This window comes from Polypterus senegalus, chromosome 3 (genome assembly GCF_016835505.1).
Source record: "Polypterus senegalus isolate Bchr_013 chromosome 3, ASM1683550v1, whole genome shotgun sequence".
Classification (NCBI taxonomy): Eukaryota; Metazoa; Chordata; class Cladistia; order Polypteriformes; family Polypteridae; genus Polypterus; species Polypterus senegalus.
This window is the reverse complement of record NC_053156.1, coordinates 238,329,730-238,401,818: the sequence shown is the minus strand read 5'-3', so window position 1 is coordinate 238,401,818 and position 72,089 is coordinate 238,329,730. Positions and strand designations below refer to the sequence as shown.

The following is a 72,089-nucleotide window of genomic DNA, read 5'->3' as shown; positions in this document are numbered from 1 at the left end:
CTGTAGAGACAGCGTGTGTATTAACTTGTGGATTTTTCTGTGAGTATTTGGTGGCAGCGTCACAAACTTGCTTCCGTATTACACTGTGTTAGCTGCGGAGCTCAGCTCAGAGCGAAATGAGGTGAATGGGAGGGGAGATGATGACATGACTCCCCCACCTGCCTTAACTGTCAATCCCCCACAAACACAGTCTCTCGGAATTTGCATAAGCACACCCCTTCACCTGCAATTTTAACTTAGTTACAAAGTGATCAAAACTCTCGTTTATATCCTGCGTCCTCTCATTAAACTTGTATCCCACATTACCCGTGGGCATGACAAACGCCAGCGGCAGCCTGTCAATGAACTTAATTTAAACTTTAGGTTTACACCGTGCTTTGTTTCCGAAGTAGCAGCACTCATGAATATGGTTGTATATGTCACTCGCTTGCTTCTTATTGTTTCGCTGCCTTCTCAATTATATAATGCATGTTTTCTTCAGTGCTTTTTGGAGCTCTTCCTGGTTTTCTACATACTACGTTGACAGTCAGTTCACGTGATTACGTGGGAGGCGTGATGATGTCACACGAAACTCCGCCCCCCACAGCTTTCGAGCTCAACTCCATTACAGTAAATGGAGAAAAATAGCTTCCAGTTATGACCATTACGCGTAGAATTTCAAAATGAAACCTGCCCAACTTTTGTAAGGAAGCTGTAAGGAATGAGCCTGCCAAATTTGAGCCTTCTACCTACACAGGAACTTGGAGAATTAGTGGTGAGTCAGTGAGTGAGTGAGTGAGGGAGTCAGTGAGTCAGTCAGTCAGTGAGGGCTTTGCCTTTTATTAGTATAGATTATCTAGTTATTATAACTATTCTATTAATTGTTGTTAGTATAATTATAACCTTTCTGGCCTGTAGGGGGCACTCAGCAACCCAAACAGAAAGATGAAGATACAAGTTCCACAATCACAACACTGGCTTTATTTAGTAGGAAGTGCTTTTCAACTTTTTCCTATAGCACAGTACCAAAGCACAATAATAAAACGGGCCTTTTTTCTTCATCTCTCTTTATCTCTCACTATCTGTCTCTCTGTGTCCTTCTGCTTCTACTCCTCCACTTGCAAGCCACTTCCTTCTCCCTCCCGACTGTGGCTCGTGGAGCAATTGTAGTGGGCTTCTTTTATCCTGCACCCAGGACTACTTCTGGTGCCCTGTTATTGTGTTCCGGAAGTACTTATAGGTGAGATGGAAGTCCAACAAACTAGGGCCCTGCTGCACCCTCTCGTAGCAACCACAGAACCCAACAGGGCTGTGCCAAACTCCAACTTCAGTGAAGCTCTGTTGGAGTCCAAGGTACTGCTGCAACCCAGGTGGGCTGCCATTTAGCATAATGCTCTGCGTATATTCTCTTCCCCAGTCCTTCCTCTATGGAGGTGTCCTGGTCGGGTAAGGGCTCCAGCTGTCTGCCACACCCCATAAACATATAATTGAATCATTTTTGATCTTTCGGAGGGGAGGGGGTTTATAGTTTTACCCATTTACTTTATGTTGCATTATAATCCATGTATCAATGCAATGAATTTTTCAGAACAAGCCTTTACCAAAACATAATGGAAGTTAATAAACTTATAGAAAATAATTAAATAAAACTCTTTCACCAGAAAATGATTCTGCACATTCCACACTGTACAAAACATCATGATATAAGAAGATAACCTCATTTTGTCTCATTTAGTCAAATTAATGTTTACCTAGTTATTCATTTCCCTTCAATAAATGTCTTTACAACATACTATTTTACTTTAATCTTAATGCATTTCTAATAATATAAAATGCCAACATAACAGCCAGATTTACACAATGAAAAATAAAAGCAATTACTATAATGCAACTTACAATGATTTAAATAAATCTTACATTGCAAACAAGGGTGAGCATGGATTGAACCACAGAGAGGCTGGTTCACTATTTCCAAGAATGTGTTAAGTACTACTAGGTGTTAGCTTACCTTTACTTAATAGCAATCAATGCAATCTAATTGAATTTGGAAAGGGACAGGAGATAGTACAACAGGTAGGCATAGTATTAGGCAGGTAATGGATTTGGAGAGTAAGCAGAAATGATACAGTCTAAGCACTGAAATATTGATCATTGGCTGAGTAGTTTCTATCTAGCTGGCTACATTCACTTTACATAAACTGAGACATTCCAGTCATGTGCAGTTCAGAAATGTAATTGCTCAACATATCTTGGCTTTCCATGAATCACTTTTACTCCCTTGTCTTAAGATAATTCTTGAAGTTTCATATTTCTCTTAAAAGAACAGATCACCTATGCTCTGGAAATCTTTACTGATTGGAGAATCAAAAGACAGGGTGTCAAACAAGCAAAAAATATCTGTACAACGGGGATAAAAAATGAATTGGCTGTTAAAATTCCATACATAAGACTAATGCTGTTTATTTTAGTGCAATGCATTCTTAAATGTTCAGTTAAACCATGTTTCCAGTTGTCATTATTGTGATTTGTATGATTTGTTTTTCATGTACTACACAATACCTGACTTCAATTGAGAATGATAATTACGTTTCAATGAATAAATCTGTATTGTGTTACTAAATATGGGATACATTCCTTATAGGTCTGTGGGGAGTGGTGAACAATGCTGGGATTTCAGACTGGGCTGAAACAGAATGGAACACAAACATTATCACAGGATAAGTGATGTAAATCTCTTTGGGAGCATCGGGAAAACTTTAACATTTCTCCCTTTTATTCGCACATCAAAAGGTAAGTGGGGATGGTGGCTTAAAACTGCATCAAGGGACTAATTCTTTTTACCATGATGCATTTACTTTAAAAAATAAGGCTGAATGCACTGTTTAGCGCACTGGAGTGAATGGATGATTGTATGTTGTAATCTTTAAGCCAGCTGATGGTTTCTGTAAGCAAAAAATGAATTATGTCCATTGAAAATAGTTCCTGGGCTAAGGCAGTTTTCATTTTTTTTAGATGAGTTACAAATGTTCTATGGTAGCACAAGCATATATCATGACTGTGGTTGCAACACATTTAGCAGAAGAAATGACTTCTTTTTACAATTACTCGGCCAGAAAAGTTGAGCAAGTTCACGCTGACGTGACTCTTAGTTTTGCCACAATTTCTTTATGACTTTACGACAGTGTGCATTCCCTTATTTATTGAATGACATTATCCACTTTATTAAATATGTTTAACACATTTTTATAGTGTCCTTTTATGTGTTATTTTCCTGGGGGTCTGTTTCTTTTGAGCTACATATGCCTTTAATGCTTACATTCAGAAAGAATAAGATTGCCATTTTGAGGAATAAGCTGTGATTAAAACTGAACATTTTAATTCATAATGAGAAATTTGGCAATTATGACTATAATGTATTTCACCCTGCCAACTTATTATTGTGAGAATAACAACTTTTTATCACTTGTTTAAAATACCAGTTTAACTTTAATAGTTTAACAAATTCAATGTGAGAAATTTAGAGATGTTTATGCCTTGGCCATCTTTAAAAATATAACTGCCCCCCTCTAGTGTTCACAAGGTAGAAGGAAAGGTATAAGTCAGGTATGGAGAAGAGATTCTAGCAATTCAAAAAAGCTAGAAGATAAGTTTATGTTAAAAGAGAGTACAATGTAGAATATTTTCAGATACACCAGTGTCCTTATTTCTGAAGCTTGTATTACCCAAAAGAAAATCATATGTTGTGATATAATTGGTATTGTGGTATGTGGCCTGTCATTGGTGGGCTCTGAGGAACAGAAAGAGTGGCACACTTTAAGTGATGGGACTGGGAGAGGGGATTCTAATATGTAAGTGGTGAACAAACCTTTTAGAGAATGAACCAGCGGACAGTAGCCAGTAGTATTTGTGACATTGCAAAGGATAGAAAGAGAAATCAAATTGAAAAAGAAGGGGAGGTGGTTTCGTAACCCAGATATTTGGCCAGAGGACAAGGCACCCTTTATTACAAAACACAAAGAGTAAAACATTAAAGCTTTCTCAAGTAACTAAAAGTAATTAATTTGTCTAGTGTGTTCCTACACTGTGCCTGATGATTCCATGATATATTCCGGATAACTGTGAACGTATATTCTAATAAGTGGGTAAGCATGAAAAAACCATAAAAGTGTATTTTTGGTTATTTTTAAAGGTTGTTTACTATATCATTAGAGCTTAGAAACACATTCAACTAAAAAAGTCAAATTAACTGTAATGTGTATAATGCATAATACATTAACACAAAAAGCAGAATCTTAACAGATACATTTTGATTGCTTTTACAGTGTAAACATGACCACAGTTAGATGACAGCTAACTAGATAGATCCTAACTATGTGTAATGACAGTTTTGGACTGGTGAATGTTCTTTGGTTAGTTCTTCAAAGTGATAATGTTAGTGTAGTCTTACCCTGAAACGTTTTTACACATTGGTCATGAGGTAAGATACATCAAAAGGATGCTTTAGAGATACAGAGTGAACATGTGTACTAAAGATCCTGATCCAAATGTGTATAAAAACAATAGTCACAAACACAATTAGCAGCTTTAAATGTCGAATATGAAGATGCAGTAACTAAAATTGATAGTTATGTTACACTGTCATCTTAATATTGTGATAAAAATAACTTTCTATATTTTGTTAAAAATACCAGATTTACTTTAATAGTTTACCAAATGCAATATTGCAAATGTATACATTTGACCGTATTATAAGTACAACTGCTCCCCTCAATTGATCACAAAGTAGAAGGAAATGTATGAGTTGGGCTTGGAGCAGAGACTCTAGCAATTCAAAAAATTAAGAGGATGAGCCTATGTTTAAAGAGAGTGTAATGCAGAGTATTTTTAAACAGGGTGCTGTCTTTTTTTCTGAAGCTTGCATTACTCAAAAGAACTTAAAATGAAAAGATTGATATTGTGGTGTGTGGCCAGTCTTTGGTGGGCTATAGGGGAACACAAAGCATGGGATACTTTAACTAATAGGGCTGGTAGAGGGGATTTTGATTTGTAAGGGGTGAACAGACCTGGGGCCTCATGCATAATGCCGTGCATAGAATTCACACTAAAACATGGTATACGGACAAAAGTGGAAATGTGAGCATGCAAAAAAGAGCAGATGCTTAAATCTGTGAGTTTGCCAACTTCCACATTCTTCCGCTACATAAATCCCGTTCAGCATGAAAAGTAACACATGTGCACGTGGCAGCCTCCACTCTCAAACTCCTCCCAGAATTACGCCTCTTTGAATATGCAAAGCAATATAAATAGCCCTTAAGCTCAGCATTCTGTGAAAAGGCAATGGCAAAAGCACAGGGGAAAATAAAAGAATTTCAGCGACTAGGCAAGGTAAAACGTACTATTTGTTGTTTTTTTTTTTTTATTAATTTTATTACAATCAATACATAGCAATCAAGTTTTTACAAAAAAAAAGAATTATGCTAAGAACAGATCAATCCCCACCCTTGAGAGAGAGAGCAAGCCAAACGGTGTAAAATTTAAGGCTTGTAAAAATACCTCTATTTGTTGGTTTTAACAGTGGTATAAACAACAAAAGGAAGTTAATTTAGTGACAGAGTTTCGGAGAAACTTGAAAGCTCAAGTTCGCAAAGTCGCAAAGAAGTTGTCAGATATCAAAGTCGCAGTGAAAAGGCGAGTCGTAGCCCACCATCTGAGTGTCATATGAGATCTTATTAGGGTACAGAGAAAAGAAAAACAAATAGGCACACAGTGCGGGAAAAAGCTTGAAATGTCAACTTTATCTCGAAATTTCCACTTTAATCACAGTTTATTTTGTAATTAAAATAGAACACCATAAACTTCATCTTTAAATCGTTTAATTTACTAGTTTCTCAAATATCATTGTAACTAAAGTAGCATGTTAAATGCTTTGTTTTGTATATGTTCTTCTATGTGTTCTATGTGTGTGAATCACTACATGCTTCTTAAACGGGCTTTCTCTTCCTCCGACTGGACACAGAATCCATTAGATTCATGATAGTACAGCTCTCTGAATAATTTAAATACTGAGATGTATACTTGATATCATTTTCATGATGATAGGCATTAAAGCATGTGTGATGGATGGCCGGCCGTTTATCCCGGCCAATACCCCCAAGCCGCCAGGTGGAGCCCTCCTTGCAGTATGGAGGTCCCCAGAAGACCAGCAGGGCATCATGGACATTGTAGTTTTATACGCAGCCCTGCTGGATGCCATGGGGGCCACTAGGGGATGCTGCAGGGAGGAATAACGGGTATTTTCCCTACGCCCCGGAAGCACACATGGACAAGAGGAATGACGTGCTTCCGGGGTGAAGAAAAGGACTTGTACCTGACCCGGAAGTGATTGAGAGTCACGTGGACTGGGGATTGGGAACACTTCCGGGTCAGGATATATAAAATGACTACGGGAGCTCCCAGACGGCGAGCTGAGCTGGGTGGAAGGGTGGCAACACGTCTGGGAGTTGGAGGATTGATTTATTGTGTATTTGTTATTGATTTATGAGTATAGTGGAGGAGTGGGTGCTTTGTACACTGTGGAAGATTAATAAAGTCAAAGTTTGGACTTTTACCTGGTGTCTGGAGTCGTGGACAGGGGTTCAAGGGGCGAGAGCGCCCCCTATCTGTCTGATGGTGTAATCGTCAGGAAACTCCAGTGTCTATTGCGGAGGACCTGTATCAAAATTTTCTGTGGGCAGAGAACCCCGAGAAGACAACGGCATCAGGACTCACCACATCATCATCGAAACCTGAAAAATCCAAGTCCAAAATGGGGAAGAGGAAGGGCAAGCAGAGCGACAACACCAGAGGGAGAGCCTTGGGTGCAATGGCCGACACTCGGGAGGAGTCACGGAGCAGCCTTACAAGTCAGGAGAAACCTCCAGGGACCAATGATCGCTCTGAGGTACGTGCCAGGAACGATATCGAAAACCAATTTATTATAACTCACTATGTTCCGTGCATGTACCTCGGAGATAATCACATGGAGGCTCCGAGGGAAAAAGGAAACTGACGACGGCCTGCTCCTGTCGAAGCCAGAGCAACTAGGAAATGACTTTCGCATGACGGTAGCCGATGAGGGACACGGCAACAAACCCGTTGCTTGCTGGGAAGGAGGAGGTCCGCGTCCCGCTGTCTGCGCCTTCAAGCCCGAAGTAAGGGACTTGGACATTTCGAAGGGGAAGGGGGAGGCGAGCGAGGCACCGCTCACCCCACAAAAAGGTAAGGAGGGTCGGGAAATAGCTAGTCGGGATGTTGCAAAATTAATTAAAACAGACCACAGCCTGCCGAAAGAGGCAACCCGACTCTTTAAGGACTCCAAATCCCAGAAGCCTCCGCGAGACACTCCAGAGCACGTGCCAGAAGCGGACGTGCTCATTGGCTCCCGGTTGGCAGGTAAGACTCCTGCCGGCTGATGTAAACAATAATATTGACTTGCGGGAACTCGAATGTTTAGTCGAGCCCGTAAATAGTTTCTTACAGGTCCTGAAGACCATTGAAAAGATCATCGAGGAATTGGGAGCAGCAGCCAGAGAGCCGTTAGAGAAGGTGAGGGCCTATGTGCGGCGATTTGGTGGGGAGCCTCCTGAGATGATGAATGCGGCGGTACAGGTGAGCCAAGTCGGTACCGTAAAACAAGTAATAGGGACACAGTGTAATCTGGGCCCGCTTTTAATGAGTAGTGGGTGCCAATACACAGCGTACCCTACAACTGAGGTTGCTATGATGACAGACCGATAGGAGGAAGGATCGATCGAGCCAGGGCAGCTGGATAGTGCTGGCTCCCGGAGCGAGGCGGTCCTAAAGACAGGGCCACCGGTCAGTTGTAAATCTAAAGGGGTGCTGACAGTGAAGGGTCTCTCTTTATTTAATAGAGAGACTCATACTGTGGACAAGCCACAGATCAAACAGGAGATCCCGAAAATAAAACGGGGGTCTCCTAATAAGAAAGGAAGGAAAAGGGGAAAAAACACCGTTAGAGGTGGCAGGGGTTTCTTTCCCCACTAGAAAAGGGGTGGACCTAACATTTCCCATTTGTTTTCAGTCCCAGGGGGAGAATACCAGGAGGACAGAGGCAGTGTTACGGGTGCCGAAGGTTGGGCCACATTTGGCAAAACTGCCCTTGGAGAGAGGGAGACAAGCTGTCAATGTGGACTAATATTCCCCCTAGATTCTCCAGGGAACAAGAGATACAGATCAGTCAAGGCTCGACCAGAACGTCCTCTTGGAGGAAGACTTCCTTCTCGGGGCAGGACGCTCTGAATTATAATTTGTCACTGGGAGGGGAATACTGTGATGGATGGCTGGCCGTTTATCCCGGCCAATACCCCTAAGCCGCCAGGTGCCCCCCCGCAAAATGCTTGCTGTGCCATGCGCGACCTTCGATGAAATGATTTATTGCAGCAGTACTGTTTCTTTCAAACGTACTAAACAGCAATTCCTGTCCTTCCTTTTCTTTCTCCAAGTAACCAATCGCCACACAATTAGCGCTGTAATAGATGTTAAGCCATCTTTAAGCTTAGAACGCCGATTCTTCAAAACTTTTAAAGAACGTTGAAATATCTTCATAGTAAATGTTTAATTATTCCATCCATCTATCCATCCAGGGTCACACCAGTCCCAGCAAGCATACGGCGCAAGGCAGGAATAATCTCTGAACGGGGTACCAGATTGTCTCTAGCGCTGTGCCACCGTGTCCTCACATGTTTAATTATTAACTATCCATCCATCCATCCATTCTCTTCCGCTTATCCGAGGTCGGGTCGCGGGGGCAGCAGCTTAAGCAGAGAGGCCCAGACTTCCCTCTCCCGGCCACTTCTTCCAGCTCTTCGGGAGAATCCCAAAGGCGTTCCCAGGCCAGCCGGGAGACATAGTCCCTCCAGCGTGTCCTGGGTCTTCCCGGGCCTCCTCCCGGTTGGGCGTGCCGGAACACCTCACCAGGGAGGCGTCCAGGAGGCATCCTGATCAGATGCCCGAGCCACCTCATCTGACTCCTCTCAATGCGGAGGAGCAGCGGCTCTACTCTGAGCCCCTCCCGGATGACTGAGCTTCTCACCCTATCTTTAAGGTAAAGCCCAGACACCCTGCGGAGGAAACTCATTTCAGCCGCTTGTATTCGCGATCTCGTTCTTTCGGTCACTACCCATAGCTCATGACCATAGGTGAGGGTAGGAGGTAGATCGACTGGTAAATTGAGAGCTTTGCCTTACGGCTCAGCTCCTTTTTCACCACGACAGACCGATGCAGAGCCCGCATCACTGCGGATGCCGCACCGATCCGCCTGTCGATCTCACGCTCCATTCTTCCCTCACTCGTGAACAAGACCCGAGATACTTGAACTCCTCCACTTGGGGCAGGATCTCTCCCCAACCCTGAGAGGGCACTCCACCCTTTTCCGCTGAGGACCATGCTCGGATTTGGAGGTGCTGATTCTCATCCCAGCCGCTTCACACTCAGCTGCGAACCGATCCAGAGAGCTGAAGATCACGGCCTGATGAAGCAAACAGGACAACATCATCTGCAAAAGCAGTGACCCAATCCTGAGTCCACCAAACCGGACCCCTTCAACACCCTGGCTGCGCCTAGAAATTCTGTCCATAAAGTTATGAACAGAATCGGTGACAAAGGGCAGCCCTGGCGGAGTCCAACTCTCACTGGAAGCGGGCTCGACTTACTGCGGCAATGCGGACCAAGCTCTGACACGGTTGTACAGAGACCGAACAGCTCTTATCAGGGGTCCGGTACCCCATACTCCCGAGCACCCCCACAGGATTCCCGAGGGACACGGTCGAATGCCTTTTCCAAGTCCACAAAACACATGTAGACCGGTCGGGCAAACTCCCATGCACCCTCCAGGACTCTGCTAAGGGTGAAGAGCTGGTCCACTGTTCCGCGACCAGGGCGAAAACCACACTGTTCCTCCTGAATCCGAGGTTCACTATCCGACGGACCCTCCTCTCCAGAACCCCGAATAGACTTTTCCAGGGAGGCTGAGGAGTGTGATCCCTCTATAGTTGGAACACACCCTCCGGTCCCCTTTTAAAGAGGGGACCACCACCCCGGTCTGCCAATCCAGAGGCACTGTCCCGATGTCCATGCGATGTTGCAGAGGCGTGTCAACCAAGACAGTCCTACAACATCCAGAGCCTTAAGGAACTCGGTATCTCATCCACCCCGGGCCCTGCCACCAAGGAGTTTTTTGACCACCTCGGTGACTTCAGTCCCAGAGATGGGAGAGCCCACCTCAGAGTCCCCAGGCTCTGCTTCCTCATTGGAAGGCATGTTAGTGGGATTGAGGAGGTCTTCGAAGTACTCCTCCCACCGACCCTCAACGTCCCGAGTCGAGGTCAGCAGCGCACCATCCCCACCATATACGGTGTTGACACTGCACTGCTTCCCCCTCCTGAGCGCCGGACGGTGGACCAGAATCTCCTCGAAGCCGTCCAAAGTCGTTCTCCATGGCCTCTCAAACTCCTCCCATGCCCGAGTTTTGCCTCAGCAACAACCGGCAGCGCTCCGCTTGGCCTGCGGTACCTATCAGCTGCCTCCAGAGACCCACAGGACAAAAAGTCCTATAGGACTCCTTCTTCAGCTTGACGGCATCCCTCACCGCGGTGTCCACCAACGGGTTCGGGATTGCCGCCACGACAGGCACCGACCACCTTGCGGCCACAGCTCCGGTCAGCCGCCTCAACAATAGAGGCACGGAACATGGCCCATTCGGACTCAATGTCCCCACCTCCCTCGGGGCGTGGTTGAAGTTCTGCCGGAGGTGGGAGTTGAAGCTACTTCTGACAGGGGACTCTGCCAGCCGTTCCCAGCAGACCCTCACAACACGCTTGGGCCTACCAGGTCTGACCGGCATCTTCCCCCCCCATCGAAGCCAACTCACCACCAGGTGGTGATCAGTTGACAGCTCCGCCCCTCTCTTCACCCGAGTGTCCAAGACATATGGCCGCAAGTCCGACGACACGACCACAAAGTCGATCATCGACCTGAGGCCTAGGGTGTCCTGGTGCCAAGTGCACATATGAACACCCTTATGCTTGAACATGGTGTTCGTTATGGACAATCCGTGACGAGCACAGAAGTCCAATAACAAAACACCGCTCGGGTTCAGATCGGGGCCATTCCTCCCAATCACGCCCTTCCAGGTCTCACTGTCATTGCCCACGTGAGCATTGAAGTCTCCCAGCAAAACGAGGGAATCCCCAGAAGGTATGCCCTCTAGCAACCCTCCAGAGACTCCAAAAGGGTGGATACTCCAAACTGCTGTTGGCATACGCACAAACAACAGTCAGGACCCTTCCCCACCCGGCGGAGGGAGGCCACCCTCTCGCCCACCGGGTAAACCCCAATGCACAGGCTCCAGTCGGGGCAATAAGTATGCCCACACCTGCTCGGCCTCTCACCGGGGCAACTCCAGAGTGGTAGAGAGTCCAGCCCCTCTCAAGGAGATTGGTTCCAGAGTCCCAGCTGTGCGCCGAGGTGAGTCCGACTATATCTAGCCGAACCTCTCACCTCGCGCACTAGCTCAGGCTCCTTCCCTTCAGAGAGGTGACATTCCACGTCCCAAGAGCCAGTTTCTGTAGCCGAGGATCAGACCGCCAAGGTCCCCGCCTTCGGCCACCACCCAACTCACATTGCACCCAACCTCCTTGGCCCCTCCCATAGGTGGTGAGCCCATGGGGAGGAGGACCCACGTTACCTCTTCGGGCTGTGCCCGGCCGAGCCCCATGGGTGCAGGCCCGCCACCAGGCGCCGCCATCGAGCCCCACCTCCAGGCCTGGCTCCAGAGGGGGCCCGGTGACCAGCGTCGGGCAAGGGAAAACGTTGTCCGTAGTTTTTATTTTACATTGGAGGTTTATTGAACCGCTCTTTGTCTCATCCCTCACCCAGGACCAGTTTGCCTTGGGTGGCCCTACCAGGGGCATAAAGCCCCGGACAACATAGCTCCTAGGATCATTGGGACACGCAAACCCCTCCACCACGATAAGGTGACGGTTCAAGGAGGAGTAATTATTAACTACTGTAGATAATTTATTTAAATGATGATAACATTTTATCTGTATAATGTAATAAACATTTTACTGCATTTCATCTTAAAAATGAGATTGTCATCACATGTAAATACACTCTTTATAAAGTGGCTCAGGTTGTGCAATATTATAACTGTATCGCAAGTTTACAGTGAGGTGATTGTACTAATAAGTACAAACAGTTCTACAAGGAGCACTTGATGGACTGATTGAGTGCGTTTATATTTCTTGGGATGAAACTGTTTTTGAACCACGAGGTCAATACAGGAAAGGCTCTAAAGCATTTGCGGTTTAAGAGCAGTTCAACAGACTGTGCGCATGACTGAGGGAACATGTGCTTGATACTGTATACCGATAACTCTTTCCGATCAGCTGCTGTAGAGCTGTGATTCCATACTCGGATACAGTGGGATAAATACTCTGAGTGGTGCATTGAGAGAAACAACGCTAAAACAGCTATAGTATATGGAATAGTTTGGCCATTCCATGGACCATTATATTGTTACAGGTTAATTACAATAAAATAATAAACAATATTCGGTTAATTTCAGTGTATTTGATAAAGCCGTGTCAGGAATGTGGATCTAAAAAAGAAAGGGAAACCACACTGGAACAAAAGCACTGCTTTGACGCTGGGTGCCACCAGTTTGCAAAACCGAGCAGAGAACTTGTGTACGCCAAGCATTTAGCTGGCGTGAAAATGTGTTTGGCTTTACGCCAAGTTTAGGTTTTATACATCGCGATGTGAGCGTATGCACCGTTTATACATGTGGTCTCAGGAGTATATACAACATTGCAAAAGACAGAACATGAGTTAAACAAAATCATATTCAAAGGGAAGGAGAGGTGGTTCTTTATTAATTTGCTTAGCAGATGATTTTATCCAAAGCAACTTTCAAATCTGAAACCCAGATAATGGAACTGAGGACATGGCATACAAAGCTCAACTTTAGAGTAAAATTATTAAAGCTTTCTCAAACAACTAGTTCTGCATGGCTTTATTAGACTGGTCATTGTAATATGCAAGGATAGAGCAAGATCCATGAGATAAGTGTATTCCCATCAGCTAAGCGCAATCTGACACATCAGTAAAGCATACAATGTCATCTGCTCCTTAATAGAAGTACAGTAATCCCTCGCTATATCGCGCTTTGACTTTCGCGGTTTCGCTCTATCGCGGATTTTATATGAAAGGATAACTAAATATATAACGCGGATTTTTAGCTGCTTCGCAGGTTCTGCGGACAATGTGTCTTTTTACTTCCTGTACATGCTTCCTCAGTTGGTTTGCCCAGTTGATTTCATACAAGGGACGCTATTGGCGGATGACTGAGAAGCTAACCAATCAGAGCACGCAGTTAAGTTCCTGCCTGCTGAATGCAGTGTTAACCAGGAAGTCTCGTCTCGCTCATTCAGCATCAACGTGTTTCGCTGTGTAAAGAGTTGTGCTCTTTTGTGTTTATCTTTGTGCATAGTCAAGCCCTTCATTATGGCTCCAAAACGATCTGCTACTGCTTCAGGGGCCGTGCCCAAGCAAACGGAAGATGTTAATGATTGCCGAAAAGGTAAACGTTTGGATTTGTTGAAGGCTACGATTCTTTTATTTAAAAGTAGGAAAGGAATATAAGATCTACGGCCGCAGTGTCCTTTTAACCAGGGTGCAAAACAAGTTGTAAGTGGATGTAATAAGGCAGTAGTCTGGATGTAATCTGCTTTAGGGATTTGCATTGAAGACTGCCAGAAGAAGAACAACGGCAGTGCTACACAATCGCCTGAAGTGGCTCCTTTAAGGGCTGTAACGCTCTCCTTTGTTGTGCAGTAAAATAAAACTCATTGTTATCGGACAAGTCATCGTGTCATTGTTGGTGAGTAACCATAATTAATTTTCTACTTACAGTATTTAGTGCATGTATGTGCGTTTAGTGTCACTGTACACACATTTACTGTATACTATTTTTGTTGCATTGTATGTATTTATTGCTGGTGGCATGTCTATCGTAATGGCTGTAACATGTGATATCGGAGACACTCAATATCTTTAAAATAATATTTAGGTTTTACTGTATATAAACAGTGTGTTTATATACATAATTTCAATGAATCTTACCTAATATCTAAGAGAATACAACGGGATTATGCTGTATAACTCTGCGGGGAATATTTATAAATATATAAATATTTATAAGGGCTTAAAATATATAAAAATAACCATAGAAACATATGGTTTCTACTTCGCAGATTTTCACCTATCGCGGGGGGGTCTGGAACGCAACCCCCGCGATCGAGGAGGGATTACTGTATAACAATTATTTTGCTTCCTTTATTCTTTTTTAACAACATTGTTATAGTCAACCTAAACTCACCAGATGAATGCATTTTCTTTACATCCACTTTTAAAACTACATAACAATGTTAGGCACACTGTAGAATTGTAATATTCTGTTTGCACTAGTACTATAATTATGTTCAGGTAAGGAAGGCGGCCCTATAAACCCATAATATTCCATAGTAGTGTGTAATGTTTTCCTTGCATTTACAATCATCATTTCCAATATACTTCTAGCTGAAGATTACTTCTAAACTCAGTCACATCAGTCAGTATATTTACATGCACAAACATAATCGGATTAAGGTGAATAACCTGTCAGAAACCTGTTTTGTTAATAATCTTCTGGTGTTCTCAAAATGCTCCAACATCATTGAACTGCTCAAAAAAGATTTAAACATAATCACCAGCCACTGTGATTGACACGTTATTTATAGGTTTCTGTTACCAAATTTCTTGCAGCACACTTTTTTCTGCTTGGTTGAGAGATTGAGCCGTGCAAAGTCTGATTTAACTTCTTGAAACAAACAGGTGTGAAAATATTACATCAATATCACCAAACAAGAGTCTCCATGCTACCATTACTACAACTACTACAAAAAGAAAGTATAATGGAGTAAAGTTTCTTGTCTATAGCTAAGGTCTTGCTAGTCCAGATAGTCCTAGTAACCTGATTTAGCGAAAAAGTCCAAAGGTTGGTTGGCTTGAAGACTTACAACAAGACAGCACTCAGATGTGAACAGTCATTTTTTTTTAACAATTTATTGAATTTATTAAAAGAAAGTAACATTCCATACAAGTCAATCAAACTTGACAAAACTAAATTCAAATCAACATCCACCCATGAGAAAGACAGCAAGGCCAACAACCAGAGTAAAACATCAAGAGTAGAAGAGAAAAAGGGAGAGAAAATCCTTTTCCCCAATTTAAGTGCTTGTTCTAAAATGTTACTGATTAGATCCTGCGAGGTTTTAAAAAAAGTTTTGAACAGATCCTCTAAGTGAGAATTAGATTTTTCCAATTTCAAATAATATATAACATCAGGTGTCCAATTACTTAAAAGAAGTGTGTTAGAATTCTTCCAATTGGGCAAGATAAGTCTATGTGCCAATAGTAAAGTAAAGGCAATTACAATTTGTTTTTCCTTCTCCACTTTAAGCTTATCTGGAAGTACAACAAACATAGCTGTTGATGGATTAGGAGAGATTGTGATAACAAGGCTGTCTGAAAGGCATTTAAAGATTTTGGTCCAGAATTATGTTAATTTGGTGCATGCCAAAAACACGTGGCCCAATGAGGCTGGAGTTCGATTGCAACGTTTGCAGTCTTGCCCTGGAAACATTTTGGACAATTTTAAACAAGACAGATGTACTCGATAAAAGATTTTAAGTTGAGTAATTGTATGCATTGCACATATGGAGCTAGACTGAGTTCTGTGCATGGCTGCCATCCACTCCTTTTCTGAAATGTTGAGTAAGAGAACCTTTTCCCACTCTTTCTGTAATCTGAGATCTTTGAAAGGAAGGGACTTTAAAAAGTTAGAAAGTTAGGTAGAGCCATACCACCTTCTGCCTTAGGTCTTTGTGAGGTCGTCCTTTGAAAGCATGGATATTTTGAATTCCAAATAAATGAGTTTATGATTGAATCTAACTTCTTAAAAAAATTATTTGTTAATGTATATGGGAATGCTTTGAAATTGATAAAGAAGCTTAGGAAGCATATTCATCTTGACAATGTTAATTCTTTCAGCTAAAGTGAAATGAAGAGAAGACCACCTATGCAAGTCTTGCCTAAGTTTTTCCAAGCAGATAGCAAAATTTTGTTGATAAAGAACTTTATATTTACTTGTGATGTTTTTCCATAGGTGCTTAACTGATCTGCGATGATAAAAGGGAAGGTGTTCAATCTAATATTGTGTGTTAGAGAGTTCACTGGAAAGAGCGGTTCGGTGGCAGTTCGGTGAAAAGACAACTCGGTGAAAGGACAACTTGGCGAAAGACAACCAGCGGAAAAGACAAGTCGGCGAAAGACAGCTCAGAAAAGAATCAACTTGGCGAAATACAACTCAGCAACATCCTTTACCAGTTAGGCAATAGTTAGGTTCAAAGAGATTTTTTAATGATATTTAAATGACAATGTAATTTAAAATGTCCATCCATCCATTTTCCAACCCGCTGAATCCGAACACAGGGTCACGGGGGTCTGCTGAAGCCAATCCCAGCCAACACAGGGCACAAGGCAGGGACCAATCCTGGGCAGGGTGCCAACCCACCGCAGGATTTAAAATGTCAAAAATAAATTTATATAATTGACAAACTTTATTCTGCAGATGGAACAAACTCTGCCAGTGGTGACAGGGGGCATCCTTGTCTAGTACCACGTTCTAGCTTTGAAGTAGTCTGAAATAATGTTTTTAATACGAACTGAAGCTTCTGGACTAGTATACAGTAGTTTGATCCATTCACATATGTTCGGACCAAGACCAAATTTCTCCAATGTAGTAAAAAGATAGTCAAATGCTTTTTCTTCATCCAACAATAATAACATCTCCGGAGTGTTAGACTTTGTGGGTGAATATATTACATTAAACAGTGTAAGATATGGCCGGCCATTCATCCCAGCCAATACCCCCAAGCCGCCAGGTGGAGCCCTCCTTGCAGCATGGAGGTCCCCAGAAGACCAGCAGGGCATCATGGACAATGTGGTTTTTATGCACAGCCCTGCTGGATGCCATGGGGGCCACAGGAGAGAGCTGCAGGTAGAACCGAGGGCTTCTTCGTGCCCTGTGACCCGGAGGTTCGTCATAGGAAGAGCGACGGACTTCCGGGTTGAAGAAAAGGACTATTTACCCTGACCCGGAAGGAATAAAGACTTGTGGACTGTTGGGCAGAAACACCTCCGGGTCAGGGAGTATAAAAGGACTGTGGGAGCTCCCAGACGGCGAGCTGAGTTGGGAGGCAGGGTGGCTAAGCGTCTGGGAGTGGAGGATTGGTTTATTGGATTATTGTATTGTTCATTTGAGAATTGTGGAGAGGAGCGTGCTTTGTGCACTTTATTATTATAATAAATAATTATTTGGACTTTTATCTGGTGTCTGACGTGTGGTCCGAGGGTACAAGGGTGCGAGGAAGCCCTTAATCTGTCACAACAGGCATTGAAGATTGGAAGCTAAGTGTCTGCAATTAATAAATCCAGTTTGGTCATGTGATATTACTGATGGAAGCACTTTCTCAATCCTTCCAGCTAGAATTTTGAAGAGTATCTTAACACCCTTATTCAGAAGTGAGATTGGTCTGTACAATGCACTTTGTAATAAGTCCCTATTTTTTTCCGGAAAGATGATAATCAAGGCTTGATGAAAAGTCTGAGGTAGAATTTTATTGTCTCTGGCTTCTGTAAATGTTGCTAATAAAAGGGGAGCTAACAATTGAAAATTAAGAGCCTGCTGCTTTCCCACTCTGAAGTAAGTTTATAGCATCTAGCAATTCTGAGAGTTCCAGAGGTTTATCCAATTCCTCTGCACTGAGAGGATCTGGTTGTGGTATCTGTAATGCATCCAAAAACGCATTAGGTTGTGTCTTGTCTTCTTTAAACTGAGTAGAATATAAGGAATTCTAGTACTCTCTAAATGTGTGCATTATATTTTTATGGTCAATGACTATCTCTCTGTCTGTGTTAGTAATTACTGGTATTGCACTGTGAACTTCACACAGTGATTGACAGACTATTTCTGAGTTCTTGGTTATACAATGATTTTGTACTCAACTTTCAGCTGAATCTAATTTTGAGATTTGTCTCCAGACTTTACATTTCACAGCTCATTTAGTTTAATGTCATTGAAAACACTTTAATATATGTATAGTAAAAAGCTAGATATTCATGTAAGATTGAATTCACATCAAACCCAAGTTTTACTTCACAAGTAATTTCAAGAACACAAAATTTACACCATTGACACAGGAAGGAATGTGTTTAGGTCCTGTCTGAAAGTACTTCACCCAACTATTCTGCAAGTAATCTGCCTAATGTTTAGTGTTTAAAAAAGTTCTCTGATAGAAAAAAATCACCAAATTCAATTCTTATTATGTGAAGACATTTTGTTGAACTGAGATATGTGTTGTGATTGTTCTGGTTAAACAAGGCCTGCTTTTCTAATTATGATGTAAGGTTTGGTTATCATAAATGTAAGTTGATTTAGGAATGAAACAGTCCTCAGTATATTGCTCTAAGATGCTTGGAGCATTCATATCCTTTGCAAGAAACAGGAAAGGTAATAGGTAATAGCAAGGGGCAGGTTCCTGTATAGTGCATTTTCCTGTAGAAAAAATGTAATAATGTGAACAATAGGGCATTTAGGTGTGGAAAATATGTAGTATGTCAGATTTTTTTAAATACAGTGCATCCGGAAAGTATTCACAGCGCATCACTTTTTCAACATTTTGTTATGTTACAGTTTTATTCTAAAATGGATTCAATTAATTTTTTTTCCTCAGAATTCTACACACAACACCCCATAATGACAACGTGAAAAATGTTTACTTGAGATTTTTGCAAATTTATTAAAAATAAAAAAATTGAGAAAGCACATGTACAGCCTTTGCCAAGAAGCTTAAAATTGAGCTCAGGTGCATCCTGTTTCCCCTGATCATCCTTGAGATGTTTCTGCAGCTTAATTGGAGTCCACCTGTGGTAAATTCAGTTGATTGGACATGATTTGGAAAGGCACACACCTGTCTATATAAGGTCCCACAGTTGACAGTTCATGTCAGAGCACAAACCAAGCATGAAGTCAAAGGAATTGTCTGTAGACCCCTGAGACAGGATTGTCTCAAGGCACAAATCTGGGGAAGGTTACAGAAAAATCTCAGCTGCTTTGAAGGTCCCAATGAGCACAGTGGCCTCCATCGTCCATAAGTGGAAGGAGTTCGAAACCACCAGGACACTTCCTAGAGCTGGCCGGCCATGTAAACTGAGCGATCGGGGGAGAAGGGCCTTAGTCAGGGAGGTGACCACGAATCCGATGATCACTCTGTCAGAGCTCCAAAGGTCCTCTGTGGAGAGAGGAGAACCTTCCAGAAGGACAACCATCTCTGCAGCAATCCACCAATCAGGCCTGTATGGTAGAGTGGCCAGACGGAAGCCACTCCTTAATAAAGGGCACATGGCAGCCCACCTGGAGTTTGCCAAAAGGCACCTGAAGCACTCACAGACCATGAGAAACAAAATTTGCTGTTCTGATGAGACAAAGATTGAACTCTTTGGTGTGAATGCCAGGCGTCACTTTGAAGCATGGTGGTGTCAGCATCATGCTGTGGGGATGTTTTTCAGCAGCAGGAACTGGGAGACTAGTCAGGATAAGGGAAAGATGACTGAAGCTAATGTACTGAGACATCCTGGATGAAAACTTGCTCCAGAGCGCTCTTGACCTCAGACTGGAGCGACGGTTCATCTTTCAGCAGGACAATGACCCTAAGCACACAGTCAAGATATCAAAGGAGTGGCTTCAGAACAACTCTGTGAATGTCCTTGAATGGCCCAGCCAGAGCCCAGACTTGAATCCGATTGAACATCTCTGGAGAAATCTTAAAATGGCTGTGCAACGACGCTTCCCATCCAACCTGATGGAGCTTGAGAGGTGCTGCAAAGAGGAATGGGCGAAACTGGCCAAGGATAGGTGTGCCATGCTTGTGGCATCATATTCAAAAAAGACTTGAGGCTGTAATTGCTGCCAAAGGTGCATCGACAAAGTATTGAGCAAAGGCTGTGAATACTTATGTACTTATGTGATTTCTCAGTTTTTTTTATTTTTAATAAATTTGCAAAAACCTCAAGTAAACTTTTTTCACGTTGTCATTATGGGGTGTTGTGTGTAGAATTCTGAGGAAAAAAATGAATTTAATCCATTTTGGAATAAGGCTGTAACATAACAAAATGTGGAAAAAGTGATGCACTGTGAATACTTTCTGGATGCACTGTAGCTTTGTGCTTCTCTCTTGAACAAGAGCCATAAAGTATAATTGGTTTTACTAGTGTGCTACAGAGTTACATGCATTACTAATTTGTGGAAAACAGACTCAAGTACACACGGAAGTGGAAGTAATAATCCTTGTTTTTCTTATTCCTTGTTACTTCACACAAAAAAAAATCTTTAACAAACAAAAACCTTTTAGTGAGTTTCACAAGTGCAAAATAATATGCAAAATGAAGCTTTAATTTTGCCAAACTGTATGTGAAATGAAATTTGGCTTTTTCAGTCATCAGTGCAGATACAGGAAAAATTATGTTGATCAGCATATCCATTTTAAACATAAGTCTAGGTAACATACTGATAACTGATTATTTTTTTCTGTGTACTACAATGACTTTAAGCATAATGGAATATTAATTGTTAAATTACCTTTTATGACCACACTTGTGAAGAAGCTACAGCCTTTAATATACTTTATATTCCTTATTTAATCCTCTTTTTTAAATTTATTACTATTTTTTCATTTTTATGAACCACATTGTCATATTATGTGTCATACAAGCCATTATGTTACATCAAGTGACCTTGCCTCTTTATTAAGTTATATCCTTGCTCAATCATTTTTTTTTTTTGTAAGATGTTTGACTCTAGGGTAAATAATTAATCTGCAGCTGGAAGGTATCAATGTATCTAATAATAAAATGAAGAGACTAAAGATGGCCCCACATTTCCTATCCATTCCATACTAGCATTAAGTTCTTGCTTTGTCCACCATTGTGTTTTGTCATTTTTTCTTTTTCTTACAATAAGTACACCAAGCCAGGAAATGGGGACTTGGTCAAGCACTTCATAAGAAACTGTACAGTAGATGTCAATCACATTAAAGGAAGAAAACTGAAAAGACACCATAATGTAATGAAAGCCTCTTGCACTCACTGCTCCTGTCGCATAATCTATTATTTACAGAAAGCATCTTTAAAACATGCATATTTTCTCTCTTTATATTTCTTTTATAAGAGCCTTGATGTTATCCTTCATCATTTGAAAGTTAATACCACTGGAATATGCAAATCAAAATGATGCATTATTAATAATCAATTAAATATATTAAAGAGGAGAGGAAAAAATACTATCAAGTTCTCCAAGTGCCGGTCCTGCACTATATGAGTTATCTGTTAATTCAGATCCCAGCCTAGTTGCCAGACGTTTTCCTGTGTCTGCAAGGCTTTCTTTATTTACTCCCATTTTCCCATTACATCCTAGATGCATGCATATTAGGTGAAATGACAACTCTAAACTGGCCAGTAGGAGTTACTGTAGGCATTTTTATGAGTTCTGAAATGGACTGCCACACAACACAGGGGTGGTTAATGTCTTAGATCTGATTGGCTAACCTAAACGGACAATGTAAATAATCTGCACACATTCTTTATACAGTTTTTACATGTCATATCTTCTCTTTAAATTTTCAGGCAAAAAAATATTTTTTTTGGTATTCGGATGTGGGTGTTAGGTTAAATGGCAACTGGATTGTCCCAATATGATGCAAGAGTGGGTTTGTATACAGTACGTGAGTGGACCCTCTGATAGACTGGTATTCAATTCATTTCTTTCTACTTGTGCCTAGTGCTGCCATTGCAGGCTCTGGTCTCCCACAACTCTGAATGGAGTATATTGTTAGAACAGATGCCTTATATATTCATGAGATTGTGTCTTAAGTCTACCTTGCACACTGTAGTTTTTTCTAATTGGAACTCCTCTATAATTCGGATTACCACTACTTACAGACACATACACATTAGATTAATTTATGATTCTGTGGGATCTGGTATGTGCGAATGTGTCTGGTTCCCTGCAACCTTAAAATTCAATCAGGCAGGTTCAGTAAGTGATATGATCAAAAGATTACTGACACACAAACATTGAGAGGAGATGGAAGCTTCCCATGCAGATTGTGACACAAAACAGTGTATGCATGTCGCATCCTAGTACCCTGGGCTTTACCTATCGTGAGACCATAAATGGCAAAAAGCAGCCTTGACACTTAATGACTATATATTTACAGTTATGAAAATGTTGTAGAGTCATGGAGTAACAATAAAAACAGAATTATCTTAGAAAATTAGCAATAAAATCAAAGTGGTCACATGTTTCATATAAACATTTCAAAAAATGCAGTACATCCTACTTACAGTATTCCAGGCTAAACTTTAGGCCACAGAAGGTGAAAGGCTTTTTTATTATGGATTAAAAAATAACAACTATTTGTTTTATACAACATCTTTCTACAGAAAACACTATGCCAAACTGCTTCACAAATACATTGTAAAAATTAATATTTTTTTACAGTTGGTCAAAAGAAAAAACAATTGGCTAGAATTACACTGTGAAGTTCAGCTGGGAATACAAGCAGCAGCATTGTTGTCCAAGGTCCATGTCAGCTACCGTTACATCACATTTCCTGTTTCAACATTGCTGATTTATAACAGCACTTTGTTTTACTATATTTGTCCACAAAATATGACAAGAATTAAGAGTTTAAATTTTAAGGTATACATTTTTAAGTGTATGTATATGAGTTCAGAATTATAAGGAAAAATAACATCTATACTAACAATACAGCAGGCTGATTAGGAATTAAGTCTTGTATGTCTTCATGGTTAGAAAGACAGGGGTCCCAGATTAGTTTCAAATGGATACTGATGATACATTTTACTACTAGAGTGAATGTGTCACCTTTTTACTGATCTTTACAAATTTCACAATTGGGTCTGGACACTGTTGCATTACAATCAAACCTAGTTCAGTTTAATTTAATTATGTGTGAACACAGTAGTGAAATGAAGTATAGAGTCATTAAAAATTAAAATTAAACGCCTGTTTTTTTGTGGAAGTAGATGTGTATATTTTGCATAAACTATCACTACAAAAAACATTCTAGTCTTTATGGGAACTGAATTACTGCTTCACATTTAAATACATGTGAAATTGACCCTACCCATGACAATAATGCTGAACAAGGAAGCACAGAATTTCAGCAATGAGTTGTGGATTGTTTTTCAGGTCGTGTGATTTTTGTCTCCAGCACACTCTCTATTTTCAACCTTCCACATTACAGTGCATACAGTGTAAGCAAGAGAGCAGTTGAAGCCTTTCCAGACAATTTGAGGATAGAAATGTCCGACTTTGGAGTAAAGGTAAAGTAGGAATTCAAGGGTAATGAATTGTTGCAACTACTTAAACAATAAAACTTAGAGACATTACACATTACTTTACCATTATACGGTAGTCTTCTGGCATCTATTCATACCTGAAATAATGACAGTGGGCCACATTTTCCAATATTTGCATGATATTATAAAGATAACAAAAATGAGATGGAGCAATTGGGTGAACAGTAAGAATATAAACCAGAATGGAAAAAGACAAAATAAATGCTTCCACCATTCTGAGCTTTCCTTCACAGGTCCACTGTTTCATGTTGAATGACTGACTCACTTGTTCACCTACCATGAACCATAAAAACAACCTTCCTTTATGATCAACCTCTGTTTCTCTCTCTTTTTCTCAATGCCTCATATCCCTCTGATAACCTAGACTTTCCCTCCTGTCAGAGAGCCTTTGTGCCTTATCTTCTCCCAACACTAGATTCAACTGTACTTCTAGTATGATATGGTAATCAAGCTCCTTCCAATGCCCAAACCTTCATATCACTACTAAAGGAGGCGTGGCCCTTCTGTGTTCACTATTGGCACTACAAGGCTCCCTGCACATTTGAACCCTCTGTAACTCCGAAAGAACTAGGTCTCTAAGGCAACTATCAGTTTCGTTAAATGACTAATGCAATACTGCTTCTCTAAGTCAGGGAAAGTGTCCTGTCCCCTTGAATGAAAAGATATTAGCATACTGGAAATCCACCCTAACATCATCATTAAACTGCACAATATGGGTAAGATCTTTCTAAACTTGAAGGAATGTGCTGCTGGATGTCATCTGTATTGTATACCTTCTTGGAAAACTTCTATGGTCTCTTTGTTTGTCTTTCTTTCTGTATACTAGCAGTCAGATGCCACTGTCTGTTGACTGATCTTCTGCCCTCTAATTTTGTGAAGGTTTCCTCAGACTTCATAATGATCACCTCTTTCTCTCTCTCTCTCTCTCCCTCCCTTTCTTTTTTATCTGCACAATAGTGCACCTCCATTTTTAAAAAGGGGGAGAGGAGGGTGACCTCCAACTATTGGGGATCACACTCTTCAGTCTCCCTGGGAAAGCTTATGCCAGGGTAATAGAAAGGTGACTCTTCCCAGTTGTGCAACCTCAGATCCAGGAGCAGCAATATGGATTCCATCCATGCTGTGGAACAGTGGCTAGCTCTTTACCCTCATGAGGATTCTAAGGTTGCAAGGGAGCATGCCCAATTAGTCTACATTTGTATTATGGACTTAGAGGAGGTATTTGGCAGAATTCCTAGAAGAATGCTGTGTGGTATGCTGGGAGAGTATGGGGTTCTGGGGCCCCTAATAAAGGCTATTTGGTGCTTGTATAAATAATCACAATGAGAGCTGTGCCCTCATACTTGGAAAAACATTAGCACCATTTCCATTGGGTGTGGGACCTGCCAGGGCTGTGCTTTGTCTCCTATCCTTGGCTTCATTGTGCTACAAACTCTAGCAGGCATTGGGACAGTTTGCGACCGAGTGTGAAGTGTAATAAAAGAACTTTTGTTACTTACCGGTTTGTCAATCGGGTGCACAAGTGGAGCGGCCGTGGGTTTGGAGCGTGGAGGGTGGCGCGTGTTTTCATGCGAAGAGCCCTCGGGTTGGGGCGCGTTCCTGCTGCCCGTTGAGCTTCGTCCGGGCGTTCTTCTAGTGCGGCCGTAGTGTTCGGAGGCTGCGGTGCTGCGAGGTAACAGAGAGGCGCGTGGCTGACGCCGGTCCTGACCATAACATTAGGACGTGGTGCTTAGTGTCGGCAACGTAGTCACGATCGGCACAGATAACGTTTAGGGTAGGCGCGTGACTAAAGAGCGCGAGGGGCTTTAGACCCGAGTCAGGTGATGCTCGACACGGGATAAAAGCCAATCTTTACGCCAAAATCAGGTGAGTTGAGTTCAAACCAGGAGAAGAATTACATGTGTGCTGCAGATTGATGTATCGGCAGGGAATAGAATGGTATTCCGATTTGCCAGGACAAGTCAGCTTTAACCCAGAAGTTTTGGATAGGAGGAGAAAGTTTTTTAACTGGAGATCTTATTACAAAAAAGGGGGTCGAGCCTTTTTTTATGATTATGTAATATTATTTGGTGCGTGCCATGTGTTGAATGCAGTTTTTGGAATGTAATTTTGTTGTCTGTTTTTCATCTTAATTCATTGCAGTGTTTAGGTGCCCTTTTATAATTTCTTTGTGGACGTTTTTTTCAATAAATACACCTTTTTAGTTGTCACATCAGCTGTGTCTGCATCCCTTATTGCCCCGACTTACTCTCGTTCCGGATACTTCATGTCCCCAAGTTCCTGCTAAAACCTCAGATAGGGACTTCGGTATGATAACTATATGCTTATAACAAATCATTTTAACCACCATGCACAAAATATTCCACCGAATAGAAGACAAAGCAAATGGATTCAGGATAAGGTCTGCTACAAACCGGCCAGAGTTGCTGAAATGTAATTTCAAGCAAAGAATGTTTTACACCTGATTAAATTTCTTTAATAAAGTTGACGCAATTGACCAGCCTCATAAAGTCAAGTTTGTCTTGTCATTTTCGGCATTATGCTAATTTCCACATGACTGGTGCATAATTATATAGATTGTTCCGCTGTATTGTTAATATACAGGCGTCTAAAGTAACACAAAATGACACTGACCTAAAACAGTGCAGATGAAATTTCACTCTCCCGGCATTAGCTGTAATTAAATCAGTCCTCTTGCTTTCCTTAAGAACCACGCGGCGTTCCTCAGGCGTTGCTATGCTTACGGGAAGGCAGCGTCTCTCGGCGTCGGCGGCGCAGGCACTCGGCGGACTGACAACAAGAGTATTTTAGCGCGTTTTCGTGATTAAACAGACGTAGAGGCTTGTGATAAGTGAAAGGGCAAGCTCAACTCGGAGTCCTGTTACTCAGAATGCTGAGAGTTTCGACCGCTCACAGTTCTTGAACCCGAACCGGGGTGGAGGAGACCAACCTCTCGGTATGTTTGTTTGTTTGTTTATTATATTTGCTCATTTGCTTCCGTCTTTCTTTAAAAGGTTTGCTTTAGTACTAGGATGTTGTACTGCGTTAGCCAAAGATTTGCTTTGAAATGAAACTCGAAAACATTACTTCACCTTTAGAAAAAAAAAGTAACATATCGGTGTTTCCGTGAAATGTAAGATAAATCGGGGGCAGAGTGTAGTGAAGAACAGTTTGTTTTATGTGATTGTGCCATTGTTAGTGCTGTTGGTACTGCTGACTCGAAGCTGGGTCACTATACAGTAATACACTGGCATCCCGTCCACAGAATTGGATTGTGCTGGACGACTATTTCATTAAATTCGTGTTAAAACTGACCTGCAAAAAGGATGTGCGACTTAATGGAGTGAAATGAAATGGAGCATTACAGCAGTACAGTATAGCTCCATTTATTAACACTTTGTCTTAGTGCTACAAACCTAAAATGCAACTATTGGACTATTAACATAAAATTCACAATCCAGTATACAACATTCAAAATATCTTCATTATAGTAAAAAACATTAAGTGGCAATATAGGACACATTACACAGTAAGCACATACTACTGTATATGAATCAGGATTACTTATGTTCAATATTCTAACATAGTAAGTGATTTGAACGTATTTGTGTGTATCATTAGTGAAATGATTTGAAGGGAACCCTGGGGGTGGATCCAATTCTGCAAGCAGAGTGGAAGGCAGGGATCATGTAGTTGCTAGTCTATTAGTGTATCACAACACCAACACTCATAAAAATAAAAGTTACTTAATGGCACCGTACACTGTTAAAAATAAAGGTGCTAGAGTGGCTCTTCAGAGCGATGCCACAGGGGAACAAATTTTGGTTCCCAAAAGACCCATCCACATGAAGGTTCCAGAAAGAACCTTTATTAATTTAGATCTGTAATAGACTCCATAAGTGAATCACCATGAGTAGATGGTAACAGATTTATAAAATACCAATGGGTCATGGTTTGAAAAGGACTGTCGCTGCATGCAATAACACACACCAAGTCTAGGCTTTCTCAATCTGTTAGTCTCCTGCTAGGTAACCTCCCAAACATTAAAGATTTCTTTTTCTGAATATTAGGGAGTTTTCAAAGAAGAAAGGGAGGGTTCTTTGCATATGAAATTCTTTCAAGAATGAAATGGTGCTTGGTCAAGCAAAGAACTAAACAACCCAATAAAGAGCCATAAAGTTTTTAAGAGTGTACTTGGTTGTGTTTTTCCTCGTAGAACTATTGTTTGACAAAGAACAGTTTCATTCTGGGAAAGGTTCTTTGCATATGAATGTGGTTATTTGGGCTTTGAAAAGGTTTCCAATATGTGTTTCACTCTAATGTAAAGTAAGCTGCCTAGCAGGATACTAATAGGTCAAGAAAAACTTAAGTTAGCCTGTATTTTGTACAGCAATAGTAATTTTAAAATTAGGAAGCCACTGGTATGTCACAAACATGTTAGCATCTTTTCATGATGTAACAGAACAGACAGACCACGATACAGAGCTGGGGCACATCCCTTGTGACCCTGTAAAACTGAAGTAAAACACAAAAAAAATTGCAATAATTGTGGAAATTTCTTTCCAGACACATGTTGCCATTTGAACTGTCTCAAGATGGCAGATATTCTGGTCTTAAGTCCTTCCAGCAGGAAGAGGTGGGTCCAGATGGACAGACACTGGAAGTGATGTCCTTGGTGTTTCCGTCAATCTTGTGATCTGCAGAGGGTGGAGGAGGAAAGGGATTAGAACACAACCTGAACCCTAACCCCTGGAGCAGCAGGGAATTACAATCACCAGAGACCTGAAGCTGTCCCCATTGCACAAGCGCATGACAATGGTTTTCTATGAAATTTTACCTTTATGTGGGTGGTTCTTTTCGGAGTAAAAAATTGCTTTGCTATGGCATCGCTCTGAAGGACCACTTTGGCATCTTTATTTTTAAGAATGTACTTGGTGTAATTTGGAATTGCTAGTTTAACTTAAATGCACATAAGGATAATGTGCAAACTTAGAACTCATTACACTGCTGGGACAGCAACTAACAACTGTGGCATTCAGGATTGTAATAGTTAAATAAATTTACAACCCAATATATAATATCCACAATACATAGGTTACAATTTTTATGCAATACATTTTTCTCAATAACACCTAATAACAACATGACTATATTAAATATTAATTTTACAATACACAAGTTAATAATCCTGCATTTATTTTGCTCAATTGGAAATTCCTAATCCACCTCGTATAACTCATTGGGGTTATCTCAAATTGAACTGTGTTATTTCAAATAAGAAACAAATATTTCTTACCAGGGTCATTTCAGAAAGTTGTCATGATTTAGCAAGAATTAATTCATGTCATTCTAAAGTAAACAACCTGGGCCTATGCTGTACCTTGCTATCTATTTTGTTTTATTCTATAACAACTGTGTAAGCCAGTGCTGTAAAAAGCCCGGGGTCCTAGAAACTATTGAAATCGTCAGAAAAAAAATTGAAATTTACAGTAGAGATGTCAGGTAATTCAAAGGAACTACTCTGGGCATCTCTCTTCTCGGTGGATTCGTTTTGTCGACGTGCTTGCATTGCTTGTGCATTAGCGGAAGGAAGAAAAGTAAAAGGGATACCGTTTGGCAGATGTTAGCGGCTAAGCGACTTTGTCTTTCTTCTGAGGTTTCATTTTACTCATGTGCTGGACCCTCTTGTGTTATTAGTGGCTAAGAGAGTTTTCTTTTTCCTCGTAGGCAGAGCCCTTACCCTGACTCCAACTCTTACTTCTGAGTTGGACAGACATGCACAATTCCACACGTGGATGTTTATATATAAAATAAAGTGTCTCTTTAGATGTGTCTTTTTCATCATATAGCTTTCTGAGTCAGGTGGAATTTTATGCATTGTCATGAGAATATATTACTTTATTTGCTATTTTCTTATATTATATTGTTTTATGATTGTGTTTTTTCTTTAAACGAAAAAGAACATTAAATATAAATTAGCTACGATTTTGTGTAATACTCTTATCAGTTTCTATAAAGTAACTTTGTTGGAATTTGAAGTGGAGGGTAGTTCAAACCCTTTGATTGGTCACAGTAACCAATGTAGGAAAGAAATTAGTGATATGATAGGTGATCTCGTTTTGAGTAAACAGTAATATTTTAAAGATAATAAATGAAAGGAATGGCTACCTGAATGACTGTAATCTTTGATTATATTGCTCGTTCATGTTATTATCACTTGATTTGTATAAAAAAATAAAATAAATAATTAAAAATTACTTTTGTTCAGTGATAAAAACACCTTAATAGTTGCCCATGTACAGTGTTTGTCATATTGACATATTACTGTATCTCGTAATACATTTATAGACCTGTATCAAACGCACTGTATCACTGCAGAGATCATAGTTGTCTAATTGATGTAGGTGTACCAGTATAATGTATTTGTGTACTTTCAGATTGAAACTTAAGCTTTGACAAATGTATTACTGATTTAATACGATCATTGTTGTAATGAACACAGATGTGCTGTTTATCTGGTGAGACACGTATTGACGCTCTGCTACTGAAACAGATTTGATTGCAGGTATTCACCTCTCATCAACCAATAAAAATACGGGTTGTCCCACTCTCACTATCTCAAATCACATGCTCATGCTACCTTGCTCGGCACAAGACATGGCTTCTTCTTGTGTTCTCTGTTTCATCAACTTACCAATCAGATTGCACTCTGCATAATATTCTTAACCCTACTATTATCCTAGCATTTCCACCCATCTGTTATCTTGGGCGGGTCGGTGCCGACCCGTGTCCTAAATCAGCCTCCCTCAACCCTCAAACATTTTTTTATCATCCAGTTTGTTTCCTTACCTCTTGTTAGGCTTCCTTATCCATGAAAAGATTTTAAAATTTGGTTTTAAAATTTTTGGTGTGGCCCTCTGAAGATGAGACCTAAGATGTCAATAAAACGGCCCAGTCCAAAAAAATTGGTAAAATAAACCTCAGGAGAATTATACAAATAAATCAAAGGTTTATATGTTACCTGACTATTACTGAGGGGTATTAGAACACAACTGTAAAAAAAAAAAAAATTACAATTTTTTATTTTAATAATATTACTATCAATATCAATATTATTAATATTAGTAACATCTGTGGTGTTAGGGTCGGTTTTGACCCATATATATTTACTTCAAAAAGAAGGCAAAAAGTATTTTTTTCCAAAAGTTGAACTTTAATTCAATTACAAAGACAAAGCCAAACAAGTAAGACAAAATAAAATACAAAATAAATTACAAAATGTAGATCAAACAAACAATCAAACCAATAGAATTAGTAGTACGGTGGTAGGGTGGTAGCTCTCCAGGAGCAGGATTGCTACTGTATGTTTACACTATGTGCAAGTAGGACAGTAAGTGACATTTTTAGTGTGCTCTTTGCAAATATATTTCTTGCATTTGGCACACATGGAATTGGTTTTTCTGTCCTTGCTGCTTGGGCAGACCTGACAGCGCTTTCTTTTGGAATCCGGCAGCCTCTCTGGGTCTGGGTCTGTGGCTGTGGCAGGGCTGGCAGTGGCAGGGCTGGCTAAAGGGAAGGATGCTGGTGCTGAAGCTCTTCGTCTTCCTGCTGACCACTCCTGGATTGAACATCAAAGGCAGGCGCTGCACCCATCTCTCCCAGACATCCCTTATGGGAGCAAGCTTGTCACGTCTTGCTCTCATGTCTCGGTTGTCAAACCTGAGGACTCTCGAGATCATGTGGAAGCTCTTCAGTGACATCGTGGCCGAAAAATATTTCTGCCTGTTGCTGTGTCCCAGAGACTGGCGTGGCCTCATTGCTGGATCGGTATACTCCAGCAAGAAGAAGAATTCAATATAAGCATCCAGGAATTCTTCATCAAAGTCAATCCATGTGTCTCCGTAGACTTTTTGTCCTTCTAGGTTTGTCATGTCAAGTATTATTTTCTTCAGCGATGATGGCATGAACTGTTCAAAACTTGTTTTGATGTCACTTATCCTTGTTATGGCAAACCTTGTGACCCCAGGAGTCATTCTGATGATATTTTCAGCAGCTGCCCTGCCAGTTGTCCTGCGAGTCTCGTCAGGTGGTACTAACCTCCAGGAGATGCTGCCATTCTTGGACTGTAGTACTTCAGCTGGTGGGGAAACTGCTTCAGAGGTGATCTCCTCCTCAGACTCTGTGTCTGTGTCTTCTGACTGACACTCCACAATGTCTTCCTCCTCTGAGTCCACCTCATCAGTGTCGCTGTGCCACTCTGTAACTTGTCCTTCAGCTAGGATATGATCCAGAGCTTGGAGTGCTGTGAATCTGGCCATTTTTACCTCTGCAAATTAGAGGCTTTCTCTCCAGTCACAATCACCAAACTGAACTGGTCTGGGTCTGTTTTGTCTGGGCTGTCTCTGTTTTTTTTACTCGGGGGAGGTGTGAAGAGATAAGCCCCTGACTACAGCTCGGGGGATGGGAGAGGCCTGCTACCTGACAGAGTTGTGTGGGGTGGGGGGCCAGAGTGAGCTGAGAGTGTGTTTATACTGTAACTTAAGTTTGGCCAGTATTTATTGTTTTATGATCTCTTATTGTACCCTGGGTCGTGGCCGACCCGGTAAGACCACAGGCAGTGAATTTCTGATTAGAGAAATAATTTACCTTTTTTTTTTTTGTTTTTTTTTTGTTTAAATGGAAGTTTCAGAAAAATAGAAAAAGCCTTGATGCAGTAAACAAAATGTATGTGGTACTTTTATGCATTTAAAACTTGAAAACGGGTCGGTACCGACCCTAGGGTAATAGTAGGGGTAAGCTCAGTTGTTACACACAGATACAGATCCTCACACAAAGACTTTATCTTTAAGTGATGAATAGACTGATACAAAATCACCTTACCTTTTTAATTTTGCTTGCATGCTTTGTATTTAAATGTGTTTGCAGGTTCTCCACTAATGTTTAGAATACCAGAAAAATGTTTTTTTTTAAATCCATACAAGGAGGAAAGGATTATCCAGACATACCAAATCAGCTGTATTGTATATTGACCACTACTAATTGGAATTCTCATGAGGTTCAACATTAAAACTTTTAAATTTTTTTTTTCATTTTGAGGTTCACCTACAGTATATCTAAGTCGCAGTTCTGACTTTATATGATATCAATATTTATGGAATATTGGAGGAAATCGAAGGCATTCATACTAGTAGGAGAAGCATTTTCAAAGTGATCCCAGATAGTGGAGCTGTTATTCTGTAATTGTTACCAAACATATACTAAAGATTTTGCATTGTATGGATTATTGCCAATTTTATTATCCATTGTGACCACCCTTGAAAGCAGGCTGAATGTCACATTTCACCTGAATCAGACATTCATTTTTTCTTTTAAGTGTCATAATCAAGATCTGACCCTAGATCTCCTATACTGATACTATAGTTTGTTGCACCATCATGATTCCTTGATTGAATTACTGCAGTTGTCCTCAGGTCTAAAATGATTAATTTATGAGATTTGCCACATACTGTATGCCATAACACTTCACACAGTATCAACCTGACTACTTTTTAAAAATTATAGTGCCATTCTACCAGTAATTCATGCCAGGAATTCTTCATGCCTCATTATTATACTGTGCTGTGAACAGTGTGCCGTTTGGTTGCTCCTAGAACTGAAAAATAGGTTATTTTACCAGAAGATGATGGCAAAAATGAGGGCCTACACAAAACGTAGTCAAACATCTATTATGCTTAGCAACGTTGCAGTTACTACAGACAATATGCCCACAAGTGTGAGAACAAGCCCCCAAATACTGCTGGAATGATGTCACAAAAGAAACAATAAAAAATTAAAAACAAACCCAAATTCACAACAAAACAATGTAATAAAATGATGACACTTTAGCAGTGAAGAAGAGCTTGACAAATGTTACAGAAAATGTTTCTGCAGAAAAAATGTTTTTTTTCCAAGCAGGCAATATCCAGTTTGATTTCTTAATCACTTCAGCATCATGAAAACAAACATTTCTCAAAGAAACTGAAACACTGCTTTACAGATAGATACTTTTATTTTGTTACATACCAATTATATGCTCTGCTGCATGTTTATTTTATTCATGTGAAACTATTCTGTATGCAGATATTTTAAATAGTATGTAATGACTTTCAGCTGTGCTAGTATAGCTATACAGTGAGTTAAATTTCAAAGAATAACACACTGAATGTACTAGAGGATTGTTAGGAATATATAATAGCAAATATTAAACTTTTGTTTTACTTAAATTGTTTCTGGATTTGATTGTATGACACACTTATTCAACTGATACGCTGCCATTAAGCAGGCTGCCAGAAGAAGGCCATAGTTTTATGCACACTTAATCTAGAACAGCAATGTATACTATTTTAAATACCTTATTTTTGCCCAATGTAATACTGCACATGCTGGTGTATGTGACATATTCAGTATGAGCTGGTTAGTGCTTGGATGTTTCTACACAAATAAATGTGTCGATTCTACCACAAATTGTACACCCAGATTTAACCACTACAGTTTGTAGCAAGTCTATGAATAATGGGTTCAATGGGCCCTCTTAGTTAAGGCAGAAATTGTCAACATATTTTTCTATTTGTAATATTCATTCTTGCATTCATATACACAAGACCTAAAAATTATTAGTGTGTGGTGAAGAAAAATGTTGTTAAATCAACAAACAACGGCTTAGGCGCTATTGGACATAAAGCTGGTTTAGTATTTACACTGAATATCATATTGTGATATAGATACAGTACCCAAGAAAGAGGCTGAAGTTAACATGGGTGGAAATTTCTATAGAAGAAATTCTTAGTATCACACAAAATGGTTTGAATGCACAGCAATAATTGTTTGGGAACTGGTCAACACAGGTAAAAGAAGTACTTGTTTTGTAAAGTTATAGCTAGAAAAGGGAAGAAGTAATTCTTCATAACATCTTATTTTGTAATTAAGATTGAATGCAGAGAGTTACATGATCATTATAAGAATTTTTTTTTTTTTCTTCAATCATGCTTATTTTTTCAGGTTACCGCATGTCCTTTTCTGTTCATCACAGATGACAATGCGTGCCAGTAATAATTGTGATGAACTGAGAGATGTAATTGTTCTTCATTTGACAGTCTTAGCCTGTTTTTCTCTTGTTGCATGGATACTGAAAGAAACACGTAACACAATGTTTCTGCCTATTTCTAGCCCAACTTAGTAAAAATTTGTGTTAGTTTGTAATGTTAAATTACGCAGAAAAGAGATGAAAATTGTTTTATTATTTTGTATATTTCTTTTTAACAATGTGTTTTCTCACTAAGAGAACACTGGATATTATGATAAATGAATATGCGTGCAGTTAGTGGGTATGTGTTTACAGTTTTGAAAGATATGTACTGTAGTAAACATTTTTGTAAATGAGTACAAATGCAGTTCAGTTATATTTTCTACTCTACAATGAAAATTATTTAAGCCTCACACCCATATACACACTTCTGTATATATGTATAATACTGAAAAATATATGGATCACACAAATTGATGGCACAGTGGTTAGCACTGTGTATCACACACATCTAGTGTCCTGGATTGAAACCCCACATCAGGTTGTTGTTCATGTGGAGTTTGTGCATTCTCCCAATATATGTGTGGATTTTCCTTTTTTTATTATGAGTACTCTAGCTTTACTCTCACATTAACAAATAAAGGTTATGTTAATTGCAGATTCTGAATTGGTCCTATGTGATTGTGGATGTTATTGAGCCCTGTAGGGAACTGGAACCCTGTACATGGCTATTTCCGGTCTTCTGCCTAGTGATGTTTGGTTAATCTCTAGCCCCTGTGAACTTGATTTGGGTTTAGTGGTTTTGAGAATGTAATATTATTTTATAGTCAATGTACTTAGAAGCATTTGTATAATACTTTAGATGATACCAGCATTTTTCATGTTTGGTAAATAGTTTTTAATCCTTCATAATCTTTAGAAACATTTTAAACTTGTTTTAATACTTTGTTTTCATTATTAAAATTGATTAATCTGAATTTGTGGCTATTACAATATGTTCCCAGTATTACTGTCTATTAAGGTTTGGTGACACCAATGCCAGCCTGGCTTGTAACTGTATATAAAATTTCAGTTTGATACTCAGATTCAGTTTGATCTTTATTTTATGGGCCTATGTAATGCATATTTATGTGCATGCATGAGAGGTAAAATACAAAGTGTTCACCCCACTTAATTAAATTATATTTCAATATCAGTTATTAATATAATACAAATTTAAAGTGAAAGTTTGTTGCCATTGAGCAGTAAAAATATAGTGAAAATGACAAAAGCATATTAACCAATTAAAGATGTCAAACAAAAAACTTGCTTCATTGTGTTTTTTTTTTTTTTTGGAGTCCACCTGCAAGATCTGACTGGTAGTTTTATCCAAGATACAAAAATCTCAAGTCAAGGAACAGATCTATAGCTGCATAAGATTAGACCTAATTCATGTGATATTAAAGTATGCATTAGGCAAAACTCTTGAATAGTGAAGAGGCTGGAACCCTCAAAGGAGATTTACAAGACACCATAAGCATAAACAGGGGTACAATGGTATTTTTGGTATGAAAATTGTGGTGGGGATTTTCCTTTTTGTGTGCAGACTTTTTAAATGTTAACATTAATTTACCTAATAGTATGTGCCAGTCTTTTTGCAAATGACTTGCAACGTCATGCATAGTTCGGGTCACAAAAAAATAAATCAAACAATGGGATTCTGGTGCCTAGCCTAATTGGCTTCAGATCATTGTGATACTATGTGACATCATCATATTCTGACAAAATAAACCAATATGGATTTAAGTAAACAGAGAGCCTTGCAACCACCCATAACCAGGAATAATACTGTATATTAGCTATGTACTGCCTAAATTGAAATAGCAGCACCTCAAATTTAGAACTAAGCGGCTTTGGAGTGAAAAAGGACAAGCATGATAACATGCAAATAACACATAGAATACACACATTACACAACCTGAACACAATACTCTTGACCTGGGGCTCTTCAGTAGCAGTATTAACAACTGCACAGACAGGAGTTAGTTGGACATTGTGAAAGCTGGCATACAATTAAAAAAACAATTTTCTAAATACCTGTTCTTTCCACACCGGGACTCTGCACTTTTTTGAAATAGGGCATTATACTACTGGCTTGTTTTCCATGAAGTAGAAGAAGCACACATGAGAGTTCCTTAATGGCATTTTCAAATTTAGTGCTGTCATGACGCCCTTCTCAGATCAAGGTGTTGCTCAGTCCCATTCTGGTCAGAGTATTAGCTTGTGCTCAAGCATTCCTGATACTGATATGATTTTTTTTTCCAAATTCCTGTGGCTTCCTTTAAGAAGCAGATTGTACTTGACCTTTGGTACTAGGCATGTGCCCCATTACTGCTACCTGGAAAAGCCTGAATTAGAAGTGTAAATATGCAATTAAAAAATAAAAAACGAAGTCTGTTTTCATTTTAACACTAGGAATAAGAGGCTACAGCCTTTAAGCCCATAACTAAACTGAAAAGGTCAGGCTGCGTAAAAGTATAGAACACTGTAGGGCCAGTAAAGTTACAGTAGTTCCATGAGCCATAAACAGACCTGAAGCATGAAGACAATTTCACATACTGTAAAAAAAGCAATAACAAATTTCATTGAACATATAATAGGAAATTTGAAAAAATGCTAAAGAGGAGAAGGTTGTAATAAACATGTTAATAATAAGTTGAATTACTGAGGAAAGCTTATTACTTATTTTGAACAACTTTAAGTCAGTTTGTGGTATACTTCCCTTTAATGCAGAAATGCCATTGCAGTGGTAGCAGATAGTGCTGGGCGGTATAACGGTTCATACCAAAAACCATTTTTTATTTTTGTTATGATATGGCTTTTTCTTATACCACTACACTGGTTTAAATAGCCTAAACAACGTTCAGAACGTGGCGCAGCGGGAAACTGTTTAAGGGGGGGGACCTTTTTCACTACTGCACCGCTAAACGCACATGCAACAGAGTACATGCATTAGTGGAGGTACTGAGCAGTGAAAATAGACAGAGAACATTCTGAAACTGAAGCTGTAGCAGACGATAAAGTTGAACATGATGATACAGAAGAAAGGAGCCGTGTCCGTTGTCTGGAGATAGTTTGGTTTTAAAAGGTCGGATGTGGACCATTATGTTCAAATGTATGAATACTGTTTCTATAATACTGCAAGCTAAGTTGTAATTGTTTTATTTTTTTCAATACTGTATAATGTACCAGGGTACTGTGTAATAGTGTGACGACATGTTGAATTTATTCTCAACATTTCTACTTTATTCTCGCCGTTTATGTCGAGATTAAAGTTGACATGTTGACTTTATCCTTGTAATTTGTCATTAACGTAAAACATTATAAACTAAACTTCATCATAAAATGAATATTTAATTTACTAGATTTTCTCAAACCCCATCATAAGTTAATTTAGCACATTAAATGCTTTGTGTTAAGTGTTCCCCAACCCAGTTTTTAATCGCTACGTGCTTCTTAAACGGACTTTTTCTGCACTAAGAGGAGGCACAGGTAGCGATCACCACACAAATACACTAATTTCATGATATTCCTGCACCCTGAACATTTAGAATGCCAACATAAGTACAGTACTTGATATCATTTTCATGATGAAATACATTACAGAATTTATTAATCATGTGGGGGCACGGTGGCATGGAGGTTGCACTGCTGCCTCATAGCAAGAGGGTCCTGGGTGTTCCCTGCCTTGAATTTGCATGTTTTTTCTGATGAGTTTACTCAGCGTGCTTCAGTTTCCTTTCAAAGTCATGTAGGATGTGGGGTTTTGTTATGCTGTATTGACCCTGCTAATGTATGTGTTGCTCGTATTCACCCTGCGATGTGCTGGCGCCCTGTTCAGGATTTGCTTCTGCCTCGCACACAGTAGTGCTGGGATGGGTGCATCCCTGAATGGATAGCATAATTAAACATGTATAACGAAGATTTTTTTTTTTTTAAAGTTCTGAACACTCCGTGGTCTATGTTTATAACTAGTTATAATTTCACAAAGACGTTTATCGTGTGGGGATTGGTTATGTGGAGAAAGAAAAAGGAAGGATAGGAACTGGGGGTTTGGTACATCAGACAGAGACAGCACGCATGCAGTAAAGAGAGCCCGCTCAGAAGAACATCCATTGAATTCTGTGTTCGTGTCTCCAACCACCAGATCACGAACCCAACATTTACACAATATTTAAGTTAAACCTGTGCGATACCCATTCATACATCTAGTTTTCTGGAGCCTCGTCACACCTGCCATAAAGGTCTCTACACTGAACGTACACCTGGGGACCACTTACTGCGAGGAAGCAGCATTACCGCCACACTACCGTACATGTTTAATACCTTCTTTAATGCATTTCATTGTGAAAATGATATCAAGTATTTATCTTCGCATTCTAAATGTTCAGAGAGCAGGAATATCATGAAGTGAATGTATTCTGTGCGACAATTGCTGCCTGTGCCTCCTCTTAGTGCAGAGGAAGTCGGTTTAAGAAGCGCGTAGCGATTAATAACTGAGTCGGGGTACACTTAACACAAAGCATTTAATGTGCTACATTAACTTATGACAGGATTTGAGAAAACCTAGTAAATTAAACATTGATTTTAGGATGAAGTTTAGTTTACGACATTCTACTTTAATGACAAAATAAACTGTGGAAATGTTGAGTTTATTCTCAACATAGTTTTTTTTTTCCTCAGTGTCCATATTTTCTTTTTTCTTCACCGTGACCCTAATAAGTTTCCATAGGGCTATACAACAGATAGCATTATAAATTCAAGTTGCAGTTTTATTATCTATACTAATAAAAGGCAAAGCCCTCACTGACTGGCTCACTCATCAATCCAACTTCCCGTGTAGGTGGAAGGCTGAAATTTGGCAGGCTCATTCCTTACAGCTTACTTACAAAAGTTGGGCAGGTTTCATTTCAAAATTCTACGCGTAATGGTCATAACTGGAACCTATTTTTTTCCATATACTGTAATGGAGTTGAGCTCGATGGCCGTGGGGGGCAGAGTTTCGTGTGACATCATCACGCCTCCCACATAATCACGTGAACTGTCAACGCAGTACGTAGAAAACAAGGAAGAGCTCCAAAAAGCGCTGAAGAAAACATGCATTATACAATTGAGAAGGCAGCGAAACAATAAGAAGCGAGCGACTGACACATACAAGCATATTCATGAGTGCAGCTACTTTGGAAACAAAGCACGGTGTAAACCTAAAGTTTAAATGAAGTTCATAGACAGGCTGCCGATGGCGTTTGTCATGCCCACGGCTAATGCGGGATACAAGTTTAATGAGAGGACACAGGATATAAACGAGAGTTTTGATCACTTAACTAAGTTAAAATTGCTGGTGAAGGCTGTGCTTATGTAAATTCTGAGAGACTGTGTTTGTGGGGGGATTGACAGTTAAGGCGGGTGGGGGAGTCACGTCATCATCTCCCCTCCCATTCACCTCATTTCGCTCTGAGCTGAGCTCTGCAGCTAACGCGGTCTTGCGGAACCAACTTTGTCACGCTGCCACCAAATACTCACAGAAAAATCCACAAGTTAATACACACGCTGTCTCTAGAGTTTCTCCACACTCTGAATCCTCCAGGCACTACTTACAAAAGGTTACATTGACAATCATGTTACGTTTTTTTTAAATGTTTCCTTTTCTTAGCACAAGCACAGCTGAGAAGCTTCGATGCATGTGCTCTATAACGCGTTAAAAATAACGATTTAATCACACTTTGCATTCCAAGCAAAGGGGAACTTCTGTCAATGCATGATTTCCTGGTACACCGATTACATTGATGCACACATCAGAGCTACAAAAATGTAACAGTCGGAAGAAAGCGCGTTGCTAGGACTGATTGGAGGAAAATTTCATTTCAAAAGACTACCCGACGGAAGCCTTGATAAAAGCGTGGTTTTGTGCACATATATGTATACTGTATATATATACAGTATATGTATGTATGTGTGTGTATATATATATATATATATATATATATATATATATATATATATATATATATATATATATATATTAGGGGTGCAACGATACACAAAATTTACGGTTCGGTTCGGTACTTTGGTGTCACGGTTCGATATTTTTTCGATACAAACAAATTTTCATGCCTTTTTTAATTTGTAATTTATTAAAATTATATATATTTCTTTTAACTCAAAATACAGTTTTAAATTAAATGTTGCTGAAAAACAAAATAAAAAATAAAAGAGTTTAGAAACGAGTTTATTACAGAGAAAGGTCCCTTTCCAAAATAAAAGCTATGCTATACCCTTCTTCTGGGGTATATTCTCAGGAGCATATTGAACATATCATGTCCCCATAAAATGAACCACTCTCTGATGGACCTCCCCTCACACTCATCTTCTGGAGTGCTAGCACTTAGCTGCATATACAACAAAAACAACTTAAATAAAAATATGTATTGCACAGAAATGCCTTCCTAAATATATTTTGAAACTTTTGAAATGTTCTAAAATTAAGGTATCAACCACATACAGTTCTGCATTATTTGGGGATCCCTGACTGTATTTTCTATACTTGGTAGAATATAAAACAAACACACCCAATGGTACATGCTTCCTCAGTTTGTTTGCCCAGTTGATTTCATACAAGGGACGCTATTGGCGGATGGCTTAGAAGCTACCCAATCAGAGCACGTATTACATATTAACTAAAACTCCTCAATGCTATAAGATATGCCTATTGCGTGGTGCTCGATTGTTTGCTTGTCTCTGCCTCTATCTCACCCTCTCTGACATTCTCCGCGCCTGACGGAGAGGGTGTGTGCTGAGGTGTTGTTTGCACAGAAGCTTTTTGCCTAGTGGATACGGACGCTCCTCTAAGAAATGCCGCTTTATCGAGGTGCGTCCAAAAGCTCACTTATTGATTTTTTTATTGTTTGCTTTAATCTCGTGCTCTCTCTCTCTCTCTGACGTTCTCTGTGCTTGACGGAGGAGATGTGAGCAGAGGGCTTTGCACAGAGGCTGTTTGCTTAGAAGATAGGGACGCTCCTGTAAAAATGCTGAAAGGCTACCTTCGCATTGATCCCTTCATTGCCGCTGCTTTATCGCGGTGCTTGCATACTTAAAAGCGCAACAGCCCTATTGATTTTTCATTGTTTACTTTACTCTCTCTCTGACATTCTCCGCTCCTTACGCGCACTTTGAAGAGGAAGATATGTTTTCATTCTTTTAATTGTGAGAAAGAACTGTCATCTCTGTCTTGTCATGGAGCACAGTTTAAACTTTTGACTAAAGGTTGTTATTTCATGTCTAGAGGGCTCTAATAATGTTAAAAAACGTATTTAGAAGGTCGTAAACAGGTTTTCTATGCTCTAACTGCGAAAATATTAGATTTATAAATAAAGAATCCTACTTCGTGGAAATTCATTTATCTGTCTGGAGCGGATTAACCGCGATAAACAAGGGTTTACTGTATAACTGTGCGGAGAATATTTATAAACAGTGTGGGAGAGTTTCTAAGGGCTTAAAATATATAAAAATAATCATACAAACATATGGTTTCTACTTGGATTTTTTTCACCTATCGGGGGGTTCTGGAACGCAACCCCCGCGATCGAGGAGGGATTACTGTATATAATTTTGTATCGTTCAATACATATGCGTACCGAACCGAAAGCACTGTATCGAACGGTTCAATATCGATACATGTATTGTTGCACCCTTAATATATATATATATATATATATATATATATATATATATATGTATATGTATATATATGTATATATATGTATATATATATATACTGTATATATTTGGATGTATATGTATATATACTATATATATGTGTGTGTATATATATATATATATATATATATATATATACAGCAACACCAATGACAATGTCAATCATGTTACGTTATTATTAAAATGTTTCCTTTTCTTTTTCATTACTTCTTTAACACACTACTTCTCCGCTGCGAAGCGCGGGAATTTTGCTAGTTTATGTATATAGCTTAGCTTGAAGCAAAGTCCATATTAATGCAGTTTGCCTTAGTGATGATGTCATCACCAAGTTGCACTTGTTTTATTTTATTTTTATTTGGTGAATACTGTGTAATGTACCTGGGCTTGAAGTCTTGAAATAATAGTATTATTACTGGAAGTTGCACTATTATTTATTTTATTGTTATTATTTATTAGTTTAAATATTATACAGTTTAATGATGGTAAAGTTGTTTAAAAAGTCACTTTAACGTGTCAGAGGACAGAGATTGTTAACATTAACAGAAAGTGTAGTTGGTTTACAAACAATATTTACTATTTATTCCTTTTCTACGACATGTTCAGGGCAATACAATTTTTGACAAGCACCTCTGGATATTTTACTAAGTCTAAATGCCTCTTTGGATGGTTGAAAATATGTTGTCAACATTTTAGTTTAAGTTGTTTGCAAAATTTGTTCAAAAAAAAGACTCAATATTTTTACTGCATCTGTCATGCAGTGGGATTCCTTCGCTTCATTAGTGCCACCCCCTTGAAAGCTATCACTTTATGGGGCCATGCAAACCTTTATTAATACTTGTGTGCACATTAAAATGTTTTTTTTGTACAATGTACAATTTTAATGACAGTCTACTGTAGTAATTGCAGTGGAAAATGTGGTTAACATCCACTCATTCATGGGGAAAAAAATACCATTGAATACGGTGAAACCGGTATATTTTTGAAAAATACCGTGATACAGAATTTTGGTCATACTGCCCAGCACTAGTAGCAGGTATAGACAGAATCACACTTTAAAAATAAAAAACTGTTTATCCAAGTGCTTAATTGGGACTTGACAGATCTAGTATCCACTATAAGAAATAAACACACTTTTTAACCTATGCATGACTGGAAAGCAGGTGGGTCCAAAGTCACATTGTGAATTATAATTGAAGGTTGTCAAACTGATTCCTTTACTAAAACTAGTCTGACCAAATGCAGGGCAGTTGTAAGCTTTGGTGTGTCTTCACTGTCTATTTTGCTGACTTTAGACAGCTGTGGAATTTCTGAGTGTGTCTCACCAGGAAGTGGACAGTACTTTTTGAAAAAGAATGTTTGAAATAGACCAGTTTGTGCAACAGAGAAGTGAATATTCTAAAGTGATAATGCAGCATTATAAATGTCAGCAATCCTCAAAGTCTGACACACACATCACCCGTTCACTCTCAGACTTCTATCTTCAAGCTCCAAAGGCAATTAAGTAACCCACTTTCAAAGCTATTGAAGGTTCCTGGGTAAAGTTAGAAGATAGGTAGAGATGAGGGAAGATTTATCCCAATTTATCGCCAGATTTTACAATTGAAAGAAAGACAACTATTTCAGTTCAATGCCAGTTTTATTTATTTATAAGACCATCCTCTCAGTTCACAAATGCAGAGATACCATAGCAAGTCTGTATAATGAAATCCTATTGTTAAGATCTAAGGAAGTTCACACATGGAAAACAACTGCTATGATTGCAGCAGCACACAAATGGCAAAGGCCTGAGACCTCCAAAATTAACCCAAAACAGGCCAGCTTCCTCACCAGCCTTCCCTGAAGATGCAAACTTCTAAGAAAAGCTGATCTCCCACTTTATAGATTGGCTTCAGTCTACCGTGGGTGGGTGAAATTGGGTTTTGGCTTCAGCAGTTCAGAATATTCTTGAAAATCACCAACCAACAATAAACATGCTTCATAGGGGGGAACCATAAAACTCTGGCTTGCAGTAGCAAGTCTCACAAAGAAACATTATAAATAAAGGAATTATTCACTAGAATATACAAAAATAACAAAATGTTCCATATAAGAAAAAAAAAGAAATAAAATGAGTTGCCTACAAGACAGTCCAAAGCAAATAGGTCTGAATATAAAATCCACAAGAATCAAATTGAAGATCAAAACCAAAGGACATATAGTACTCACAGAACCACCAAACACTAGAGAATACAGAAATAAACCTCATTGAATACCTTTGCCTTTATAGGGCTGGTGTCATGAACCAGAGCCTCCATGAAAGCCAAAAAGTGTGAAGCCTTAAAAATGCCTCAGAAAGACTTCACTGGTGAGGACAGGCCTCTTTTACCTAACTGGAAAAGACCTCAGCTCAGTGGGCTTAATTCCCACTCAAATGGCCTACCTTAAACTTTGTAAAAAAAAGGTGTCATTTTGCTCGACTTCTCATTGCATCCATAATGGCTAACACGGTATAACACCTTACTACTACACGTATAACCATAAACAGTAATACACTTCAAAAGACTTCACAAGAATGAATGATTCCCACTTGACCTGCCTGTCTCCAACACCTTTACAGGGCTTGGGAAAGTTCTTAAATGATATGGACAGAGGGCCTCTTTGGGTTCCACCCACAACACTCATGGAATATACTCACATTCAAATAGAAAGTACATAATTTTAAAAATAACATGCAATGAAAATGCAATAATAAAACACACACAAAAATAAATAAAACACACATAAATACATGGAATACCAAAATAGCTGAGGGAGGTCCCTAAACTATGATGGACAGGTGGCTTCATCTTTTGGGGATCCACCCACAAAATAACTAGACACACATAGATACTAAAGAATAACCAAACAGAAAACAAAAAAGCAAATAATACATAATTAAACAAATGATAAATGAACAGAACAATATTATAAAAAAAGAGAAACAATGACCAATTTTGAAAAGTGAATAAAGAAGGTAATGAGAAGCTTATGTGGATTTTCTCATTCGTCTTCATGTCCACATCGGGATTACTTTAACTTAAGAGTAAATTGTCCTTGTATGATTAATTGTGGGTGCATGTGCAAGTGTGCCCTGTTATGGAGTAGTTCCCCATCCAAGGTTGGTTCCCATATTTTACCCTCTAAGAGAATTGATGAAGTAATGACCTGGGCAACTGTAGCTATGTTAATTTAATTCAGATCATTTATTTATTTAAATATTTTATTTCTTCTGTTGAATTCAAAGGAAGAGTGCTAAAACTGTTTTCTTATCAAGCTATTTATGCTGTTTAAAAAAAAAAATCTATTTCTTATCTCCTCTAACTTAAAATGGTTGGAACTTACAATGCATTGATCATACTATCATGACTTCAAAGCACATGTCTAGGAGTTTACAGCTTGTTATGACCACTGTGGGATATTGTGGCTGACTTCTGTTTTGGTGTTTCAGGGACAATACTCAAGAAAAGTGGAACAATATCCAGACATGAACCCAATTTGGTTACTTTTCCTCTGTGTGGAACGAGCCCCGGACACAGACAAACAGACGACGTTTTTTACCCAACACACACATTTTTATTTACAATAATATTTACTAGTCCATGCACAACCCAGTGCCTCTGCACCAATCCCTGAAAGTCCAGGTCCCTCTCTCCAGTGCCTGCCTTCTTCAGGCCGCCTCCACTACTCTCCAGCAAGACTTTGTCCACTCCTCGCCCGACTCCAGTCATCGTACGGTGGGAGGCGGCCCCTTTTATACAAGCCCGGATGGGCTCCAGGTGCTTCCCGACACTCCCCTGTGTGGTGAAAGTGCCTCCGGACTGCACTCCGGGTGTCCACAGTCTTCTTTGTGTGGCGTAAGTGCTGTGGTCCAGGGCTCTCCAGGCACCAGGGCGCCCCCTGGCGGTGACCACGGGCTCCTACAGGGCTGAGCTTCCAAGCTCTGCACCTGTGGTCCCCAGCGCAACCAGGAGGGGCGCCCCCTTGTGGTCTGGAAGAGGCGCAAGCCCTCCTCCAGACCACTTAGGCGTCCCAGCTGTGTAGCACCCCCAGCCACATCTGTCAGAAGTTTTCTACTTTCTGGGATGCTCTAGGGCGATATTCTTCTACTGTCATCATGTTTTTATTCTTGTAAGGATTTTTAAAACGTTATCCTTAGGTTTTGTATTTCGTAAAGCTTTCAATCAAGTATTGTCACAATCGTGTGAAAGGCATGTTACTATTTGTTAATTTTCCTGTTGTTGATTCGACTAAAACAATGACTTCCTAGACAGTGTGTCTGCCACAGAAATGTCTTTTCATAGCCATTGTACAATTGTGATATGGTAGCCTATATTATTTTGAAATTGCATTTCAGTGGATTTAAATATTTTCTTATTTGTTTTTTTTTTTTTTGCAACAACATGGCATTCATAGCTATATTGGTGATACTGCTTGTACTTAAACATATCGTCATGCTAAATTTCACAGTGACTGACTTCTCACTGAGGCTTTTTAGCTTGAAAATTCTGGAGGGGCCACACAGACTTGAGACAGAGACTCTGAATTAAAATTTTTAAATACAAATTAATACATATAGTTCTCAAGTAACCAATAAAGTTATGTTGAGAAACCAATCATTTGGTTTGAGGCACTAATAGAACAAAAATGGGTGTGGCTTAAATGCACTAGCATATTTATATACAGTGTCACACTGATGATAATTGTATTAACACTTGATAATATATTGAATTTTTAAGGTGCAAATAACATTCTGTAAATATGTTAGATTTAACAAGCAGAATCAGGCTTTGTACATAAGAATGCACAAGTCATATGTATAGTTTGTGTTTTAAGACGTAATTCTTGCTCTGATTTAATCTATTTTTCTTGTAAAATATGCAATAAGTAATAGCTGCTATGTCTTTTCATTTTATTTTTGTTGCAGCTGTCATTTACCTGAAACAACTTAATGTTTCTTGACCTGTATTAGAAATTATGGTTCAAAAATTTTGTTGAAAATATATATCCATCTCTCTATTTCTCTTAGTAAAGTGAACACAGTATAGTGTCACAGATGAAACTATACATTCAGACAAACTCTTTTTCTTTTGATATGCAAGGCAAATGTAGTTAGACGCTAATACTTGGACCATAGCCTTTCTTAAATGTAAAATTTTCCCCAAAGACTTTCCATGTTTTTCTGTTCCTTGATTCCTGTTCCTTGATTCTAAGACTGGAATTATGGAAGCATGAAGACAGTATGAAATTTGACCAGTACTGCATATAGCACTTTGTATTGTTTCAAAAGAGATTATTTTTTACATTATTTAACCACACCAGTTTACTTGCAAAATCTTCTCCTGAGAAAGGCCATTTTTATGTAGTGCTCCATCTACTGCCATTTGATGCAGTGCTTTTGCTTTAAAAAAAAAAAAAAAAAGAATCCCTGTTGTACTAACAAGTATTTTTCTTGGTTAATCAGTGAATCTAAAGTATTATCTTTTTCAGGGCCAGTGTAAAAATAATTCTGCTTCTGTATCTTCATTATTTAGCCATAACAGTGTTAACAAGGAATATCCATGATGTCTGATATAACATGTATCCCTCACCAGTTTTTGCCTTCTGACAACTTATTCCCTGAATTCCTGCAATTACTAGTTTTTATGACTAGTTCATGTGGAAATATGTATTCCTGTTTCATATAAACAGTTTAGTAACCTAGGTTTGCCATTTATTACATTTGATATTGGCAAAGTATTTGCAACCAAGCTCAGGTTCATCCTTGATAGCTCATAATCTTCCCTTACTCATAATTACAGTCCCAGCCAAAACCTTGGTACACAAGTGACCAAACTAGACACATTCAAAAAGAACTTCTGTTACCTAGGTGGTAATCATCATTTTTCTGACCAGCCACAGTTTCAACACTGCACTACAATAGGCTTTTATGTTAAATACTGCTGCAAAGTTATAGTCACTTTGAATTATATTATTTCAAAAATCTAAAATAAATTATAATTTGTGCTATGAACAAGATAGTTAATTTTTTATCATCACAAGGTGAATAGGTAATAAAATATATCCTGTATTTTCACAAAAAATGCAGTCATCTAATGTATCTAAGATAATTACTACCACGTTAGCACAGTAGTTTATTGCTGCTATTTGTTTCATTTTGTGTTTTATGTCTTTTGCTAAATGACTGGAGACTATTGTATTGAATACAAAAAGCAACATTGAATCCAGAGGTAAAAGTAAACTTGCAGACTATTGTTTCCTAGAGGAGATGTGCCTAAGGTCCTCCAAGGGGAGGGCTGGGACCTGAGGATCTTTTTAGGTAGGAGTCAAACTGATTATTTGCTAAGTGCCGCGGCTAAATGCTCATTTAACACTTTTACCACACAGAAATGGAAGAAGAGTTGCTTTGTAGTCTCCTGGTATGTGGAGATCTTTCCTAAACTGTGTATATTTGCTTTTTCAGTGCAAGAAGTCTGGCCCTTTCAAACAAAGGAATTCACTGTGATTCTCGGGGACAAGCTGACCTTCGCATTATGTGTTTTTTGCATATTTTTTATTTCTGTTGTCTTATTTTATTTTCATTGTGTTCAATATATTGTAATGTAATGGTTTAGCAATAAAATGAATTGTATGTTTTATGTTTGGATGGCCCATTTACGGCAACTTTATTTTGCTTTCTAAATATAACTTGCTGTGGTACTTGGCAAAACAAGATTGAAATAAAATGTAATTCTACTGTGAAAATTAGAATATTGAATAAATGTGGCACATTTAGAGTTTTTCTGTCATTCTCTTTTTATAGGTTATAGCATCAGGAAAGAGCTATTAAGTCTGCAGTTATGGCAAGTCCACTACCACAAGGACGACTAGCAGTACTTCAGACATATAAGCTCCTCCAATGTGTACGAGAAGAGAACAAGCCTCAGATAAAGAAGATGGTTGAGCTTGGTGTTCCTAACCTCATCAATTTAGTTGATCCTGGTGATGGAAACAGTGCCCTTCATTTGGCTGCATTAGATAACAATGCTGGCATGTGTAGTTTTCTTCTCTCATTGAAGGCTTATCCTGACACACAAGACAAAAATGGATGTAGCCCAGTAATGAAAGCAGCTGAACTGGGGCATGATAACATAGTCGCAGTGTTTGCAAAGGCTGGAGCAAATATGAAAGTAGTGGACAATGAGGGCAAAGGTATACAAATATTTTATTTTTTATTCAATCAGTGTATGATTTTAAAAACAAATATGGTACATAATGAGCTAACAGTATTGTAACATGATTTTTAAAGATAGTTGTTATTCATAGAAAACAAACACAGGTACAATTTTGACATTAAGTGCAGTAAAGATAAAGTTTATACCTACAGTAACATGGATTATTTTAATATAATTTCAGAGAAGACACTGTATATTCTCAAAATTCAAGTTTTAATAATCTTAGATCTAACGCCACAAACATTATAAACAAAATTCTCAAAAGTGCCTCTTTTCCTGCAAGAATCTGCATTAGAAGCCCGTCATATTAGAATGCGACATCATGGTGCAATCTCCTCGTGATTTTACTGTTTATATGCATTTTGTATAAGTAATATACAGGTATAATCCTTTAAACTGAGAAAATTATTTTTACACCAGTACACCACATCTCCAAAAATATGCAGAGATACATTATTTGGAGATTAAAAATTGGCCCTGTGTAAGCGTGTTTAAAAACATGCTGTTGAAAATAAGTTTCTGTTAGGCTAAAAAAATTAAGAATATCCCATTTTCATCAATTATTGCTTTGCCCCTTTTCTATACTTCTCTTTAACCCCTTTTTAAATGTTATCACCTTTATTCTTTCTGTTTCCTCTATGTTTTGTGCTGCAAGCATCTTTTCACTTTACTCATATAATATACACTAATCTAGGCACCATGTGTGCCTGCCCAGTGAGCATCATAATAATGTCTAGTTCTGAATTGAACTCACTATTTTAGAGTATGTTTAGGTGTGTCATATTCTTTTGCTTGTTGGAAACATAGGTTTAATTTTTCTTACCTGTCAAGTTTAGTATGTGTGGTGTGAGTATATATTGTCTAATATATATTTACATATTTTTTTCCATTTTTAGGTATTTTGTTTTATTGTATTCACTCTACTAAAAGACATTTACGCTGTGTTCAGATTGCTCTCTCACACGGTGCTGATGTTAACAACTGTTCAGTCTCAGGAAGACCCATATTTGTTTTAGCTTGTGAACAAGCTCTGACATGCAAACCAATATGTATGAACATTTTGGAAAATGGTGCTGATCCAAATGCAACAGATCAGGTAATCACTGCTGTTATGAGAGTTTTATGGATCATGTTTAGTTGTGGTTTTTATTTTGTACTCCTTGAATTTTTTGGTATGCATTTAGTGGTGTGCCATTAGGTCATTTATCTTATTTCAATAACTAACAAGCAAAGTAACAACAACAAACAAAACTAACTAACAAAAACAAAAAATAGTGTCAGTAGTAGGCAATACCACAGATTCTCTGGAAGAAGGTGAGTAATGGGGGTTAAGTAAGGTACTGTTGTGGTTATTTTTTTTAAATAAATAATTTGAATGTGACTTTATTTAAAAACAGTGCATTTTTTGTTTTAAACACTGTTCTTCAATCAATAGTCTATAAATAACAATAAATAAAAGGCTACAATTTGTAACTGCTTATAAGAATGTATCATGAAGGTTGTTCACTGGATGTAGAAGGTAAGGCTTACGATGAAGAAGTGGAGAGCATTAACTGAGCAAAAGCACCAGAATGATTGCATTTTAAGTGTGCCTGCAAACTGCTTGTATTTGAGAATTTAAGGACTACCATTTTCAAACAAAGCTGGAAAATAGCATCTTTTAAATTTTATATCTCTCTTTTATCATTTGGTTTGAAACAAAAACTAGTAACATTTTGCAGTATGTACTGAGCTGTACAACTATATTACCCATAAAACCTGGTGTATAATGTCACAATGATTGTAACAAGGTAGCAGTTTATATACAATACAATTACTGTATCTGCACTTGCTCTTCCTGTTGACAGCTTGTAGGAAAAATATTGACTCTGTTATCCACATAAGATATTACAAAACTGCAGAAATGACATTGGGTTTCAAAATAATTTCCATCTTGACTGTAAATTTTTTTTTCATTTTCTCACTAATGGGGCACCATCTTTTTTCCCAAGGAGGCAGTTGTTCCAAAATCATAGTCCTTGTAGCCAAGAGCTTTGGAAAGCTCTTCGGGTGAAAGGCACAACTTAGTTTGACCTGAATGGTCTATCCAAGTAGGGTTGGTGATGCCTATTGGTTGTTTAGTGTTGTAGTGTTTGTTACATATGCATTCTTTATATACCCACTCAATTTTGAAATTGATATTGTAATTACAGTCGTTAAAATTTGCTGTCTAAAAAAATACAGCTGGTTAACTCGCATTTTACAGAAATAATGGGTTTGTAACCGCGTCAGTCAGTTAACTGTATGCCAGCACAAGCCTAGATAAATCTGTAAAAGTATTCTCAGAGGATGTAAAACAAATGCTTTATTGAAATCAAATAGTACATAATACACCCTTTACAATGTCTGTCAGTTAAAGAGTACGATTGCACCAAACATGATCAGCATCCTTCTATAGGCAGTGTTTCTGTCCATCTTATTTTCCATATTGACTGTTGCTTTTTCCATGAGTGTACTTAATGGTGTTTGTCATTCATCTTTTGTGTTTATTTTCCACCAATTACTCTTTCACAACTAGCAGTAACATTCATACATAATTATACTCTGTGGGGAACAGGCCGGACACAGACAGGTAGACATGATATTTTGCACCACCACACCTTTATTTACAATATTTACACAATAGTAAACCACGCACAAGCCAGTGCCACAGCACCAAACACCCTTCAAGTCCTGGCCTCACAATGCCTCTTCTGGTCCGCCTCCACTCCTCTCCTCCAATCTCTGTCCTCTTCCACCCGACTCCAGCCGTTGAATGGAGGGAGGCAGCCCCTTATATACACACCCGGATGTGCTCCAGGTGCTTCCCGACACTCTTCCGCCGGCACTCCCCTGTGCGGTAGAAGTGCCGGCTGTGCACCTGCTCTCCTCCGGTCCTCCTGGGCATCCCGGCTGGGTCGCCACCCCAGCCATCTCCGACAACTCATTACCAAAGATCATTATATTCTTCAACTTTTAAAATTGTTATTTAGCACCTACAACCAAAATGATGTTTCAAAATATATCTCAGCAATGACTTGCTGCTCCTCACAAAAGTTACTATTACTTTGCCATTACAATTACTTTACCATTAGCAAGTAATATGAATTACTATATGGTCAATAGTAGATGTGTTTGCTTAAAAATAAAGAAAGATGTATTAATATGAGAAAAGACAAAATTAATTAAGTTGCACTAGCTGGCATGGGATAGAGAACATTTTTTCTTTAATTTTGTAGTGTTATTTCATGTTGTCATTTTGGTAAATATGCAGTGGGATGGCGCCCTGCCCGGGGTTTGTTTCCTGCCTTGTGCCCAGTGTTGGCTGGGATTGGCTCCAGCATACCCCCGTGACCCTGTAGTTAGGATATAGCGGGTTAGATAATGGATGGATGGATGGATGTATTTTGGTAAATAATTAACTGCTTGTAATAATGGTTCTTAGTGTTTTTCTTTTACTCATACAGTATACTATATCCAAGGATATGATTTTTTTTATATTTTTTGCATTTGATCTGAAATAGAAAAATGTTTTCCATTAATCTTTATACCATTGTATAAAGGTACAATGCACAAAGTCTACGCTATTCCCTGTTTATCTCTTTAGGTTACTGGGCATACAGCATTAATGGAAGCTGCCAAATCAGGAGATGCTGAACTTGTTCGAGCCATTCTTTTAAAAGGAGGGAATGTGAATGCTCTAGACAAAAGGAGAAATCATGCTGCACATTTTGCTGCATTGGGTGGTTTTTTTGAGGTAAGTGTTTGTAAATAATAATAATACATTCTGTTTATATAGTGCCTTTCCCATGCTCAAGGCACTTAAGAATATAAGAAAGAACGGCAGGGTATACAGTATATAGCATTGTACCAACCAGATAAATAAATGAAGATCACGACAGTGAATTCAGAGAAAAAAAGCCTAATAGACAACATAAATGATGGTCTAGCACACACACATACAGGTTACATGAGCATCTTGACAGAGAGGTAAACTGAGAGAAGGGTAATAAAGTTAAGTAGAGCTAAATACCTTCCTGAACAGATGAGTTTTGAGTTGATTTTTAAAAGAATTCATGGAGTCAGCTGATTTAATTAATTTCGGTAGGTCATTCCAGAGTCTGGGCGCTATACAGCTAAAGGCCCTGTCACCCATGGAGTGAAGATTAGTGTGGGGCAAAACAAAATTGCCAGTATCAGAGGACCTTAGTGTCCGGGCAGGCACATAGTGATGGAGAAGGTCACTGATGTAGTTTGGCGCGAGGTTATTTAAGGCTTTGTAGGTTATTAGTAGGATTTTATATTCGATTCTGTAAGACACAGGGAGCCAGTGAAGATGGAGCAGGATGGGTGTGATGTGCTCGCTGCTGCTAGTTCGAGTAAGGACTCTTACAACTGAGTTTTGAATAAGCTGGAGCTGTGATATAAGATTAGAAGGGGCATCTGCCAGTAGGGAATTACAATAATCGATGCAGGATGTGATAAAAGCATGGACAAGTTTCTCAGCATTAGAAAAGGAGAGGAAAGAGCGAACACGGGATATGTTACGGAGGTGAAAGTAAGAAAGTTTCTTAATGTGATTTATGTGGGCGGAATAAGAGTGTAAGGAATCAAAAATGACACCAAGTTTCTTTACAGTAGAGGCAGGTCTGATGAGATCACCGCCAAGATGGACTGGGAAAGAGCTAATTTTATTAAGTTGCATTTTAGTCCTAATTTGCAGGAGTTCAGTTTTGTTGCAATTTAATTTTAAAGAGTTCTGCTCCATCCAGGTTTTAATTTTACTAAGGCAGGTTCTGAGCTGAGAAAGCTCTGATGAATTTCCACTTTTAACATTGAAGTAGAGTTGAGTATCATCTGCATAAAAATGATAACCCAGTCCATAGCTATGAATAATATGGCCAAGGGGAAGCATGTAAATACAGAAGAGAAAAGGACTGAGGACAGAGCCCTGAGGATCTCCTTGTGTGACTGGCACTGAGCTGGATCTGCTGTTGCCAAGACTAACAAACTCTTGCCTATCATTCAAATAGAACTTGAACCACTGGAGGGCAGTGCCAGAGATACCCAGCATGTTCTCCATTCTGGAGAGTAGAATGTCATGTCTAACAGTGTCAAATGCTGCACTGAGGTCTAATTGAATTAATATGCTGGTTTGTCCAGAGTCTGCTGCCATAAGCAAATCATTAGTTACCCATAGCAGAGCAGTTTCACAGCTGTGCCACTCCCTGAAACCAGACTGAAAGGGTTCCATCAAGTTATTAGAGGTTAAATAGTTGTTGAGTTGGGTGGCTACAACACGCTCAAGAACTTTTGACAGGAAAGGCAAATGGGAAAAAGGCCGAAAATTGTTAAGATTGTCAGCATCAAGACCAGACTTTGTTAACATTGGGGTTACAGAAGCAATTTTAAAAGTGAGTGGCACAGAGCCAGTGTCAAGGGATGAGTGTATTATTGTTGTAACAGTCGGGATTATGGCATGAAGGCAGGATTTAAGTAGTGTGCTGGGAATGGGAAGTAGTCGGCCTCCTTTTACAAAGCAGGTTATTAACAAACACAATAAAGCAGTGTCCAAGATTGTCTTTTCTTTTTTGGACAGATACTGTCATATAGCCTCCTGTAATGAAATAAGTAGGCTTTATATATTTGTGGATGGATAGAACAAATTTGTTTATCCTTCCATCCATTTTCTAACCAAGTCTTACATATAATTTTTGTTTTTTTGTTTTGTTTTGACTTTTTAACAATATTTTTATCCTTATTTCATTCTGCTTTTCCATATGTTCTGGTTATTTATAGTATTTAATTAATAGTGACTCTAATGCTGAGGTACTCGCTGCCTTTTGTCATTCTGTGCTGTTTGCCTAGATGTCTGCTTTGCTTGCCTTTAATTTTAATTATTAGAATACAATAAATGGAGCAAACTACATGGAAAAAGGCAAAATAATAAGAAAACAACAAAAGAGAGTTAGGCACTTAAAGCTATAGCAAAAATAGAAATATTTCTAAATGTCTTATAAATGTAAAAATTGTACTGCTCAGCTTTCCTAAATGCAGAGCATAAGAGAAATTTTTTATCAATTACTATCACTGGTTGTGAATCTGGTTGGAACAAAAGCCTGCACCCACAGTGTGTCCCCAGGACTGAATTTGGGAACCAATGGAAGAACAGGAAAATAACTCCACTGGAATAGTAGAAGGCATACAGCACTACATAGCTGGGACATCATTTTATTGCAGAGCATGCTCACACACTCTTTTATTAAAGGCAAATTTACAGTAGAATCACAGGTAATGTACAATAGACAAACACTGGAAAAACATATACTGTAAACTCAAGAATTGAACCTGGGTCTCTGGAATTGCGTGATAGCAGTGCCAGCCAATGCAACAACTTGTCACCCAGCTTTTTGCCATATATTAAGGAGAATATACAAACTATATAATTGGGAAGAAAAAACATCTGCGATCAGTGAACAACCTAAAGTCAAGACACATGAGGAAAAAAGTACTATTAAGGAGTTTAACTTTATCAAGCTAAGGTATGTTAACCAATATGAGGACTGTTGTGCCTGTCAGTAAGTATGCGCTCATGCCAGAAGGTTTTACTTGGTAAAAATAAACTAATGCAATTAATTGATTGTATCAAAGTCTTTCAATTCCATTCCTCGCAGTTGCAGAATCTTAGTTTCAAATCTAATCCTGTTCATTTTTTAGATGTTAGAAAAATAAAAAAATTATTGCTATAACATTAGTTTACTGTATGTCAGATTATCTCTGGACATTCTGGCTTCACTCCCACATTCCAAAGATTTGCATTTTAAGTAGTGACTCTAACTTGATCTTGTATCAGTAAGTGTGAGTGTGTGTATAAGTGTGCTCGGGAATAGACCAGTTGCTAGTTCATAGTTGGCTCCTGCCCTATTCCCAAAGCTGCATGGACAGGTCCCAGTAATCCAGTAACTGGACAAAAGGGTTAAAAAATGGATATTGTGTGATCTTACTAAATGTGCATGTTTTCACAAATTTTGTAAATAAGCTTGCTCATCATCCTTGCTTTTATTTAGTCAGTTTTTATAATAGCAATTGCTGAAGTTTAAAATGCTTTCTTCTGCCTATTGATTTTATTGTAAAAGTACAAAGACATTTAGCTTGATCTAGCTAATTTTACTGAATTAAGAAATCATTAAAAACACAGAAAATGTAATGCTTGAAATCCAATTATAAATTAATATGGTTGTAACAATGTGTACAATATGTCAGACATGTAAAATTAAGCTGTATAATGTACCATACACTCCCAAACTCTGAATATGGAAAGTTAATACTACATTTCAGTTGAATCAGTGCAAGTTTTGAGTCAAAACATTCATATTTCTTTTTCCCCAGGTAATACGGGTACTTTCAGCATATAGTGCTGATCTAGGTGTTGTGAACATGGATGGAAACACACCTCTTCACCTTGCTGCTAAAGGTGGATTTGCGGATTGCTGCAAATTTCTGTCTCAGAGAGGTACTGAACAGTCCTTAGTACATAAAAACTTACATATATGATATATAAAACATTTATGTGCAGTACAGTAATCAGATCTCTTGGTATTTGCCCCTGGAAACTAAATTCAGCTAAATCTAAATTAATGATGGGACTATGGTACAATGAATAGACCAGCTGCAGGACCTGATTACTGTCAAAAGGTAGTCTGAACACTGTCCCCATTTACTTCGCCTATGATTTCTGGGCCACATGCTGGTAGGCTAATTCCCAGTACTGTATACTGCTAATCTATATAGGGATAAATAAAGGTTCAGAAAGTGAGCACTGTGTAACATTAGAAATATACTGAACAACAGTAAATGAGTAAATACATTCTTAAATCCCCCTGCATTTGGAAATCGCAATTTTGAATTTTATTTAAATTTTAACAAAATATATAACATAAGCAGACTGCAATATTCATTCATCAGTTTTCTGAATCCAATTTTCCATTATAGAATGGTGAGTAACCTGAGCAAATCTTAGTAACATAAGCACTAGTCAGAAGTATGCACTGAATGGGTCACATTTGCATACACACTCACAGACACACTTGGCCGTACTGTGCCAATATAAACTCAACAAGTAGCCTAAGACCTTTGTCTTTGCAATGTGAAAAGCGTAAAGAGGTAGTGATCCAGCTGGGCAGAAAAATATTGCATACTTACAACGATTAGCCACAACATTTAAACCACTGACAGGTGAGGTTAATAACATTGATTTTCTTGTTAAAGTAACACCTGTCAAGAAATGGGATACAGTACAACAACAACAACATTTATTTATATAGCACATTTTCATACAAAAAAATGTAGCTCAAAGTGCTTTACAAAATGAAGAATAGAAAAATAGAAGACACAATAAAAAATAAAAATAAGTCAACATTAATTAACATAGAATAAGTAAGGTCCGATGGCCAGGGTGGACAGAAAAAAAAACTCCAGACGGCTGGAGAAAAAAAATAAAATCTGCAGGGATTCCAGACCAAGAGACCGCCCAGTCCCCTCTGGACAATCTACCTAACATAAATGAAACAGTCCTTTTTGTATTTAGGGTTCTCATGGAAGGACTTGATGATGATGGTCACGTAGACTTCTGGCTTTCAGTCCAACAATGTTGGAGCATCATAGTAGGAGAATAGTCAGTTCTTGAAGGTGATACTTTAGAAGCAGGAAAATCGGCAAGCAAAGATCTGAGCAACTTTGACAAGGGCCGAATTGTGATGGCTAGATGACTGGGTCAGAGCATCTCCAAAATGGCAGGTCTTGTGGGGTGTTCTCAGTACGCAGTGTTTAGTACCTACCAAAAGTGAATCAGAGACTGAGTCATGGCTGCCCAAGGCTCACTAATGTGCATGAGGAATGAAGGGTAGCCTGTCTCGTCTGGTTCTACAGAGGAGCTACTGAAACACAAATTACTGAAAAACGCAATGCTGGCCATAAGTGAAAAGTGTCAGAACACTGGGCATCAGAGCTTGCTGTGTATTGGGCCGAATAGCCACAAGCTGGTCAGAGTGCCTATGCTGACCCTTATCCACTGACAAAATGGACATTTAAGCGGCAAAACTGGACCATGGACCAATAGAAGAAGGCGGTTTGGTCTGATGAATCATGTTTTCTTTTAGACCATGTAGACAGCTGGACACATGAGCAGCATTTATCTGGAGAAGAGATGGCAGTAGGATGCACTATGGGAAGACAAGCTGGCAGAGTCAATGTGATGCTCTTGCCAAATTATTAAAAACACCTGTACACCTGTTTATTCATGCAATTTTTTAATAAGCCAATCATGTGACAGCAGTACTATACGTTGAATCCTGCTGACACAGGTCAGGAGCTTCAGTTAATGTTCACATCAAACACAAGAATGGGGGGGAAATGTGATCTTGATGACTTTGACTATGGTATGACTGTTGGAGCCAGAAAGGCTTGTTTGAGTATTTCCATAACTGCTGATCTCCTGAGATCATGCACAACAGTCTCTAGAGTTTACACAAAATGGTGTGGAAAAAAAAACATCGAGTGAGTAACAATTCTGTATACTGAAATGCCTTATTGAGGTAAGAAGACATTGGTCAGGCTGATATAAGGTGACAGGATGGCTATGGTAACTCAGATAAGATGATTTCCACTCAGTGATTAATAAAATGTACCAAATATTAAAAAAAAAACACTTTGTACAACTGTGGTGACAAGAAAAGCATCTCAAAATGCACAGCATGTCAAAACTTGAGGTGGCAGGGCTACAATAGCAGAATACCATGTCGGGTTCCATTCCTGTCAGCCAAGAACAGAACGTTAGGACTGCAATGGGTGCAGGCTCATCAAAACTGGTCTAATAATCTTGATTTTTGCTGTGACATAGGTAGGGTCACAATTTTCTGTCAACAACATGAATCCATGCACCCAACCTGACTTGTACAAGCAGTCCAGGCTGATGGTAGTTGTGAAATGGTGGGGGAATGTTTTCTTGGCACACTTTGGATCCATTAATATCAATCAATTATTGCTTACATGCTTTATTGCCTTCCCAGTCACTGGATCTGAATACAATAGAAAACTTTTGGGATGTGGTAGTACAGGATCATGAATGAGCAGCTGACAGATCTGCAGAAATTGCGTAATGTCAACATGGAATTTGAAAGGAATGTTTCCAACATCTTGTGCAATCCATTCCAATCCATGAAGAATTAAGGTTGTTCTGAAAGCAAAAGCAGGCCTTGGTATAGTGTTCCTAATAATTTGCTTAGTGAGTGTATACATATACAATGTATATTTTATAAAAATATATATATACACACACGTGTGTGTGTGTGTGTATTATTGCATACGGTATGTGTGTACGGTAATATATGTACAGTACAGACCAAAAGTTTGGACACACCTCCTCATTCAATGTGTTTTCTTTATTTTCATGACCATTTACATTGGTAGATTCTCACTGAAGGCATCAAAACTATGAATAAACACATGTGGAGTTATGTACCTAACAAAAAAAGGTGAAATAACTGAAAACATGTTTTATATTCTAGTTTCTTCAAAATAGCCACCCTTTGCTCTGATTACTGCTTTGCACACTCTTGGCATTCTATTGATGAGCTTCAACAGGTAGTCACCTGAAATGGTTTTCACTTCACAGGTGTGCCTTATCAGGGTTATTTAGTGGAATTTCTTGCTTTATCAATGGGGTTGGGACCAGCAGTTGTGTTGTGCAGAAGTCAGGTTAGTTGGACGATCATTTATTTTTCAACAGGACAATGACCCCAAACACACCTCCAGGCTGTGTAAGGGCTATTTGACCAAGAAGGAGAGTGATGGAGTGCTGTAAATGGTCGTGAAAATAAAGAAAACACATTGAATGAGGAGGTGTGTCCAAACTTTTGGCCTGTACTGTATATACATATACTGTATATTGTAATCATTTTTATAAAATGTGTTTAAAACCTTCAGATAGGACTACTTGCTCTTCATAACTTCTGTGAATTCCATTCTGTTGTCATTTATCATAATTGAAAATCTTAATTTTTGTTTTTATTTGTGTTTGTTTTTATTTATTTTTTGTTTTTTTTTTTATTACTGAATTAGAGTTAGTACAAGCCATTATGTTTACTACAGAGTGTTTTGTATTCACATGGGTACATATTACTGTATTTCTGTTTTTACTTGTATTTACTGAATATTTTATTTGTGACTTTAACTGTGGGTATTTCAGCTGTTTATCATACTATGTGTTTTATTTTCAAAACAGGTTGCAATCCTAAACTGAAAAATTTAGAACTAATGACCCCAAGGCAGGTAGCTAAAGAGAATGGCCACAAAGCAGCTATGAAAGACTTACGTAAAGCTGAACGACTTAGCAATAAATACTCCAAGCCTGGAGTAAAGAATCCCAATGAACTTTGGGCAATCAGACTATATGACTGGGCCCTTGAGCATGAAGAGAAGCTCCGCATTGCTTTTCAGATTGAGGAGGAGAATGATGCAGTCGCAAAAGATGTGTTTGCATCCGTTCTTCATGATCATGGAGCACCTGTTGAACATGAAGGTTTAAAACAGATTATTTCAACTCTTGACAAGAGTAATCAAGGATCTGTCAATGTCCTTGATTTGTTCAAAGGGAATAAGTATTTACAAAAAGCATTTTTGATATCTTCATATGGTGCAAAGAAGAAAAAAAAGAGAAAAGGAAGAAAGGGAAAGAAAAAAGGCAAATTTTCTATTCCCATGCCAATATGCGTGGTTCCCCAGGACTTGATACATCGTAGGGAAGACGGTGGCCCACCACATTTTATGATTGAAAATTACCAGCCTTTTACTGACTTCAGTAGATTTGATCGAGATCATGTTCCTCTACACCCCATAGAAGATGACTCAGCATGGTACCTTGACCAGCCAGATAAAAGTTACACACATATAAATTACTGTGTGAAATCTGGAGATTTTGAATCCATAAAACTTGCTTTCAGCCAAGGTGTGCCAGTAAATGTGCAGGACCAATTCTACAAAACTCCACTCATGTGTGCTTGTGCTCATGGAAATTATGAAATAGCCAAGTATTTGATAAAAATGGGGTAAGAATACTAAAATCATTTTTCTTACTCGGTTTGCATTTTATTAAAGCTTCATACAAGTTTCAGGAACTATTTTAATACTGTATCAGCAAGAGCAGGTTTTATTTTCTTTAACTGTAATGCAAATATTTTACTAAGTAAAAGAATATTAAACATTTGTGTGTTCACTCAGTCTCCTCTGTGAATAATTACTAATAGTTTAGGAGTAATGCAACATTTAACAGAATTAAATTAGTAATCAATATACACTAGCATATACTGATATAAATGTCACTTTAAATATTTTCTGTACAATTCTGTCTATCTATAAATTCTCTAACCCACTTTGTTTAATTACCATTTTGAAATGTATGCTCTAGGAGGACTGCAGGATATCTCATGAGGATTTTTTAGTAAATCAGGTAAACTTGTTTTAAGGGAAAATATTTTACTGCCTCAGTATACTTACCCCACAATGCTAGACTGACACATGAATTTTACTATGCTCTTGCAGTAAAAGGTGCTCTTACAGTATAGTATGTGACAAAAAGATTTAGTATAATCTAAATGGAGACAGGAATTACAATGTGATTCAATGAACAAACAATATTATAATATAGCATAAGGTAACAATTTAGATTGTAGTGGTAAATAAGAATGTGTACAAAAATTACAGTTGCAAATACAAGCGGAGTTGTTTAATTCTAATAAGATTAGAAATATTGCTTCATGTGACTTTTTTTTACATTTTTGGATGCTAACTAAATGTAGTTTTTTCATATGTCTTTGTTTTTTATAGTGCCAATGTAAATGCATGTGATCAGTTTAAGTGGACACCTCTGCATCATGCATGCCATGCTGGACAGCTGGATATCATTGAACTATTGATAGAGGCCGGTGCAGAAGTAGATGCTATTGCAATAAATGGATCTACCCCTCTGATGAGAGCAATAGAAAGTTGTAGAATGAGCTGTGTTGAGTATTTGTTAAAAGCTGGTGCAAAGATTCAGGTTCAAAATAAAAAAGGTACCAAGTAATCTACCTAAACTATTTGGAAAACTAAAAGTGTATGTAAAATACTATTACTAATTTGTTTTTGTTGCATTCAGTTGAGGCTTGCATGTTCTCCCAGTGTTAATGCAGGAATCCTTTAAAATCTCGGCTTTATTCCCCCAGCATATTTTGTTAATTCCTCATATAAAACTGATAGTTTCTCACCATATTTGTGGTAATATTGAAAGAGCACAGATGAATGCCCATCTATCTATCACTCCATTAAACAGACATCTGTTTCCATCAGTCCCATAACAACAGGCCAAGAAGTACCCACTAAACTTGTTGGAAGCTTTAGTTTATTATCATCAAGTAACAACATTACTTAGATGCCTTACTAGTTTTAATTACCACAAACTCTACCACAGCTGATGAGTTTCTATGCACTGAAAGCACAAACATAAAAACATCAATTTTTAAATAGTTTCATTCATATGTTGAGAAAGGTTTTCTATGGTATATAGCACATATGCCTCCTAAAACAGTTCTAAAACCAAAGAAAGGAACAATTACATCTGGCCAATCAATTCAATACAGTTGCATATAGATTCAGAGGATGTACTGTACATACAGGCCTTCATAAGCCCAACGCTACAGTAGCAGTGGAAGCTGGAGCAATAAATGTCATCTTGGACTGCCTGGTGCATGCTTGTTTGACAGTCGTTCATCATTGTTTTTGTTTTACAACAATGGTTTGTTAAACATTTTTATCCTCAACTTTAAAAGGATACAATACTCTGCAGTTTTGGTTGCTGTACTGTAGATGCTGTATGTCATAGACACATGGTTGAATCACTGCCATTTTAGTGGCCTTCTTTATACAAGATTCCCTTGCATTTTCATGGATATTCAAACATTGTTTAAAAATAAAGGAAGACATTTACAAGATACTTAGTGCTTGAGCAAATCAATTTAGTTCTGAATGTAGTTTTAACATTTTAACTTTGCTTTGTTTTCAAATTTGAATCTGTTGTTATTGTACTTTGGTTTTGGATTTTGATCCCTGCTCCGAGTGTACCCACTTCTGCTTTGTCTCACTGTCCTTTTGATATGAAATCATAACAACACCTCTGTCACTACCCCTAAAACTGGTATGTCAGAAATGTATGGAAAGGTTTCAATGGTTGCAATATTTATTAGATAACCATTAAATAACATCAAATTTGTTTAATGAACAGTCTGGTATGTTGTTTCATTTTCCTCAATTGGAAGAAATAATTTTCCTACCACAAATAACAGGAAAGAGATTATACTTAAAACAGGAAAAATGAAAATCACTTATGTAGAACACCTCAACAGTTCTTTAAAATGTGTCATATATTTGTAAATTTTGTCTTCGGTTTTAAGTGCATAATCTGAATAATTTTAACCCTTTGAATATTTCAGTATGTTTATTTGATTTCTAGGTTAGCATTACTATATAAAGTTATAATATTTTACTACCTACTTTAAAACATATATTCATAGGTGTCAGTTTTAAGAGAAGCACACTTTTCAGAAATATGCTGCATTGTCAAAAGTGATTTAAGGTTAGTTCATAAGAATATTTTACTCTGAGAGCAATTTTTTAAATTAAAGTGGGACTGTTTATACACCTATAATTGCTTACTTGCTCTTATGGTGCATCAGTGTTGTTATTACCTGCTGCTAATAAATCTTCTAAACCATTTGTACACTCAGCAGGTACTTACTGGCCCAATTGAACAGAGTAAGTAAAATCAATAAACTTTTGTATTTGATAACAAACAAATCAGCTGCCACATGACTGTATCAATAAACCACCAGAATACCATAGAGCGTGAATAACTATTGACAATACCTTAGTGCCATTTTTGCCTCTTTTAATGATTTCTAAACAACTTTCTTCCTACAGAGCAAAATGCATTGGATATTGCTAAAGCCTATGCTGATTTCCGAATTATCCAGCTGTTGCAAGAGAAATTTGATGCTCTTCCAAAACCCAAAGAAAAAAGTAAAAGTAAAGGAAAAGTAGGTCCTAGACCAAAATCAACATCGAGTACACTAAAAAGCAAGGTAACACAATGTTTTTTCCATTTGTGCCATGCAAAGTTATTGAATGCTGATATTAAAAACTTAATTTTTGGGTACCAACTCTACATTTCATACTCATATGCAGGTAAATTATAAGAAACAATTACTTTTTTTCACGGAAAAGGTGATTCAGTTCTTAAATTGATGTATTTCCCATTATGTACAGTTCTCTATTTCTGTTCTTAGAAATGTTATTCACCTTCTCAATTTAAATCCAATGACTTAGACAGCTTTGTTAGAAATATTTGGGTTGAAGGATAAGTTCATTGTACTTATTTATTGAATTGTTTTGCTCTTTACAAGAAAAAAAAATAAGCAGAATATATATATTTTTAAAGTTCTACATGACATGTGAAGAAGCTCAAGTGGGATAAAATTATAAGTAACAGGATATCATTATCATTTTAAAAATAAACTTTGCAACGTTTATACTAACAATTAGTTACTCTTTAAGCTTCAAAACAAGTTACTGGTAATTCTGTGGTCATTTTGTGACAGTTGTTTTAATCATGACTACTGCTTCTGAGGCAGAGAGACAAAGCATACGGAGTGTAGATCATGCTTTATGTCAAATGTCTTGTACTAACTGAATGGAACATTGAGAACTAGCATAATAGGTTTGGTGTTGTTTTTATATACATATTTATTTGTCCACTTTTTAGTATGCCTATTGTCTTACTGAATCACTATTAAGTTCTTGTATTCCAACACTAAGTAATACTGATGGAAAAAAAATGTGAGCAATGCTATCATCGTCTAAACATAGCTAGACAGACAGACAGACAGGATGGATAGACAGACAGACAGAACAAACTATTTGTCCCAAGGGAGAAATTGAGCTTTTTACAGAAGCTCAAGAACAAGCAACTAAAACAGCACTGAGTGAGAGTAATCTCACTTTATACCTAAAGTTTAATTCTAAAGCATTCTTAAATGTGTTTATGCAATTATACTGAAAGTCATTGCAAATTCACAGTACATTTACAAAGCTTAACCACCTACTTTTAAAGCTGGTCATCCCACACTTAGTTATACAGGTGTATTTCCTGCAATTTCAGTACCGTCGTATGCAACTCGCAGTCAAAAGTAAGGCTTGCCAAAGAGTCAGTAATTATTTACAGATATATGATAAGACACAGTGCCATCACAAATTCCAAAATGACAATTAAAAACTAAATCTACAAAATAAAAGCTATTATTTCAGCAAAAGGAGAATGTTAATCAAGGATGAAGCACAAAAGTCAATACAAGTGCAATGCAAAATTCTTTTCATACTGCAGATGCAGTGTAGTCTGTTTTCAATATGTACACTTTCTTTCTATACACGCCTCTCTTCATCATTTCTCCTTTACATAACGAATCTTGTTACTTAGCTGTATAGTTGAAAGTGGCATCTATTTTGGATGGTGTAACCTGTTACTCTAAAATCTAGTTAGCAACTCAACACTTGATGTTGCATCTCACTGTATACTTAATGATCAAAAATTCTGGGATTTCCCAGAATAACCTTTGGAAATAGGGTCTACAAAATAAAGTCCTGGGTTCATTAGGGTGCATTGCAATACTTCAGCCACTGGATTACCTACACCTCTGCTTCCTGGATCCTTTGTATAGCTTCTTTTGTACAAAAAATACAAAGATTGAAATCAACAAAGTCGGAAAAAGCAACTTTCCTGTAGAGGCAATATACTATAGATTATTTCCATGCCAAAGCACTATGTCAAAAATTTTGTTTTTCTCACTTGTGATAATTATCTGTGGTAGTTTTTTTTTTTTTTAATTAAAATTTTGTCTGGTATCATCAAATTGTAATTTGTATTTTCTCTTTGCTATCACAGCAGTCACCCATACCTACACTTTCACCATCAACTCCTGCTACTGTAGAAAAGTTGGAATCACTGAATGACAGTGTGATTTATCAAAACACAAGAATTGCTAATGGAGCCATGAAGAAGGTTGACATTACTTTTGTGCCAAAAACGGTATGAAGATTTCTTTCACTGAGTTTGTAATAACATACGGTATGCTACATCTAAATATGGCAGAAAGTCATGTTTTGATTTTTTCATAATTTTTGGCAATCTTGTCATAACATGACACAGAAAGCTATGGATAAAAATATACTTTACTTTGATTATTTTGAACTTATCAATATATCCATCCATTTATTTTCAAACCTGCCTAATCAACTTGGGGGTCACAGGGTGTGCCACCTGAACAATGATATACAGTAGTGTATTTCACGGCTACATAAATTTTTATCTAATGCAAATGTTTTATTTAAAGTACTCCGCATATTGTTAATGTTTCTTTCCAGTATGGCATTAAATATACAGTCATATGAAAAAGTTTGGGAACCCCTCTCAGCCTGCATAATAATTTACTCTACTTTCAACAAAAAAGATAACAGTGGTATGTCTTTCATTTCCTAGGAACATCTGAGTACTGGGGTGTTTTCCGAACAAAGATTTTTAGCGAAGCAGTATTTAGTTGTATGAAATTAAATCAAATGTGAAAAACTGGCTGTGCAAAAATTTGGGTACCCTTGTAATTTTGCTGATTTGAATGCATGTAACTGCTCAATACTGATTACTTGCAACACTAAATTGGTTGGATTAGCTCATTAATAAGCCTTGAACTTCATAGACAGGTATGTCCAATCAGGAGAAAAGGTATTTAAGGTGGTCAATTGCAACTTGTGCTTCCCTTTGACTCTCCTCTGAAGAGTGACAGCATGGGATCCTCAAAGCAAATCTCAAAAGATCTGAAATCAAAGATTGTTCAGTATCATGGTTTAGAGGAAGGCTACAAAATGCTATCTCAGAGGTTTAAGCTGTCAGTTTCAACTGTAAGGAGTGTAATCAGAAAATGGAAAGCCACAGGCAAAGCTGCTGTTAAACCCAAGTCTGGCAGGCCAAGAAAAATACAGGAGCGGCATATGCGCAGGATTGTGAGAATGGTTACAGATAACCCACAGATCACCTCCAATTGCCTGCAAGAACATCTTGCTGCAGATGGTGTACATCATTCTACAATTCAGCGCAATTTGCACAAAGAACATGTGTATGGCAGGGTGATGAGAAAGAAGACCTTTCTGTACTCGCTACTGAAGCAGTAGTAGGAGCAGATCGTTTTGGAGCCATAATGAAGGGCTTGACTATGAACAAAGATAAACACAAAAGAGCACAAAAGTTAACTCTTTACACAGCGAAACACATTGATGCTAAATGAGCGTGACGAGACTTCCTGGTTAACGCCACAGAATCGAATTCAGTGCTCCGTTGCTGCGCCATTCAGCACACAGGAACTTAACTGCGTACTCTGATTGGTTAGCTTCTCAGTCATTCACCAGTAGCGTCCCTTGTATGAAATCAACTGGGCAAAACAACTGAGGAAGCATGTACAGGAAGTATAAAGACCCATTCATTGTCCGCAGAACCTGCAAAGCAGTGAAAAATCCGCTTCATTTATTTAGATATGCTTACATATAAAATCCGCGATAGAGTGAAGCTGCGAAAGTCGAGGTGCAATATAGCAAGGGTTTACTGTAATACAAAAAGGCGATACCCCTCCCTTAGTGATACGGCAGCAAGAAATTACATGGGGGAAATAACTTAGTTTTCTTTAATGATGGCTTACGCGGCATAACAGACAAAGGAAGCCATGACAAGAACCCAGTACCCAAAGGTGTGCCGGGCAATGTTTCTAGGCTTTATACTCTTTCTTCATGTGCAGGCACCCACTTAGGTGAATCATGCCATTGCAAACAAGGCAAAGATGATACAGTTTTATGCTGACTTTAAAACACAAAAATAGTATACAATGTCCATTTCGCAGTTGTCCCTGTCTTGTCTTCTAATGCTTGCCTAGCAGTTCTAAATGATAAGCCCATGTGCTAAATCTGGTTTTGTATTAGCTGTGCATGTGAGTAGAAAGAAAAATAGATTTATAAAATATTTGTACAGAGGACAGTGACATATTAAACTTATATTATAAAAGATCACCCTAAAATAACCACAGGTATCTGAGATTGGACTAAATTTAGCGTACTACTTACTTTGAACTTTGATTACTGGTATTTTGAAACAAAGGTCTGCCCTTTGACTACAATTTTTGGTTTATGATTTTTCTTTGACATTTCTCTTTGTTGATTCTTGCTTTACTCTTTGATTGTGTTGTTTTTCCTGATCCCCACTCTTTAAGTATTTGGAATGACTGCCCGTTTTACATTCAGTACAGTTAGATAGTCTTGAAGAGACAGGTAGGCATAGAGGGGCATAGTTTTTATTGTTTCTTTTGTCTTTTCTTTTTGGTATTGCTTTCTCACCTTCCATTACATCTACCCTTATGTGGTTATTTGCGTTAATAAAACTGTGTTCTTATTACTTACCTGGAATTGTGCTAGTATCTCTCTGGGTATGGAGTCAGTTCCAGGGTACCCTGGTCTGGCATTTTGTACAATTTTTGCTGCTATTCCATATTGCTGCTCTTTGTTGTTATTTGCAGGTTTGGGGTGATCAACCAACAACAAGAGACCTCATTAAAAGGAAAGAAGAACGAAGAATGCGGTTTTCCAGTGAAGTGGATTTTGAAGACTTTACAATGCCATTTGAAAAGAACATCATGAAAAAATCTTTAGAATTAGGAGGTCCAGACTAGAGCAAATAAATTCTTACATTAAATAAATGTTAAGTAATTGGTACAGCTTTGTAGCATCCTATAAATTAGGATTAAAATGAAGACTTGTGACTTAAAAACTACTGTCAAAGCAAATGTATGCACTTTAATAGCTTTCAACAGCAACGCAGTATACAAGATTCCCCAAATGCAGACCTTTCACAGCACAATTTATCCAATTTTTATAATTGTTAAATTAGTTCTTCCTAATGGTAATTATGTCTCTTTAATGTTTGTGTTTAGATTATACAAGATTTAGTTTCTCCTGTAGTTACAGTAGGATTTTAATTGAATGTTACAGTTGACTGCTTGGTGAGAACAGCATAAGAGATTTTTCAGTAAGTTAATTGTATTTTTGATACATTTTACAAAAGTACTTTCATTTTTTATTTAATCTCTGCAATGATTTAAATTAATACTTTCAATAATAGTTTCAAATTGCTAGTACAGCACATGGCATCCTCTCAGTTTGAGACACATTTTTGGTTTCTACCGTGCTGTAATGAAAAGCAAGTAATTATTCCTACAAAGCCATTGATTGTCTTAGCTTTATTCTATAATTGTTTCAGACGGTCTGTTTATACATTTTACGTTTATATTCTCTATTATTAAGACTTTGAATTATGGAAGTTTTAAAAATCTTAACAGTTCTAGTGGTCATATTTGTAAACTGCATGAAATGACAGGCTTGTACAGGTACAGAAGAACTATGAAAAATACAGACTGCTCTGACTAAACTTGCCTACACCTGGTAAGCAGAGATTAAATCATGCATCTGTCAGTTCAGAAAAACTTTCTAATTTGAATACAGACTGTCTTACATTGAATGAAGTGAAATCAAAAATTGCAGGAAGAATATGTTCTCTGCTTTGTCTGTTGTGCATCCTCCCAACCAACCTCCTAGGGAACTTATTACAAGTATGGTGTCCACCAGCATGTCTGAAACATGCAAATACGATAATCTAAGACTCAGGTAGTGATGCACCTTAAATTTAATTGTTATATTGGTGCTGGAAACGTACTGTTTCAGAAATGGAAAAAAAAAAAAATAACCTAATTTTTTAAGACTTTAAGTGACTTGTTTTTTCTTACTCTCTTTTTGTTTTTTCTTCTGTTTTATTTTCAACAATTCATGCTTACCTTTAAAGATTTTTGCAAGGATTCTCAATTGCTTCAATTCATTGAAACAATTTTAGAAATTTGTTACCATTGCTGAAAATGTACAAAAATATAGTAATACATATCGTCTTATCTTTTTACTAATTTGTCTCATATCATGTCATTACTTTGACAGTTACTTTTTATTAAGTAAATTTTAAAAAGTACTTTTCTTCTGTTTTTTACTATAACATATGTTCTTACTATTGCAACAGAAGAACAGTGTTTTATTTTCTGTAGACCTTATTTTTAAAAGTCAATTTATAAAAAAATGTTGAATTGGTGATAAAATATTATGCAAAATAAAACAAATTTCAATAGACAAAACTTTACTTTGATGATTATTTACTTTTGGAAGAGCACCTAAAGCTTTTCTTCATGAAACCCTGGCTTATTGCATAATTTCCACGTTACAGTTCTTTGTTATTTTTTAACATTGATGAATATTTAGCAGGCAGCATAGTGGGGCAGTGATTAACATTCGTGCATCAAACCTCCAATATTTTACTTGTCCTAGTCTCAATTAAGTTTGTAAGTTCTGTTCATATTTGTGTAGGTTTTCCTCTAGTTTACTTCCACAGCAATGTTATTTTAATTTCTGACTCTTTTTATGGGCGTTTATAAGTGAACGTGGATGAAGGCATGTGCCTCATCAAGGATTGGTTCCTTCTCAAAAGTCCTCTAAGCCTCTACAGCCCTATGTTAGAAATTACATGGGTTAAGAAAATAGATGTTTATCGTTATGATGTGCTGCTTTTTCATATTGAAATAAGCAGTTTTAAAAACCAAACAGTTCATTTTTATTAACAGTTAATTACCTTAGTTCCTTTATGACAGCTTGTTTTAAGTTGCTCATGAAAAACTATATGATACTGTTATTACCACAGTCGAGTTACGTATTTCTCCTTTATTATCTTATTTTATACAGACATTAATGTAGAAAATGCTGTTGATGAAATGTACAGTTTTTAAGTTTGTATTTTTACTAACTCAGTAAATTAAGTATTCATTACCAAAGATGTTTAAAGGGAAAATGCCATTGTTGCTTCTGACAGGCTGTAGACTAATTTAGCAGTGGATTTCCATGCTATTCCAGTATCTGAACATTCATAACAGTGAGATGTTTATGTCTTTATTGAGGCAAAACCTAACACTAACTACTATTTCTTGCTTATTAATGCTCATGAGTTACAGATCTGCCTCATCAACTGAATGGCCAGTGATTTATGCTCATATATCTTAGCATATCAGTGATTAAAACTGACACCATCTAAAGACTGATGGCACTTTAAGCTTACTGGCCTAATACATATTTGAATACAAATGGTGGTATTTATTTTTTCATTTAGCATCAGCATGATTTGCTGCATATGCATTGTTAATGGTACTGCAGGTCAATTCTGTCTGGCCTTACCCATAAAA

At 38.1% G+C, this 72,089-nt stretch overlaps 1 protein-coding gene across 1 annotated transcript; it reads left to right on the top strand.

Annotated features, from left to right (window-relative positions):
- Nucleotides 1-26,345: 26,345 nt before the first annotated feature.
- On the top strand, nucleotides 26,346-70,760 carry ankef1b (ankyrin repeat and EF-hand domain containing 1b). The gene is made up of 10 exons (XM_039748813.1): nucleotides 26,346-26,536; nucleotides 49,215-49,603; nucleotides 50,523-50,722; nucleotides 53,252-53,401; nucleotides 57,034-57,157; nucleotides 60,926-61,748; nucleotides 62,527-62,753; nucleotides 64,654-64,814; nucleotides 66,671-66,814; nucleotides 69,339-70,760. The coding sequence occupies exons 2-10, from the start codon at nucleotides 49,252-49,254 to the stop codon at nucleotides 69,489-69,491; spliced, it is 2,334 nt and encodes a 777-aa protein (XP_039604747.1). The 5' UTR covers nucleotides 26,346-26,536; nucleotides 49,215-49,251; the 3' UTR covers nucleotides 69,492-70,760.
- The last annotated feature ends 1,329 nt before the right edge of the window (nucleotides 70,761-72,089 follow it).

Excerpts from the sequence above, each read along its gene's own strand:
- ankef1b (XM_039748813.1), top strand. The coding sequence starts at position 49,252 with ATGGCAAGTCCACTACCACAAGGACGACTAGCAGTACTTCAGACATAT. Across the intron at positions 64,815-66,670 it reads CGAGTACACTAAAAAGCAAG|CAGTCACCCATACCTACACT; the intron begins GTAACACAATGT and ends TTGCTATCACAG. Across the intron at positions 66,815-69,338 it reads TTACTTTTGTGCCAAAAACG|GTTTGGGGTGATCAACCAAC; the intron begins GTATGAAGATTT and ends TGTTATTTGCAG.